The following is a 72,089-nucleotide window of genomic DNA, read 5'->3' on the forward strand; positions in this document are numbered from 1 at the left end:
TGAGTTTTGTTTTCTTTGCTTAATCCCTTCAACTTTTTTACCCAGGCCTCAACCTCCATGCCCTTTGACACCTTGTCTGTTCTATCTATGAGTTCATTTCTATTTTGTTTGTTAGTTTATTTTCTTCATTAGATTCCACATATAAGTGAAATCATATGGTTCTTGTCTTTCTCTGACTGGCTTATTTCACTTAGAATAAAACTCTCCAGGTCCATCCATGCTATCACAAAAGGTAAGACTTCCTTCTTTTTTACAGCTGAGTAGTATTCCATTATGTAAATGTACAACTTTTTTATCCACTCATCTACTGATGGACACATGGACTGTTTCCAGATCTTGGTTATTGCAAACAATGCTATAATGAACATAGGGTGCATATGTTCTTTTGAATTAGTGTTTTAGGTCTTTCTGGATATATTCCCAGAAGTGGGATTAGGATCATAAGGCAGTTCCATTTTTAATTTTTGATGTAACTCCATACTGCTTTCCACAGTGGTTGCACCAATCTGAATTCCCACCAACAGTACATAAAGGTTCCCTTTTCTCCACACTCTTGCCAATAATTGCTGTTTGTTGATTTATTGATGCTAGCCTTTCTGACAGGTGTGAGGTAATATCTCATTATGTTTTATTTTGCATCTCTCTGATGATTAGTGACTGAGCATCTTTCCATATGTCTACTGGCCATCTTTATGTCCTCTTTGGAGAAGTGTCTATTCATTCAACTTCTTTGCCCATTTTTTATTGTGTTGTTTGTTATATTTGGTGTTGAGTTGTTTTATTTATTTATTTATTTATTTATTTATTTATTTATTTATTTATTTATTTGTATTTTTCCAAAGTTAGAAGTGGGGAGGCAGTCAGACAGACTCCCACATGCACCCAACCGGGATCCACTCAGCATGCTCACCAGGGGTCGATGCTCTGCCCATCTGCGGCATTGTTCTGTTTTGGCTGGAGCCATTCTAGCACTTGAGGTGGAAGTCATGGAGCCATCCTCAGTGCCCAGGCCAACTTTGCTCCAATGGAGCCTTGGTTGTTGGAGGGGAAGAAAGACATAGAGAGGAAGGAGAGGGGTAAGGGTGGAGAAGTAGATAGGCGCTTCTCCTGTGTTCCCTGACTGGGAATTGAACCTGGGACATCCATACACTGGGCTGACACTCTACCACTGAGCCAACTGACCAGGGCCTGGTGTTTAGTTTATAAGTTTCTTATAAATGTTGGATTTTAAGCCCTAATCAGAAGTATTGGCAAATATAAGAGATTTTGTCAATTCTTGTTAATACTTGCATTTCCATACATCATCAAATGAGTATCATTTTAAAATGTGGCACTCATAGTCTTGACAGAATAGCTCGGTTAGTTGGAGTGTCTTCCCGGTGTACAGAGGTTGCTGGTGCTGGTTCGGTCCCTGCTCAGGGCACATACAGGAACAGATTAATGTTTCTCTTTCTCTCTCTCTCTCTCTCTCTCTCTCTCTCTCTCTCTCTCTCTCTCTCCCCTTCATCTCACTAAAATTAATAACTAAAACACATTTTTTTAAAAATGTGGCACTCATAGTATCATATGGCCTTGGATGGACAACTAATATACCCAATTACACCCTGGTAAAAATGAGGGTCGATTCTCTTTGAGCCAATGTAAAAAATTATATTTCCATGAAAAGCAAGAAGTCTAAGTAATTATTTTTTGATTGGGAGGGATCTTCAATGTGACTTAAATACCATTAAAATATTTTCAGTTTACAAGAACACAATAAATTAAATTTAGAGTTAAGAACAGCTTAAGAAAAAAAGTGCTTCTTTATATATAATTTAAAAATCCAAATATCAACATCATTCCAAACAAATAACCACAGTTTTATATTTACATTATCATTTCATTTAGTCCTCTGTTATTAAACTTTTTTATTCTGATCAGCAATTTAAATTCATGAAATCTATCTGCTTGCAGACTAAAAAAAATCCCTGTAATTCCTAACAGTACATAGTACAGCTTGAAAGTTCTCTAAACATTATCAGCTTGACATCTTACCCAAAAGTCTAGTCCCTGAAGTATTAGTAGTTTATGGAATATAGTAAAGTCCTACCCGCAAGGTCCTGAGACTGGTACTTTTGGTTGTTTTCTTTATAAATTTTATCCTGAAGACTAGAGCAGAACTTTCATGAAAACATTAAGAGGAAAGATAAAATTGTTAGATAATAAGACTGTATGGCCATGGTTAACTGAACACAGGAACCAATTGGATAAGAAGGTATCAGAGTAAAATTCTCTATTGGGACAGAGTAGATAACTATTTTTATTAAGGTTTGATCAAGGATTCCCCTGAAAGTAATATTACATGGGTGACCACGAAGACATCTACAAATTTCTAGGGTCTGCCATAAAGCCTATAATCTATGAAATATTTGTAGTTAATATATATTTACTTACAAAAATTTAACCTTGGGAAGGCTAAAAATTTCTTTGGATTGGGAAATTCTTCCCATGAAACTTTTATGATAATTTCAAACTAATTAAGAAATATAGACCTATCAGAAAGATCTAATTATTTTTGGCATCCCTTTTTGATAAGGTGAAGTAGCAAACTGCTTTTCCAGGAGACATCGGGGAAATCTCAACTATAATTTTAAGTATAAAAGTTATCCTAAAAAATTTATTTTTAATGCAAATTTTGACCTTGAGAAGGCATAACTGAAAAAAATTGAGGAGACCACTCTATAAAGTACATGGCTTTCTAAGTACTTTGTTGTACATCTGAAACTAATATGGAATAATATTAAATGTAAATGTAATTTTAAAAATAAATTACCAAAAAAGTGTGTAATAAATACAACACAAGAGACCTAACATAATGCAATGAACCTCACATAGATGACGGACCTCTACCCCACTGTGGTTGCTAACAACTGCATAACCATGCAGTATGACCTCCACCTCATGTTCCTAGGCCTGGGTCACCATCCCTTAAAGATAGTTTATAGCATAATAATCACAATACATGTGTTTCTATTTTATTTCACTATTTAAAGGCATTTAAGAAAAAATACCTGAATTATTTTAAGAGTTTGGTTTTTGCTGGTTTTCAAATTTTTAGGATCACCTCACAAAAATGAAATTTAGAAATATTGACTTAACCTCATGTTCAGGTGGGGAAACTGAGTCCAAGAACAGGAAAGGCCTGCCCAAGATGGGAGGTTTTTTGTTGTTTCAGATTCTCAGGAGGAATAACTATTTGGAGAAGATTTACTGGCATGCTAAGGACCTCCTGGTCTGAACACTTGAGGGGACTCTGGGGCCCACAAGACACTGTTGGACTGCTGGGAGTCACAGGGAGAATCAGAAAAACTAGAGCTATAGCTAGAATTTTCTAGATGTTAAATATGTAAGTAATATATTTGGTCCTTAAGCCTTATTTGGGTATTTTATTATATTCTTAAAATGTATAACTGTTTAGAGAGTTTATAAATAAAGTATAAAAACAAAATAAAAAAGATTTGGTCAGTTTATTATGATAAAAGCATGAGTTCCTGAGAAATAATGCCTATTTATAAAATAGGCTTAATTAATATAAAATGAATGTAGAAAAAAATATCATGGTTGTAAGAAACCTTAGTTCTTTCACCAGTAAGAAACCTTTGTTTATTGTTTAAAACTAATAATCATTTACACTCTCACAAACCATACCTCTGAGCCAAGCAATCTACACTGGTTATTCGCACAGTTAACACGGGGAAAGCCAAGTTTCACTGATGGGTAAATAAGTACTATAAGTCTATCTGTTTCCATTCCCTTCCTCCCTCTCTCCTTCCAAAAATTGATGTTATGCAAAATTATAATAATAAAGAATTAATCAAGTCATGGACAACAGTGTCATTATTGAGCAGGGGAGAGAGGAAGTAAGTTGGAAGAGGTATGGGGGGAATAAATGTTGGTGGATGGAGACTGAACTTGAGGTGGTGAACACATAATACACTGTACAGATGGTGTGTTGTGGAATTGTCCACCTGAAACTGGTATAATTTTGTTAACCGGTGTCACTCCAATAAATTCAATAGAAAAGAAAAAAAATACATAAACAATATAATCAAGTCAACCAAAATCAGAGAATAATATCCTGATTAGATTTGGAAACTTTATCTGGGTAGATTATAAGGAAGGTAAAGAATAACATCTAATAATATCCTTGTTAGGAGTTTGCAAACAAATTTATCACCTTAATGGAAAGCCAAAGTCTAGCCTTCCACTGAGATGATAATTGGAAGTAAGATTTCACAGGATTTGTTTCTCATGATTAAACCCACCACAATGAAGCCAACTGTGTCAAGTTTGATGTATCATAGAACTGCATACTTTAAACCTATATAATTTTATTAACCAACATCACTCTAATAAATTTAATAAAAAAATAAATTTCATACTGCTTTTCAGATTCAGTATTTGTAAATATATAAACAGAGACAAAAATTCCCTTTTTGTGAACTTTTTTCAAAATTTCTATATACATTCTACATACAACCAGGAGACAAAAAAAAAAAAAAAAAAAAAAAAAAAACAACAAAAAAAAAAAACTATTCTGTTCTCCCCTTGCAGAAAAACTCATTTAATTTACAACTGCAAATAAGCCCTTGTATTTCTCTGTCAGTATTGTACCTTGTGTAGTCTAAGCCACATATAATCAAAGTAACTACCTTGAACTTTTACAGAAAAATAAAAATGGGTAGCTGTTGGAGGACTATATGTCATATGCAAGCATTTCAGTAGACTATCAAAGCCCATAAATAGAAATAACTCTCTACAGCCACTCACAGCTCTTTACTGGTATGACGCTAGCCAGGAGGCAGTCTTCCCAAGCAATACAGTTCACTTGGATTCATGGGACGAGGCTACATGTGCATCTCAGCGGATGACCTAGGAACCTGTTAAAGTATAATTTTCCAAAAGACCAATTCTGGACTCTTATGCATATATCAAATGAACATGTGTGTCAAATGTTTCCTGTAGCTTTATTAATGAAGAAACCAGTAGGATAATAAAATCAGTCCAAAGAACATTGGTGAAGCTAGGTATTAATGAGCTATGTTACAATGAGATTGCTGAGTTAGATACAAAACTGGATAATAACCCACCAGGATATAAAATGGAACTTCTCAGGATAGAATCATTAGATAAAATAAAGGATACAGAGTTAAGTGTGATTTTCAAATGAATAGTGAATATTTTTTTATTATAAGACTATCCCAAATAGTGCATACATTTACATTTGCTAAATCTAGCAACTCTGCGATACAACTGTCTCTTGCCTTGGACACAAATTAATTGCATTTATTCTGGATATAAATTTACAAAAGTCAAGTACAGAAATGCACCCAAAAAATGGCTGGTGAGCTCTTTTATTGAGAGTTGGTAAACCTGGGGTTTTCAAGTTTTGGATGATTTTCCCAACGAAGTACAAGTCAAAAACTTCATGTGGAAAACACTATTTATTGAAAATAGGGAATTAAGATACAAACAAGCATATAGATTATTTCCATTAGTCTCTTTATATTCAATTTGAAAAAGCATTAGTCATTTCTTTCCAGAATGCTATTTCATGCAGGAAGAATTCTGATATTTAAGACTATATATCATAGTCACAAAAGCAAGTAGAAAAGGCTATTTTTAGCTTTACAGCTTTTTAAATTTCAAAACAATGTTTGCTTTCAGGAAAAAAAAAACAGCATAAGAAACCTCATGATCAGATACCAAGGCAAAATTTGTTCACAAGTATTACTTGAATAAGATCAGTAGCTATATTCCCCCAACTGTACTCCCCTTTCTTTAAAGCAGACCGATATATCCAATCCTACATTTCTGAAATATGAGTTTATTCCTTATGGAGTCATCCCAGTCACCATGAAACTACACAAGAATGATATGAATTTAAGAAAAACTCAATTAGTAAATAATTTTAGCTACAAAGCTTAAGCAAAGAAATCTTCTCAATAGCTAGATAGATAATAAGTTTAATATGATAACTTCATACAATGATTCCTCCAATGCAATCTGACTATTGTTACATATTTATCCATTTGTCAAAGATTCATTGTGTTCTAAAGATGGATTAGACTCAGGTGATACCAGTACAAAGAACAAACAAGTCAGATCCCCACCTTTGTGAGCTTGGTATTTGTATGAAGAGAGAAAACAAACAAATAAACAAAATTGGTAAACTATAAGAAGTAATCAAACTTTAATAAATTCTCTCTACAAAAGGACTTTAGAACTTAAATGTTAAACTCATGGGCATGAACAACAGTGTGGTGAATTTTCGGGGGAGAGTTTGTGGGGGAGGTGAAGGAGGTATAGGGGGATAAATGGTGATGGACAGAGATTTTACTTGGAGGGGTGAACACGCAATACAGAGATGTATTGCAGAATTGTTCACCTGAAGCCTGAATAACTGTTAATTAGTGTCACCCCAATAAATTCAATAAAAAGGAAAAAATAAAGAGTAAGATAATTTTTAAATACTAGAAAAGCAGAAACATTTGTATTTACAATTGTAAAAGCAAAAACAATGATTAGTATGGAATGGTCTTATTAAAGAGAAACTCTGCAGGTAAGAATGAGCTTTGTTCAGACACCATTTTGCAAGCAATTTGGAAAGGTGAGGACTTACCAGAACCAACTGGAGGAAATTTTTAAAAATAGATGGTTCTTCATTCTCCAGATTCAAATACCCTTTTAGAGATTTTAATAGCTAGTTGCCTGTCTACAACAGATTATCCCCAGATAAAAATGCAGATTTGATCAAGAGAGTACTGTGTCCATTACTGCTCACCTGTCCAGACTTCTGTAGCTAAAGTTGACTCTGTGACTCAGTCTGACTTATGGCTAAAAGTTAACATCTACTGGGCGGGGCATCTAAGAAATCTATAGTTATACTACATAGAATGAGAGACAGATCTGCCCGACATGAGTTTTGTCCTTCTTCCTTCCTGGATGGGGACTAATAACTTTTAAAGGCAGTACCAATGTCTTTTCACCATAAGGGACAAAGACTCACTCTAAGTTGGAGGAGCAGGAACCTGAATCACAATGACTCCCTTGAGCAGCGGCACTTCCCTTGGGTTGTATATCTTGGTCAGGGAGAAAAGAATAGGTGCAGTCCTATTTAGGCAAGTCACGTAAGTTGGTCTCCCTTACATATAGCTGAATCTACCCCTAGCAATGTGGCAGAACTGAACAGGGAAGGAGAATGGGGAACATGAGTAAGTATATTTTGAAATTGCTCCCTAGGGAATTCTAATGTGAACCCTCTCCTGAGCTTTAAAGAGGGGCTCTCACCTATTCCCATCATCAAGACACATGCATATGAATCAACTGTATCTGAAAGGTTTCTCCTAATTCAAGGTCTTAAAATGAAAAAAAAAAAAATGAAACACATCACATGGAAATAATTACACACAGTGTACTAAACAGTATGACCTCTCTCTTTATCTATCTATCTATCTATCTATCTATCTATCTATCTATCTATCTATCTGTCTGTCTAACTATACAAACATTACTAAAGTATAATTTTGAAACATTTTAAATTGTCACTTGTAAGTCAGAAATTTTATTCAAAAATAAATTAAGAAAGGAACCAATAAAATGTTAATACCAATTCAAAGAACATCTGAGGAGCTATTTCTAGGCAATTTAATAAGTCAGGATAAACTTGCTAGTTTAAATACAAAGCTGGCCATTGTCTACAGAGAACTAGACCGTGGGCTGTGGAGTCATTGTTTCTGCAGCACGGAAATCTTTTGGAGCATCTCTACTGCATAAACATCTGCAATTTAATATGTAACCTCACTGTGTCCATGATTTTAATCAATAGTCTTGATAGCATATTTGTACATAACATAGACTCTTTGTATTTCAGATATAGAAATGTATGTATGAGATATAATATATATGAGATATATTTATTAGATCTGGTTGGACCTAGAAGAAACTACTATGGGGAACCAAAGGAAGTATTATGCCCTGATTTGAATCCATCCTTATTCTGCTTGTTATTTATTCATTCTTATCTGCATCACAGTCCAGTTTACCATCCACGGCAGTCTACAGGCAACAGGTCTCTTTAGTTTCCTCCGAGAAAAATCCCACTAACATCTCAGTTGCATGTTAAGCAACTACCCAAAGATGAGACTTAGTAACAGAAACTATGCCCATTGTATTGCAAATATATTGCTCACAAAAATTAGAGGATATTTCAAAATGAAGATGAAGTGATAAAATATTCCTTAATTTTTGTGAGCAGTGTACTTCTGTAGCAATAATTGCTATTAGTTACTTAGTATATATGTATAGCATATATGTATTTCTGCATACTTTGAAAAATAGATGAACTCCTGTTACATTTTATATAAGATGCCTGCCTTTTGCTCTCCACTATTTGTAGAAAAGTTGAAGAGATTGGCCAGATTTCGGAGGAAGAATATTTGGAAAAGGAGCATTGCCTCAAAACTTCTCCACTCAAGCCTTAAAACACCATAGCCTAGACTCTGGCTATGGCTGAGTGAGGACATTGGCAAATCCTCTCTCCAAAAAGCAACTAGAAAATGAATGAAGTTAACAAAACCAATCATTTCAACCCTATGGCAGCATTCCAAAGGCATGTAACAATGTAAGAAGCATTTATGCTAGAAAAACTGCTGAATATTGAGTAGAATGAGTATATCTGGCATCTTTGCCTGGGATTCTCCCAGAAACCCTCTCAGTTCCACTGGCATGGAGATTTTGTCAAGGCAGGACAGGTCATGAGGACTGACAAATTTGAAGGGCTCACTATATATACCAGGCAAAAGTGATATAAAGAACTTCAATTTTAGACACACACAAAAGTGTCCATGTTACATAGCACAGATTAGCTACAAAAGAATAAGACTGGGCTCTGGTTTTTCTGCTCTACCCAAAACAATGCCTTTCACTTAGTCAACATTAAATACATATTTACTGAATGAATGAATGAATGAACAAAAGATAATAAATTTGTGATGACAATAAAACACAGAACTCAGAAGATAAACTATCCATGTCTTTTATTTAAAAAACAAAAACAAAGTAACTAAAGCTTCTTAGAGGATTATTCAAAGAAACCTGCTAGATATGGAGATGTTTTGGTACAAGAACCTGGGAGAACCCACTGTGGGAACATGAGATTATAAAAAGTTAATAAAAACTGTCAAGTAGATAGAAGATACTGCATGAGAAAAATCTATTTACTTTGAATATTGTCAGTGTAAACTCATGCCTCTTCTTCTAGTTTCAACAATTCCTCATCAGTCAAAGCCACAGGAACCATGTCTAGGAGCTCCTCATTGTCACCTCATCCACACTTGGGTTAAGGTTGTGTGTCATCTCAACCACAGCCTTGTTGAGTTTTGCAACCTCCTAATTCTTTGCAAATCCTTTGAAGTTATGGATGGACCTCATCAGCATCTTCCTGAAGATGCCATTCAACAAACTCCTTCATGTAATCCAAAGCCTAAACAAGGTTCTGGACACAGTCATAGCTGTTGTAATCCTTCCAGAATCGCATCGGTATCTTCCTCTGTTGCTGAAATGGCCTGGGCCAAGGTCCTCAAGTAGTAAGTTTTAAAAGCTGCTATAACTCAGCATCCAGATCACAAAGGATTTCAATCTGTAGCATGCAACATTGCCCCCAAGCAGGACTGTTAGCTTGTTGTCCTCAGGAGCCCTGAAACCTGGTATTGAGTTGGCTTCCTTATGGATGAAAGTCCTTAAAGACAAAGGAAGTGCAGCACCCATTTCTAGCACATGGAAATATCATGCATGTTAAATATTTGTTCTGGCAAGTATATTTTGCCCACAACCAGCATGCCTAGAGTTTGCAAAAATTCTGCAGCTGCTTTCACATCAGCAATCAGAAACTACTCACTCACTTTCACACTATGTAATGAATAAGAATTTTTGAATAGCTGAAGCATTCTGAGCTAGGAGTAAATTCAGCATTGTAGTCCGGTCCAGACATTTCTTTAACTATCATAATATTTCTGCTTTGCACATTATCATCACTGGACTGAGAGGGATACACATCTGTGTCTGATTTTCAATCCACATCATTAGAAACTTCTCCATGTCTGAGGTTGGCCCTTCTCATATTTATGTTGGTCTCACTGCCGTCACTGAAGCAGAGCCATGAACAGCTTCCACCATTTTGTTCTTGCTCATCAATATCATAGCTCTGGTGGAATGAGACAGGACAGGTGGGGAAACAATAGCCATCACTGAGCTTCTACCTTTAGGGTGCTTAATCACTTTTAATTTTGTTTTCAGGTCAATCACTTGATGTAGCCTCTTCCTGGCAACATTAGCAGTGAGTTTTTTATACTTAGGGGCCATGATGAACAAGACAGCATGAGATTAAGTCAAGCACAAGAGAAAATGATGCAATCAAGAGACACAGTAAACATGATGTGGGAGATGCCTGCTGGCATAACACTGTATACTGTGTTACAGCAAATAATATTTTTAATAAGTAGAAAAAGTACACTAAAATAATGATAAAAAGTATAGTGTGGTAGCCCTGGCTGGTTGGCTCAGTGGTAGAGTGACGGCCCAGAGTGTACAAGTCCCAGGTTCGATTCCTGGCCAGGGCATACAGGAGAAGCAACCATCTGCTTCTCCACCCTTACCCTTCTCCTTCCTCTCTGTCTCTTCTTCCTCTTCTTCTCCTGCAGCCAAGGCTCATTGGAGCAAAGTTGGCCCCAGTGCTGCTGAGGATGGCTCTATGGCCTCTGCCTCAGGCACTAGAATGCCTCTGGCCACAGTGGAGCAATGCCCCAGATGGGCAGAGCATCACCCCCTGGTGGGCATGTTGGGTGGATCCCGGTAGAGCGCATGTGGGAATCTGACTGCCTGCCCAATTCTAACTTCAAAAAAATACAAAAAAAAACAAACAAACCCCAAAACAAACAAACAAAAAACCATAGTGTGGTAAGTAAACCAATAACATAGCCATTTATTAGCATCATCAAATATTCTGTGCTGTATATAACTGTATGAGGTACAGTTTTATATGACTAACAGGGCAGGTGTGTTCATACCAGCATGACTACAAACATGTGAGTAATGTTTTTGCAGTATGATGCAATGATGTCACCAGGTGATAGAAAATTCTCAGCCCCATTATAATCTAATGAAGCCACCATCATATACGTGATCAGTCACTGACTGAAATGTCATTATGAAGTGCATGCCTGTATATGTTTTCATAAGATTTGTTTTCCCACAGCAGGGACAGATCTGTAAAGCAAGATCTCTAGAATTGGGTTATTCCCTGCCAGAAACAAAAAGGCAGCATTATCTATGCCAAACATCAACCCATTCAACCCTGCAGTTGATTACCCTGATATAGTCGGGGACTCCATCCTTCCTGAGCCATTTGGAAAGCTGCTACCAGATGGAGAAGAATTCCTCTTCAGAGCAATTAAGATATCTCATGTGTGACTAGTTTAATCGCAGAGGCTAAGGCATATGTCTGTCAATTATTTTCTATAAAATATCTTATGGACAATTACAAAGAGAAAGGAATCCCGGGAACTCTGTTTCTGAACCTCCTGCGAAGTCCCCATCCTGAGACATTGCAATTTTATGTTCCCAGATTCAGTTTCCTTGTTGGCTTTCATTGAGAGAAATGTTTGAATATTGGAAAGCTCTCCCAAGTTGCTGATTTCACAGGTAAGGAAATCTTAGGTTCAGAAAGCTCAGATGCTTTTCAAACAGTATTTAAATATTGCTTTTCATTTTTCAGTCCACAGCCAATTCCAAAAGAAAAACAATCTCTCCTCGTGCCAAATGTTAAATGTTGTCTTTAAAGAACTGAATTTTCGTTTTTGAAATTAATTTAAATATATTTTTTTCTGGGCAGTACTTTCTCAGGCTTTGGTTATAAAATAATCATCTATCTACCTGCATTGGGTCAATTATATTATAAAAGAGAGATGTCACTTTCACTTACCTAGCTCGGATAATTAAGAAAAATAGTATTTTCTTAGAAGTCTGTTATCTTTGTGAGCAGAACAAAATTCAACCACCTGACAAATCTTCCTTTTATTTCTCGTTTTCTATTTCCTTTACTTGGGAAAGGTCTCTAAGGAAACATGGCTTTGCTTAGCCTCTTTGACTATCTTGACTTCCAGTCGGAGAAAAAAAAGTGTTATCAGTAACCATGACAACCTGATTTTCCCAGAGCTCCCTGCTGTACCTCATTTGCACTAAACAGGAACAATCATTATTATTCAATGAAGGCTCTGATAAAACTCTTTTCTTTTTATGTCTTGCAATACTCAATGAAGCCCTCCTTTCTGCAAAGTGATAGGGCTATCCAAGGGAGAATCCATTGAGTTTTCCTAAGAGAATGTTACTTTGCCATCTGCCCATCAAGGACACAGAGCACATGAGGACATGATAACTACCTTCTTAGCATTTTCAGAGATCTCTACTATAAGGATACTTTGATTTAACTGAAAGTTCAGTTAAGCTTTCTGGTATTTGTTAACTGACCATCTCTTCAAATTCTCTCACTCCTATATATGTATATACTAAAAGATGACTAGTTGATTACTAATATTTTATTCAAAGTAACATAAAACTCTTCAAAATGGCCTACACAATGACAACTTTTAAACTTCATAATATCAGGAAGACCAGAGATGGAGTAAGTCGCAGTTGAGACTTGACATAGAAAACATTCCTTTTTTTACTATCTTTCTCTTTGCCTTCCCCTGTATCTGCTTCCTCCCAAGGTTACTCTTCTTTAATGACACACAATGTCAGCCTATGGTTTCCAACAACTCCATGCTTTTTTGTTTGTGTCTGGCATAAACTGAATACATCTTTTGTAACTTTTAGAGAAACTACTCTACTTATATTTATTGTCCTGCTTTGTTCTTTCTCAGGATTTCTTAGGATATTCGGGGTCTTTTGTGGTTATATATAAATTTGAGGCATTTTTTTTTCTGTTTCTGCCAAAAATGCCTTTGGAATTTTGACAGGGATTACACTGAATCAATTGATGACTTTTAGTAGTATGTGCCTTTTAATAATATTAATTCTTCCAAAATATGAACATGGGATAGCTTTCCACTTGTTCATGTCATCTTCTATTTCTTTCATCAAAGTCTTATAGCTTTCAGGCTAAAACTCCTTTTTCCCCTTGATTAAATTGATTCCTAAGTATTTTATTATTTTTGACACTATTGTGAATGGGATTATTTTCTTTATGTTACTCAGATATTTCACTGCTAGTGAATAGAAAGGCAACTGTTTTCTGTATGTTGATTTTGTACCCTGAATTTTACTAAATTCACTTATTAGTTCTAGCAGTGTTTTGGTGAACCTTGAGTACATTATGTTAAGCAAAATAAGTCAGATAGAAAAAGACAAATACTGTATAATAGCATTTATGTATGAACTCTAACAAAGCCAAGAGCATAGAAATAGAGAGAATAGTGGTTACCAGGAACTGGAGGGGATAAGGAAATGGAGAGATATTGAACAAAGGGTACAAAATCCAGTTATAAGAGGAAGAAATTGTGAGGATTTAATATACATCATGGTGATTATAGTTAATAATACTGGATTATATACTTGAAAAATGTTAAGAGAGTAAATCTTAAATGTTCTAACCACACACAAAAAGGTAATTACATGACAGAAATGATGTGCTAAAAATAAAAATTAAAAAAATTAAAAAAAAGAAATGATGTGCTAACTAATACTATGATGGTAATCATTTTGCAATATATAATTGCATCAAATCAACATGGATGCTTAAACTTATACACTATCAATTATATCTCATTAAATCTGGAAATAAATAATTACTTATTCTCAGAACTAAATAGGACTCTACCACATATTCGTTTAAAAACTAACAAACAAACAAAAACAAAGAGCATAGATTCTAGAAGATATTGGTGCAAAAAGTCTCCTCCCAGCCACAAAATAGATAGGTACACATACCCACACATGTCTTCACTAAATTACCAGTTAAACTGTTACACTGGATATTTATATGGTACTAATAAAAGAAAGCTCCTCAGAGAAGTGTGAATAATTTCTTCAGCCATCATATGACAAAATGTGCATTATTTGATTCTATGTTCCTTTTAGTAAGTTCTATGTCAGGGGTAGCAAACTATTTCTGTTAAGGGTGAGACATCAACTATTTCAGACTCTTGAGGCCACAGGGTCTCTATACCATCTACTCAGCTCTGCTACTGTAGCCAGAAAATAGCCATAGACAACAGCAATCAAATAAGCACGACTGTATTCTAATAAAACTTTATTTACAAGCAGCAGCAAAGGTCTGAATTTGGCTCATGTTGTATAGTTTGCTGATTTCTGCTCTGTAAGATAAATTCTTTATCAAAGGAAATTTTTTAAAAAATTGGTCTCTCTACTTGAACTTGTCCACTTCTTTTCACCTGTAAAAACTCCATAAATCGTCCTGCTCTGCCCTTTGCTCTTCTACCAGGAAACTCAGAGCTAAATTTAGTGCTTACTTTAGTAAGTATCACTTTCCATTTCATGTGAATCTCTCTATATGTGTCATATCTCTGCTTTTATGCCATCAAACTTCCTCGTTCTATGTATATTTTAATATTATAAAGTCTTCAAATCATTTTTAGAAATAGATGAAGCATAAATTGTCACACGCCAAAGTCTCAGTCTCTTTCAAACCCATTTTACAAATGAGCAAACTCAGATTCTCATATGATAACATTCATAAAACAAAAAAGTACTAGTTCCTTGATTTGCACTTTGGTCTCCTATCTCTGAACCCAGTTTATTCTAGACATAGAATAATATAAATAAAAATCCAAATAAAAATGTCTTCCAGAATTGTCACATTGTCACAAATTGTTGTCACTGTAGTTTTACTTTAGATAACACAGCATTAGTCATTACTCTCTTTTTCCTTCCCTCTCTCTTTTTCTGCTCCCTTCCCCCCCCCCACTCACCCCTATAGCTTACTTTTCTCTGAGTTCTGTTATGGAGCTACAGTGCATTATGTCATATCTTGTATTCATAGAGGCTCATTTCCAGTAGGGGTTTTATTCTTATAATATTGGTATTCTTACTATTATTGATATTATTCTAAAATAGGTATTATTCTTACAGGCTCATCTTTAATATTGGTATTCACCTGTGCTCTTAAAGTCCCCTTGTCTCCTTCTTCCCCTGCTCTTCAGTCTTTATGGACTCTGTAGTTCTCCCTATTTTGTTTCCATTCTTAGAGGGTTTTTGCTTCAATGTCCTATTCCGAGAGTCCTCCCTAGCCCTGACCCACTGTGATCCCTCCAATATTCTGGGTCTACTTTTTCTTCTAGATTTTGGCTTTGATCTATGGCTGTCAACATCATCCTCTCACCTGCTCTTTGCTCTAGTAGCTCCAATCTGGGCCTAAGATTATGGTATTTTTCATAATCTTAGGCTAAAGAACAACCACAGGGAGTCCTCAGAATTGGCCTTCAGTTGCCTTGGAAGCAAAAATGCAAGAGAAGGAGAAACCAATTGCAAAGAAGTGTAAAGCAAACAAAGGCAGTTGTGTTGGTGCACACTTAGCTTAGGTCATTAGCTTCTGCTCGCTACCATGTCAGCTGGAAACTGTATAAACCTCTCCAAATAGACAACTGCAAGCTTATAAAACCCTAGGCATTAATGTGCTGTGAGAACATGTTTAATGGAGAAACTCATAATATTCTTCCCATACTAGTCTCTATGAGATTATCCACAAAACAGAGAAAACAAAGCACTTTAATTTATCTTTAGGGATTACTATAGAAAGTTCTTCAACTCCATGATTTGGACTTTTTCACCAGAGGTTTTTCTGTTTTGGTTTCAAAAATAACTAGAGAAAAATATTTCTTTTTAATGCTAAAATTTTCCAAAATACTAAGCTGTTTCGAGTACAAATTTCATTAGGGACCAAACAAGAAACAGAGAACATATTTCACTGAAAATTTTCTCCTTCCCGTTGAGACTAAGAGGATAAATTAGGTTAAAAACAAACACTCAGAAAATCAAGTAGCTGGGAAGATGCTCTCTGAAGCTTTGTTCATAGAGTTGTGACAGAGATTTGTCAATATCTGACTAATTTTATTAAAATTGAGCATTCTTGATGTGTGTACCAACATTTACACAATGCTATGTACTAGGGAATCAGTAAAGCAAGGCCCTGTGAAGACAGATATTGAAAAAATTACCAATTACATTTCAAAGAAAGCCTTGGATTAGTTGTTACTATCATTTAATATTGTGTTTTTTTTGTTTGTTTGTTTGTTTTTCTGTTTGTTTTGTTCTGTTTTATTTTGTTTGAGGAGCAGTGGCCATAAAGAAGTTTTTCAGGGAAAGGTTCCCTAATAGTCTTTTTTTTTTTACTTTTATTCATTTTAGAGAGAAGAGAGAGAGAAGTAGGGGGGAGCAGGAAGCATCAACTCCCATATGTGCCTTGACCAGGCAAGCCCAGGGTTTCGAACCAGCAACCTTAGTGTTCCAGGTTGACAGTTTATCCACTGCGCTACCACAGGTCAGGTATCTTTAATCCATCTGCATACACACGTTCACACACACAGCTGAGCTAAGTAACACTTCTACCTTCAGCTTTTGATTCATAAGAATTTAAATTAAAAGTCATCCAATTAAAAGGATCACATTTCCAATTTTCCTAGTCCTATTGCAATATAAATCAATTTAAAAATAAACACAGTTCTTTGGGAACACTTCTGTTACATGAGGAAACTGGTATTATACTTTGCTTTATTATTCAGTAACTTTAATCTTATTGAGCATTTGAGATCATAATTTCAAATTGCTTTATGAGTTTTTATTCAAAAAGTAAAATGACATAAACCAGGTTATTACTCACTAGTTTAAGGAGAGAGATGAAAATTTCAAAGAGGTGAACTGCCTCACTAGAATTCAGACATGAGGCATCTAAAACTATAGAAATCCCCCATAGAACAGCTAAGACATTGGTACCATTAATGTCAATTCTACTGAGCATTACTTACAACACAGCCATTAAATTCAAAGATATCCACGTGAACAAAATGCAAAGTGATGTAACACAAAGTTTGTTTATATATGTACCATAAATATATTCAAATCAGAAAGCTCAGATAAGCTGAGTGGCCAAGTAATGTTAAAAATGACAAGCCATATAAGGGTTCAGTACCTTGGTTGGGGAGCCCATGCCCTCACCAGCATTACAAAGCATGTTCTCAGAACTTGAAACATTTAAAAATACTAACAGGGCATAAAAATAATGAATCTCTGATATCAGAGGTAGAATCCAAAAAGAAAAACCTCCTAAGAGACTATGTTGGAAGAGTGTGAAATAACAATTCAAGTTGCTTTATGTTGTGTTATCATGACTTTCAGTCCTCAAAGTAACTCTTATAAAGGAATAGAGAATCCAGTGGTCCAGGATCATCTATCTGAATTCATTTCTCTTTAGGTTTTCCCATATTGAGAGATCTGGCAAATTACTAAAAACAAGACAATTCTGTTTACCTACCAACATCAATAGTTGCATCTGCTCGTGATTTCCATTTCATTACAGAGAAAGAGCTTCTAAAATAGCCATCTGAGTAAATTTGAAAACATAATTGGTTTCTTTCTTAGTTTGATATATGACAATGACAAGGTCAGAAGCAACATTCTCTTTTAATAAATATTTTAATAAAATAATGGAGACAGACCTGGAAGGGATTTCTGACAAATTCCTGAAGCAGTTTCCAATATCTCATGGCTATATAAAAGCTGTAATAACTTGAAATTCATTTGCATTTCTTGTGCCTCCATTAAAGCCATAAATAGTGAGATTCTGGAATAAGTACACAAAAATCCCATGGTACATTCAATCCATTTTTCCTCTCTGAAAGCAGCACTAATAACCATGTTTATTCTTTTAAACAAATACCTCTCAGATATTTGCTCAAATATCCCCATCTATTTATATGTCCTTCAATAGAACATACAATCTCCAGATAACCATTACATATTCCAAGGCCTGTTCTCCATTGTTTTGTAAACCTCTTGAACTATTGGTTCCTTTCAGTGTTGAAAATGACAATCACAAGGGCAGAAAAAAGTTACCTTGCATTTCACTGCCTGTTCCTGAAAGATGTGCATTCTTCTCCATGTGAAAAATATCCCTTCTCCTTTTCTTCTCTCTCCCCCAAAATGCTCTCCCCACTCCATCTCCTTGTTAACAGGATGTTCCTGTAAGTGAAAAGAGGAATGACTAAGCCTAGTGACCCAGGAGCTGCCAGTGAGTCCTCAAAGGGTCATACTGTCAAGGGAAAGAAAAGAGCACCAGCTTTTTCTTTCACACACTCCACCACAATTTAAGTGCCTCTTCTTTTTAATTTCTTTGCCCAGATGAAATACTAGATAGTACTTCTCTTTATTCCATGTCTGCTTCTGTTGCCTGGTACTTCTACTTCTGCTAAGGTCAAAGAGACGAATGCCCGTCCCATTAATCTAGTACAGGGAGCCGCAGTTCCCTCTCTAATAATGATCTATAATAACTTTGAGTTAAAAGGAAGTCTTTGGCTTTGTGCTTTATTAACTACACTTCCTTTTTTATACTTACCAAACTTAGTCTAACTTAGAAATGTATCAATATTTCTTTCTTCCTTTTATGTCCTCTTCCTTTTAACTAATGTGGAAACGACTTAAAATAATTAACTGGTGGAAACTGACTTTGAGCATGTCTAGTTGCTTTAAAACCCACTTTCAGTTCAATTCTGTCTTCAAATGTGTGATTCTTCTTAAGACATGGGTCTGTGGACCTGACTGAAATTAACAGTAAGGGGCATTATTCTAGAAGTCTACCAGTCTCTAAACTCCAGGAAGAGAGGAAACCATCCATATCTCACTCATTGTAATATTCTCAGTGCTGAGTGCTGCTCAGGCACTTTATATATATCTTTTGGTTGAATAAATAAATATCTTGGTCCAGCAAGCTATCGAAAAATTATTCCAAATAGTGTTGGGCTTTATAATCTCACTGCATAGAACTAAATAAATTACTTAAATGTATCCAATGTTTTAAAGTAAATTGTGAGGAATGGGACATTCACAAGGGATCCTGTGTGATGAAGTTATACTATGATTATTATAAATGATGTTGTTGTGATACAAAGATATTCCTGTCTCATCTAAATCATAACATACATCAGAAAATTAGAGCAGAATAGTCTTTCAAAAAAGCTATTGTTTGCTTATTTTTACTAGTGTTCTACATATGAATAATATCCAGCCTCCACTTCCTTGTGGGTGTAGAGTATGATTAGTACTCTGATTCAGTGGATATTTAGTTCTTAGGAACATATTCCTAATAGGCTTTCTAGTTACTTATTATAGAAAGTAAATTATATATAATTATTTCCATATGCACTTACTGACCATCATTTATGTGTAGAATAATGTTCTAGGTCCTACTGAATTTATCCAACCACATGGAAAGAAATAAATTAGTCATCAAAGTAAGCAGAAAGAGAGAAAACCAACTTATCCACAATGAAAACCACCTCACCTTCTTCAATACATTTTGCCCTATTTTAATTCAAACTCATATTTGAAATAGTTCATAAACTTGTATGAAGGAAAAAAATGGAAAGTTTCGAAAAGTTTCCAACTTATGCTAGAGCCTGTGGTTTTCAGAACTGCACTTTGGATACCTTCAAAAAAGGTTTGGTAGAGTGAAATCTTTATGATAGCTACAGTACCTAGCTAGTAAAGCAATTTAATTATCACAGGCTGTATTAATTACCATAATAAACTCTACTCCAATAGGACTCTAGATAGACAAGTCTTCCAGCCTCAGGCTTCTCTTCATTAAATTGCAATTAACATGATAAATGGTAAGTGTGATTTTGCTGCAGCCAGTATTAGTCCTACTTATGCAAGAGGTGACAGGGGAAGACATCAGAGACAAAAATTAAAGATATTTAAATAAAAAAGAAAACGGTAGGGTTCCCTGTCATCTGACCATTAGTCCAACCAACATCTGTGTGCAATTATACCGTACAAATTTCTACTGTAATTGATGAAGACCTGAAATAAGTACCAATGTTAATGTTTGTTCATGACTAAGTGCAAAGTATCCTTGGAAGGTCATACTATCTGGGAGAATTCAAGATAACTACCATCTTAACAGAGAATTAACTGTAAACCTTAGTACAAAACATGGTCCACCACTGTGGATGGCCTCTAAAACAGTGTGAACACTTAATCAGGTGATAATATATTTCACACTAGCCAAGGATATAGGTTCCACAGCACTGCAGAAGAAGGCTGCAGCCTGACCAGGCAGTGGCACAGTGGATGGAGCATCAGGCTGAGATGCGGAGGACGCAGGTTGAAAACCCTGAGGTGGCCAGCTTGAAAGCAGGCTTGGCTGGTTGGAGCAAGGCTCACCAGCTTGAAGCCAAGGTCACTGGCATGAGTAAGGGGTCCCTCGGTCTGCTGTAGCCTCCTGGTCGAGGCACATATGAGAAAGCAATCAATGAACAACTAAGGTGCTACAATGAAGAATTGATACTTCTCATCTCTCTCCCTTCCTGTCTGTCTGTACCTATCTGTCCTTCTCTCTGTCTCTCTCTATCTCTGTCAAACACAAAAACAAGGCTGTATTGTACATTGCTTTATTGAAACCAAAAGCAAAGACAAACTACATATTTGATTTTCATCCGTGACTGTACACTGTTACTCCAGACATCAGATTCCAGGAGAATCTATCTACCCTGGTAGCATTTTTTTTTTTTTGCCTACTCACTTTTAATCTGAGTTTCTTTAAATGGGTTTCTGTTCCCTAATATCCAATATTTCCCAAGATGTTTTGAAAATTGCCATTTTAAATAATGAAATCTCAGGGGAAGGATACCTTACTAAAAAAAAACACATCTAGCTCTATTAGAATTTTAAATTATTTTAAAAGAAGAATCATCTACTATATATGATTTTACTATCTCAGTGCTAGAAAAGATGGATATTTCTCCTTCTCTGTTCTCATTTAAAGTCTCCATCCCCTATAAGCAAGGACATGAAATAGCTATACACTGAAAACTGTAGAATACCAACGAAACTGAAAAAGACACAAATAAATGGAAAGATATACTGTGTTCATGGATCAGAAGAGTTAATATTGCTAAAATGTCCATACTACTCATAGCCTTCTATAGATTCAAAGCAATCCTTATAAAAATCCTACTGTCAACAAAACAAGAAGAAAAAACACAAAAATTTATAAGAAACCACTAAGACCCAATATTCCCTCCCCCCAAAAAAATTTGGAGAAAAAAGAATGCAGGTGGCCTTACACTGCAGATATACCTCTTTCCTTCTTCCTCCCCCCCTCCCTCCCTCCCTCCCTCCCTTCCTTCCTTCCTTCCTTCCTTCCTTCCTTCCTTCCTTCCTTCCTTCCTTCCTTCCTTCCTTCCTTCCTTCCTTTCTTGTTTTAGACAATGGAGCCAGACACAGACAATGGAAAAAATATCTTCAATAAATGGTGTTTGGAAAATTGGAAAGCCACTTGCAAAAGAATGAAACTAGACTGCTACCTGATACCATACACAAAAAATAACTGAAAATAGATTAAAGACTTAAACAGAAGACCTGAAACAATAAGATGCAGGAAAGAAAACATAGGCACTAAACTAATGGACCTTGATCAGAGTGATCTTTGTAAACTTGATACCAAAGGCAAAGGAAGAAAAAGCAAAAATAAGTGAATGGGACTACAGAGAACTAATAAAGCTTTTGCACAGCAAAAGAAACTATGAACAAAATAAAAACACAACCAACTGAATGGAAGAAGATATTTGCAAATGATACTTCCAATAAAGAGCTAACATCCAATATATATAAAGAGCTTTTACAAGTCAACTACAGAAACACAGTCTGATTTTCAACGGGGCAGAGGACCTGAATAGACACTGTTCAAAGGAAGACATACATATGGCCAACAGATATATGAAAAAATTTATCAACATCACTATCTATAAGGGAAATACAAATCAAAACCACAATGAGATGCCAACTCACACCTGTTAGAATGGCTATGATCAGTAAGACAAGAAATAACAAGTGTTGGAGTGGTTGTGGAGAAAAGAGCTCCCTTTAACGTGGATGATAAAAATGTAAATTGGTGTACCTACTAAGGCAAACATATTCATTTTGTCTTTAAATCCTGGAAAATAATATGGAAGCTCCTAAAAAAATTAAGAATAGAGCTACCATATGACCTAGTAATCCCTCTTTTGGGTATTGTGCCTCCCTGTCAGGGAATCAAACCCCAGTCTCCCACGTGACAGGCAGGGATACTCACCACTATACTAATGAGGAACTTCTGGGTATCTACTAGATTTCGGACTATATTATGAAGCTATAGTAATCAAACAGCATGGTACTGACACTAAAACAGAAACAGACTAATGTGTTGCCAATGAAAATAGTGTTCTTTTATAGAGTCACAGGGAAGGCATTTCACAGACTGACATATGGAAGATTATGGCTTGGTAATGTTTAATGGAGTTGAAATAGAAGGCTGCTGACAGGTACCCAATGACTCATCTCTGTCCATCCCACCATGAAAAAAGTTCAGCCTTATCTTCATCAAACCTACTACAAAGATTAGCATTCAGATATTCTGTGTCATGATTCAATCAAATCAGCCCTCATCGGTTAGCATAGTCTGTGTTCCCAGTTGCATTCTGTTTGGTGATGTCTCCAGGCAGGTAGTCCACATGGATGCCCATCACTGGTGGCTTGCATGGCTTTTAGTACCACATGGCTTTTTGGAGAGCTTGTGAATGAATTGGGCAGGTGTGTTTTTCCAAGAGACAGAACAAGTGTCTTTGTTAGGCTTATATTGTCTTGGGCTTTGAGAAGGACTAGACCTTCTTCAAACCAACAAATTAGCTTCTCAATCTTTCACAGGCTTCTACTGGTTTCTCCCCTAACCACTCTGATCCTTTTTCCAGGCTAGATTGACAGGCCTCTATGACTGCCACCACCATCTTGGCTTTTACTGCATATGGTCAAAGAGGAAGCACCTCCCCCCAAAGTCAGAAAATGGATAGGCTGTACTCCCAGGACACTGAAAAATCTGGCCCTTCTTCCCTACATAGGGGAGGAAGGATTGTTAATTCCTTTAGCAGGGCAAGGCTTTGATCCCCTGTGTGTCTGAAACTGTAGATATTACAGCTTCTTGTAAATGGAATGCTTTAACTTTCTACTGAAGCAGGAGGCCCAGTTTTATTAAACTTAATATTTTATTCCCTCTTCCCTAGTTTATTATACTGACTATCTGATTCCCTCTGCTTCCTTTTCTTATTAATATTTAGCTACTTATACTAAGAAATGGAAGACAATCAAGAGTTTAGAAAAAAATTATGCATATATTGTCAACTAATATTTGACAAGGGAGCCAAGAATACACAATGGGGAAAGGATGGTGCCTTCAATACATGATACTGGAAAAATTGGATACCTACATGCAGAAGAATAAAATAGGACCCTTATCTTACACCATTCACAAAAATTAACTCAAAATAAGGTAATGGCTTCAATGTAACCTGAAACCATAAAATTCCTATAACAAAGTTTACAGGAAAAGCCTATTGTTATTGGTCTTCTTAATGGCAATGTCTTTTTGGATATGACACCAAAAACACAAGCATTAAAAGTAAAATTTACCAAATAACTACATTAAACTAAAGTTTCTGCACAGCAAAATAAATAACAAAATGAAAAGACAGGATGCAGAATGGGAGAAAACATTTGTAAACTATATATCTGATAAGTAGTTAATATCCAAAAGATATAGAAACTCACACAACTCAATAGTAAAATCAGTAATCTGATTTAATAATGTGCAAAGGACCTAAATAGATATTTGTTTTGAAATAAGATGTACAAATGACTTACAAGTAGAGGAAAATGTACTCAATATCACTAATCACAAATAAAATATAAATAAAAGCACAATAAGATATCACCTCCTCCTCTTAGAATAATTGTTATCAAAAAGTCAAGAGAAAAGTGCTTGTGAGGATGTGAAGAAAAGGGGACCCTTATGCAATGTTGGTGAAGATATAAGTTCGTGCAGCCACTAATGGAAAACAGTATGGAAGTTTCTCAAGAAATTAAAAATAAAAATAGATCTACCATACAATTCAGCAATCCCACTTCTGGGTATTTATCTGAAAGAAATAAAAACAGAATTTCAAAGATATATCTGTGCTCCCAAATTCAGTGCAGTATGATTCACAATAGCCAAGATATAGAAATGACTCAAATTTTCATCAACAGATAAATGGATAAAGAAAATGTAGCATATATTTACAGTGGGATATTACTCAGCCATGGGAAAGAAGAAACAACACGGACAGACCTTGAGAGAATTACATAAAGTGAAATAAGTCAGACAGAGGAAGAAAAATACTGTATGATCTCACCTACACATAGAATCTGAAAACAAAATCATAGAATAGAATGGTTGTTGCCAGGGGCTGCCAGGTAGAAAAAATGGAGAGATGTTGGCCAAAGGGTACAAACTTTCTATTAGAAGATAAATAAGTTAGTGAGATCTAAGATACAGCATGGTGACTATAGCTGACAATACTGTATTATATACTTGAAAGTTGCCAAGAGAGTACAGCTTCAATGATCTCACCATAACAAAAACAAAATGGTAATTATGTGAGGTGATAGGACTGTTAACTAACACTGTGCTAAACATTTCACATGTATCAAACCATCATAGTGTACTCCTTAAGCCCACGCAATGTTATGTTAATTATATCTCAATAAATCTGGAAAACATTAAAATTAAAAAATATTCCATCACAAAATGGAGATGACTATCTTGGGTTTCATTTACTGATTAACCCTAAAGTTTAATCTAGATGTAATAAGAATTGAAAATATATTATTCAAATTTCTATGTTCTTTAAAACAAAACAAGAAATGCATAAATGTCATGTCTTGCAAATGATCCCAACAAAAGTCTGTACATCCGGCCCTAACATTTGTTTCTAAGATCTTAACCTATTGTAGTTCTAAGTTCTTGACTAGTGACTCCATTTGCATATGCTTGAAGGAGACTTGACTTGTGGTGGTGAACACACAATACAATATACAGATGATGTATGATAGAATTGTACACTTGCAACCTATATAATTTTATTAAGCAATATCCTCACAATTTAATGAAAAGATTTAAAAGAAGTCCCCAATATTGCATATCAACTATAATTGAAAAATTTAAAAAAAATGTGTTTAAAGTAAAAAAAAACACCCAAGCAATTCTTTGTTCTCTCAGTTCATTAAAGACCAGTATTCTACGATTCATCTTGATTGCATCCTTTCTCAAAAATTATATTCATTTTGTCATTACATCCTGTCAATTTTGCCTCTGCAAAATCTATCGTTTTCCTCTGTCTCCCTCCCACAGCCATAGTGGACACTGGCTGTGGGAGGGAGACAGGTTTAATTTTAGTTGATTAATATTTGCCTCCCTCACAAAATTGTGATTCCTAGTTTTAACTTTTTCATTTTTTTTATTTTGACATTAAATCGAATGGGCTGACATTGATCAATAAGAGTACATAGGTTTCAGGTGAACCTCTCTATAGCAGTTGAAATGTTGATTGCATTGTGTGCCCATCATACAAAGTCAAATCATTTTCCATCACCATGTATTGGTCCCTCTTTGCTCACCTCCCCCTGGCAACTACTTCACTTTTATCTATGCCCATACGTTTCAGCTTTAGATCCCATCTATGTGGGGTATATATTTTTCCCTCTTTACTCCTCTCCCCACTTCCACCCCCATCACAATATCATTACTTTGCACTTTTGGGAAGTTCTAATATTTTTAATAAAATAGAACTCCAAGATTAATGTATAAATCATTTAAATGAATTACTACTACTTAGATTGTATGAACTAACATTAGAATATAAAATATTTAACAAAATTTTATTAAAACCAGACCTCTGTACACATTGATATTATTTCTTACTTTAAGCCTCAACTCCTTAAATAAAAACAGCAAAAAAATAAGAGTAGGATGAAGAATAAGATTACATTTGTTATCGATAGAAGCACTTATTTATTCCAGGTGCTGTACTGACTTTATATATACTGCTCACAAAAATTAGGAGATATTTCAAAATGAATATGAAGTGATTTAAAAAAGAAGCATTTGATTTTTTTATTAAACAAGAACATCAGAAAAGCAAACAACAAGTTAAAAAATGTTGTTCGATTATGCAAATGAGGTACAAAACCAACTTTTATTTTATTGGTGAAAATGCACTATACAAAAGGCTGAAAGTACTGGAGTACCTGCATGTTTCCTGATCCCCTAATTTTTGTGAGCAGTGTATATTATCTCATATACACTTATAAAAATCTGATTGATAGGTTATCAATCAAGTACACATTTTAACTATACTTTTTATTCTATGCATGAAGAGACACAGTAGTGCCCACTAACTGATCTGAAACATCAAAACTTGTCTTGAAAGTTTGCCACTTCTGATGCCAAACATCTCCAATCACACGCTTCCTCTAATTATTCTAACTAGTGCCTTACTTCCATATTCCCTGGATCTTGGTGATGCAAAGCTCCGGCCAGAGGCAAACTAGCTTTCTCTGTGTGGCTTCCTTCCAGGTGTTCTCACACCCTACCTTACCCCTGGTACCTGGAAGTGGAGTGAAAATATATGGGGGATGCGGTACCAGGCACCTAGTGTAACTCATCCTCTGAGTGTCTTTCTTCATTGAGTGGAGAGTTTGTCACTATAGAAAATTTGCTACTGCCACTGGTTCCTGTCCTATCTCCATAAGGGTGATGCATCTGCCTAGATAGATCTGTAGCTGCAACAGGCCCAGAGCACATGTTTTCTTTATTCTTTTTTCTCTACTTGCTTCTTAAATGACTTTTACTTTCTTTTCTGTTTCAATGTGTTAAAAATGATTTGAACAGAAAAGGTAAAATATGTTTTGCTGCTGTTTGTGTTTGGTTTTGAATGAATCACGTCTATCTATGTTCTGTGAACATCTTCAAACTGTCACTACATTTCATTAGGTGACAATACTTAACACTAACTCAGAAGCACAACTGTATTGGAAAAGCAAATGGGGTGGGAAGGGAATAAAATACTGACTATGGTTGACTGCTGGTCTTCCTTCTGAATGTTCTCAGCAGCAACCTTGAGTAGATTTTTGGGACCCTTGCACGAGGCTATCCATTGCACTTAAATCTTCCTACTATTCCTCACACTTTCCCCTCTACGAACACTGAACAACTTGTAGTTTTTCTAACATGCCAAGAGACATCACACCTTGGTTCCACTGCACATACTTCTTCCTTTTTCTAGAATTTTTCCTTTCATTCCCTTGTATATCTAACAAAGGCAAATATACTTCAGAACCTACTTCAAGTGACATCTCTGTCAATCCAGCCTGGATAGTTAATCACCTTTGTGGTGGTTAAATTGTATCTATAGTACAATGCTACATCACACTGGTTATAACTTTCATTCTATGTACTTTTATTTCTATTTCTTCTTGAGCGTAGAACCCATACCTCATATAATTTCATAGCACTTAGTAGTTTCAAAATTTATTAAAACTTATTTGTTGCATATAAACTAAAAATTCTCAACTTGCATCAGTTTTAGGTTATAGGGTTTTCTTTTCTTTCATGGGATAATACAACGTCTTTCCGGGAAGAGACCCTGATTCTTCCCCTCTACTATCTACACTCACGAGAACTAAAGTATGCACAATGTCCAAGAAGACTGGCGATGGGTAATTACTCTTGTCAGGTGCTTTAGACTAGCATGAAAATTGGGCCCTTTATAGCACATATTCATATAAATGACAGCTAGAGTTAAACCTATCTATCTCCCTAAATATATGGAACCATTTCCCACCCTTCAAACATTTATTTCTCTCCTCTAAGGTTATGTCAAATATCATCATGATTAATAGCCAACATGTCCATTCCACTCAGTGGAACTTTGGAAGAATTTGCTGTCCTTCTTTTAGAATTATAGAGGAAATAAAATCCCTCAAAAGCAACTACCTGACTCCAAAAAATTCTTGGAGGAAAATATATCTGCCTTTAGCAGATATCTACTAAAATTATCATCATCATATAATAAAGTCCTATGTGATCAATTTACCTTATTTGAGTACAAAATCACTCATTGCATTTTTAAATATCTGTCCTACAAGATCTTTCAAATGAGAGTAAATAGACTATGCTTCATTCAGGAGGTTATATGTGCATATATTGATATGTTTCATGATGTTTTCCCTAATTTTTTATTATTTATGTAATAAGAAAAGATAAATAATTTATATCATTTATATATGATATGTGTATATCATATATTACATTTGGTATATACACATTACATATCATACATACATGGTATATAACATATATAGCACATGTGTGTTTGTGTATGTCTGGTCAGGAGAAAGAAAGTACAACAGTTATTTGAAAAGACAGTACATAATTGTCCTTTAATATAAAGAACTGTTAACAAGGTATAAAATTATTAACTAGCCTAATCTGTGGTGGCACAGTGGATAGATCATCAACCTGTAAAGCTGAGGTCACCAGTGCGAAACCCCGGGATTGCTCAGTCAAGGCACATATGAGAAGCAACTACTATTAGTCGATACTTGCTTCTCCCCCCACTTTCTCTTTCTCTCCTCTTTCTAAAGAATCATTTAATAAATTTTTTTTTTAAAAAATAACAAAATTGTTAACTAGGTAACTGAAGGAACCTCAGGTTTCAGAGAGGTAGAAGCAGAAAATTCTAAGGTATCAGTGAAGCAGAAACCTCAGGAAATAGTTACCACCTATAGGGATGGAGGAACAAAGAGAAGAGGTTGGAATTGTGACAACAGAGATGCTTAGTGGAAGGAGCTCACACAGAGCACAGGGGATGGAACAGCCCATCTTCTGGTGTTGGTGTCTCTAATGGAAGTCCGATGAGGCTCACTCTATGTGAATCTTGGAAAAACTGCAAACTGTTTTGGCTGTTCCTAAAGGGAGGGACTGCTGGTACTTGTCTCAAGAGCTGTTGCACTGATGCTGATGGAAAAAAGCAAATGGACACATATCCCTTTTCTCTGATACCCCTACAGGCAGAACCCATCAAGAAGCAGCTGGCAAAGCAGCAATGTGTGTTGCAGGGTCCCAGCCCTGAGTGACAGAGCAGGGCACAAGGGGCAGGTTTGGAGCTGATGGCTATAACTTGGTAACTGGGATGATTCCTCATTTTCTTGGGAAGGTAGTCACATTCCACAGACTAATTCAGTGAAAAAGGTTTGCATGCCAAACAGCTGTAATAGATTGAATATTACTATAGGCTCTCTTTTTCCATATTTGACCTAGCATTTTCTTCCTCAAAAGGAAATATTAGCCTTAGAAAATCATTTATAAAGAAGAAGAATATTTTCAATAGGCCATATTTAAAGTAAGGATGTCCTTTTTCTGCAGCTTTCAATTTCCATTTTCCTTCTTCCTGCTCTAACCTTTTATTATTTTTCTGATTCATTACAGGAAGGGAGGCTGCTTGCTACATATCCCTGGTATAAACGTTATCCGTATCTCAGATCAGCAGGACTCGGCAGAAATAAATCAATGAAAAGCAAGTTGTTGAGGGAGACAGGTGAGAGACAGATACCATATTAAATTTCAGTTTGGGTAAAAAGTAAACTTTTTGATTATGAAATGCATTTTGGAATATTCTGTGTAGTCCTTGTAAGATGGGGCATAATCAAGCAAATTACTTTTTTTTTAATTTTATTTATTTATTTATTTATTTATTTATTTATTTATTTATTGTTATAGAGACAGAGAGAGGGATAGACAGGGACAGACAGACAGGAACGGAGAGATGAGAAGCATCAATCATTAGTTTTTCGTTTCGCGTTGCGACACCTTAGTTGTTCACTGATTGCTTTCTCATATGTGCCTTGACCACAGGCCTTCAGCAGACCGAGTAACCCCTTGCTCGAGCCAGCGACCTTGGGTCCAAGCTGGTGAGCTTTTTTTTTGCTCAAACCAGATGAGCCTGTGCTCAAACTGGCGACCTCGGGGTCTCGAACCTGGGTCCTTCCGCATCCCAGTCTGACGCTCTATGCACTGCACCACCGCCTGGTCAGGCCAAATTATTTTTTTTTTAGCGAGACAAAGACAGACAGGAACAGACAGACAGGAAGGGAGAGAGATGAGAAGCATCAATTCTTCATTGCGGCAGCTTAGTTGTTCATTGATTTCTTTCCTATATGTGCCTTGACTGGGGGGCTACAGCTGAGTGAGTGACCCCTTGCTCAAGCCAGTGACATTGGGTTTAAGCTAGCAACCTTTGGACTCAAGGAAGCGACCATGGGGTAATGTCTATGATCCCATGCTCAAGCCAGCAACCCGGCGCTCAAGCTGGATAAGCCTGCACTCAAGCCGACGACCTCGGGGTTTTAAATCTGGGTCCTCAGCGTCCCAGGTCAACACTCTATCCACTGTCTGGTTGACATTATGTCTGTTGATTAAGAATTAGTTCCTGTTGGAAGGGCAGTTGTTATTCTAAGAGAAATTAACATTCATCTTTATATCATGAACACACGAATATTCCAAGGAGGGATAACAATGTTCCCTCATGTTCTCCTAATCAATTTCATACATGAATGTTTCCACTCTATAGAAGAATTGCTCTGTAGAAAGGTAATTTGAATGAGGCTGAAAATCTGCCATGTTGTAGCTGCCATGATTTCTCAAACCAGCAATGCTGCACAGAAGAGAGTGCTAAATGTGAGCCCTTCTCCCTTCGCCACCCTCATCTATTTCTCCCTACTATTTACATGCTGACAGTAAATACCTACACAATAGAGCAAAAGCAAATGATAGACTGACTAGAAATGAGTTTCTCGCACTTGCTGGGGAAGTAAAAACGTTCCATAATTCTATGTAATGTTACAGCAGAAGGTGAGTTTAGAAAATGTTGTGGGTTTTTCTTATTCCAGACATAATTCCATTTTATTCTGGGAGACTACCACTCCTCTAAAGATGACCCCCAAAATTCCTTAAATACATTTACCTCTTCCTGTGACTCCTTTTCTGTCTTGCTTAATTTTATAATGATTACTCCTCAACATTCCATTAAAACTATTGCCAATATTGTGGGTCTACAAATTAACAAGAAAAAGACATGCTTATCCAATAAAAATATTTAAACAGGCACAGAAAAGAATTATGAATATTCTATAAATATGAGACGTTGTCCCATCTCATTAGTCATCAGAGAAATGCAAATTAAAGCGACTGAAAAAATATCAGTATATTAGAAATAGAATGATAAAATTTTTAAAAGACTGACATTATAAAATATTATGAGGATAAAGAGCAAGTAGGACTTCCATAATCTCTTGGTGAGTTTTGTAAATGGACTCAGCTATTTTGTACAACTGATTGTCAATGTCTATGTAAGTGGATCACAGGCATATCTAATTACATTTCCAGCTGAAATATATGACAAGAAACCTATCTACATGAGTGATAATAGTAGCTTCATTATAACAAACAAAATCCAGAAACAACTTAAATGTCTTGCCACAGTAGAATATATAAATAATTGTGGTAGGATCAGTAGAACGTCACACAGAAAAAAAATGGTGATATACTGCAATACATAGCAAAATACATGAATCTCACAGTGTAATATTGTGATGAAATGCACACCCAAAAGAATACATACACTATTACTACATTTATATAAAATCTAAAAAGGCAAAATTATCCCTTGAGGTTAGAAGGCAAGATAGTGGTTATCTTCAGCCAAGAAGAGGTGCTTGTGATCAGAAGGGGCAGTAAGGGAGGCTTCCAGGGGACTGTTCAGATCTGTTTATTCTTCTGGGTGATGTGGTTAAACAGGTGCATTGATTTTGTAAAACTCATTGAGTTTAAAATGTGTTTCAAAGTTCTCTAGATATGTTATACTTCAACCTAAAAGTATATAAATTCCTACCAAAAGTATACAAAAGTCCCACTTTCTCCATATCCTCACTATTACTTGTTATCTTCTTCTTTTTTTTTTAATAACCATCTTAACAGGCAGGATATAAAATTTCATTGTGATTTCGAGTTGCATTTTTCTACTGGTTAGTGATGCCGAGCAACTATTCATAAGCCTGTTGACAATCTGTATGTCTTCTTTGGAGAAATGCCTTATTATGTCCTTCACTCGTTTTGTAAGCAGATTATTTAGAGTTTTTTAATTTTTTTTGTTGTTTATTGCTATTGGGATGTAGGAGTCCCTTGTATACTTTGGATATTTGTTCTTTTTTAGATTGTTCTTTAAATACTTCCTCCATTTCATAGCTTGCCTTTTCATTCTGTTGGTTGTTTCCTCTGCTGTTCAAAAGCTTCTTAGTTCAATGTAGATGGTTCAGTCACTGTGGAAAACAATATGGAGGTTTCCCCCCAAAATTAAAAATAAAATCACCATATGATCAAGCACAATTTCACTTCTGGGAATTTATCCAATGAAATCCAAAACACTAACTCAAAAAGATATATGGACCCCTATGCTCATTTCACAATTATTTACAGTAGCCAAGATATGGAAGCAGCCTAAATGCCCATCAACAGACAACTGAATTAAGAAGAATGGTACATATACACAATGAAATATTACTCAGATGTAAAAAGGAATAAAATATTACCATTTGTGACAACATGGATGAACCTAGTCTTATGCTAAATGAAATAAGCCATTCAGAGCAAGACAAATACCATATGATCTCATTTATATATGGAATATAAAGAACAAAATAAATGAGTTAACAAAACAGAAGCAGACTCATAGATACAGAGAAGAGAGTGATGGTTGCCAGAGGGGAGGAGGGTTGGGAGCTGCGTGAAAGCAGTGAAGGGATTATGAAGTATAATTTGGTACTTACAGAATAGTCATAGGGATGTAAAGTACAGCATAGGAAATACAGTCAATGTAACTAACTCATGTTTTCAATAAATAAATCCAGAATGGATCATCTGTAGACAACATTATTCTTGATTTTGCAATTTGGGTATTTTGGTCCAGATTCATCAATTATTAATCCCTTAACTCTCTTTGTTTCTGAAAAAAATCTGTAATTGTTTTAGAAAAAAAGTCCTATGAAGTGGATTTTTTAAGCATTTGGAAAATACATTGATTAAAATATTTTTTTAGGGTTTTGTTTTTCCTGATGTTGAAAGCAGAATAACATAAAACTTTTCCATTTGTGCCCAAGCATTTTTCAGCCATGCAGCACATTTAAATGGAAAACAAACAGAAAGCCAATAAAGGAGTTCATTATTCAAAACTAACTTTAACACTGACTCATTTAAAAATTAAGTCAATTAATTGGCAAAACAATTGATTCTTGCCAAATTGCAACTTCCCTGTCAATTAAGGACAAATGTTCCCAATGAATATCTTGTAGCTATAGCAATACAAATTTCACAACAATATAAACAAGACTACACTTTTTTAAAGAGGTAGGATTTTCTTCATGGCATCAGATACACAGTAATAGATATGCTGTACCATTGGTATTAACAGATCTCATTGACACACACATACACACAAAAAGGAAGAAGAGCATTGAGTATAATATTAAAAGCTTAATGTTCTGGTTTTGTTTGTTTTTTTAGGTAACTTACTTAAAATACCAGTACAAGTTTCTAAAGTTATATACAATGTTTAATGTAAATATATATCGGGTACCTTTTTAAACACCATTTCTTCAAAGAAATCAAGTACTTGTAAATATTTTGCTTTACAGCATTCATCAGGCTTATTTGATTGTCATCAAAATTTTAATGCCCTCTTCCTTGCCAAATCTAAGATTCCATGAGAGAAGAGAATGTCTCTCATTTTGTTCATGGTAATGTCCTTAGTGACTGGGACATAAGTCCTCAATAAGAAATTTCTTTAATAAATGAATAAGCCCCTGCATATAATATTTATTACACTTTGACAACAGGCATACTTCTCTCTTCTTATTTACTCAACTATTTACACTGAAATATATTAATTTAAATGTATATATTTATAAGAATCAGGGCTTCTGATCTACATTAATTTTTTTCTTTTTACTTATTTTTTTATTCAGTGAGAAAAAGGGAGGCAGAGACAGACTCCCACATGCACCTTGACCAGGATCCATCTGGAAAGCCCACTAGGAGGCAATGCTCTGCCCATCTGGGGCATTACTCCACTGTTCAGCAACCCAGTTCTTAGTGCCTGAGGCAGAGGTTATAGGCCATCCTCAGCACCCAGGGCCAACTTGCTCCAATTGAGCCATGGCTGCAGGAAGGGAAGAAAGAGAGAAATAGAGAGAGAGAGAGAGAGAGAGAGAGAGAGAGAGAGAGAAGTGAGAGGAAGAGGGGTGGAGAAACAGATGGGCACTTCTGTGTGCCCTTACCAGGAATTGAACTGAGGACATCCGCATGCCGGGCCGACACTCTACTACTGAGGCAACTGGCCAGGGCCTAAAATTCTACCAAGCACAGAAAAGGTTAATCTGTAGCAAAGCAGAATAGTGCTTATCTGAAAATAAATCTTACACCCCAAATATCTATCTCCCTTTCTAGTGACTGATTTTTCCATCATTTAAGGAATTATGTCTGTTTTTCTGCACTGATTTTCCCAATAGTCTTATTTTAGAATGCAGATTCTCTAGGGAGGGGATGATGTTCAGAGTCTAGAACATACTAGCATGAATGAGTTTTGCCATTTTGATTTTCAGTAGGGTTTCCCTGGCAAAAACTTGAGACTGAAATGATCCTGGATCATTTTTTCAGTCTCTTTATTGGCACAATGAAATATATAGAAAGGATAAAGAGGATAAAAGATAAATACATTGAAGGGAGCATCATCAAAGGTTTTAGGCACTTCTTACTTGATGGATGATTTTGTTCTGTAGCATTTTCAAATATTTAACCATATCTTTTATATCCTGGGAGTGACTGACTGAAGTGGTTAGTAGCTGAACCCTTCTGATACATTTTTTTTGGTCAAAATTTTATTGACATAACAACATAAATACAGAAAAGCACTTAACTCACAAATGTACAGATTTTTGCATTTTTTGCACTTAATATATTCATATAATCAGCACCCAAAACACTACCAGCCCCACAAAAGCTCCCCTCATGCCCCTTATAGTCACTGACTTCTGACAATACATATTCATTTTATGACATTTTTAGCTCGCAGCTCTTTATAGGATGTGTGGGCACTTATAACCTATTTTTCCTCCATTTTTGAGCTTCAGCCAAAACTCTGAGAAACTATACACAATCCCATTTGTGTATATTTACTAACATAAGATTAAAAGACCAAACCTCTTAGAACAATTTTGAGATCCCCAAAAGAGAAATAACTCTAATTATACATTTAATATTTTTTTTATAATTTTAATTAATTTTTAGAGAGAGTCAGAAAGAAACACAATTTTTTGTTCTACTTATTCATGCATTCATTGGTTGGTTCTTGTATGTGCTCTGATCAGGCATCAAACCTGCCACTTTGGCATATCAGGACAACACTCTAACCCAGTGATCCCCAACCTTTTTTGGGCCATGGACCAGTTTAATGTCAGAAAATATTTTCACGGATCGGCCTTTAGGGTGGGATGGATAAATGTATCACGTGACTGAGACAAGCGTCAAGAGTGAGTCTTAGACAGATGTAACAGAGGGAATCTGGTCATTTTTTAAAAATAAAACATCGCTCAGACTTAAATATAAATAAAACAGAAATAATGTAAGTTATTTATTCTTTCTCTGAGGACCGGTACCAAATGGCCCACGGACCAGTACCGGTCCGTGGTCCTGGGTTTGGGGATCACTGCTCTAACCAACTGAACCACCGAGCCAGGGCTTATTTAATTTTTGATATCTTTCCTCAAAACTCCTATCAAGGGCTTGATTATGATTATTCTTACTACATGTTGCCTTTAAAACTGGGAGATGAGTACTGAAATGTTTTCCTAGAAATAGCTACTGACAGACAGGTTCTAGCTGATTCTCAATTTTGACTGAGTTCAAGAGAAGAGAAATCCAAATTCTAAAGAACTGCAGATTTTGAGGATCAGATCTGCAGGAAGCCTTACTGACCACTCCATCCAGTCAACCCAATTTACAGGTGAGAAAGTAGAAGGCCAGAAAAGCAAAGTGTTTCATCACATATTAGGTAAGACAGACCAGTCCTAGTGCCTAATTCCACCATATCCAGTGCATGGCTCTTTCCAAACTACAGCAAGGGATGTTTCTATGGAATGGGAAGGTCTGATTTTAAGCTATTGATCTACCATTGAGTAGCTGGTGAGCTTAGGAATATTGTTCCTTTCTCTATGCTCTACTTTACTCATCTTCATGAGTTACTGTGTGTACTTGGCCCATAATCAGCACTCAGGAAATGATAGTTACTGCTGTAGTTGTTGCTGATAGAACAAAAGAAACCCAGAAGTGACTTCAGTGCATAGATTTTCATAAGTATGGGGCATCAGATATTTTAAAAAACTCCTACACATGTCATCATGGGGATGGAACTCAATGTCTGGCAGCATTCTGAAACATTCTGTACTTTCCCCTAAACACCATGAACAAGAAGTTTGATGGGAAAAAAAATAAGACCAACAAATGTGTTACTGAGGCACTAGTCCTGACCAAGAGTTAGATACTTAGGTATGGCTGTCAAGAGACCTCAGAATGGTACCTTTGGAAGGTACAGTAAAACTCAGTCATAAATAGATTGGTCAGAGTATGAACTATCACCAGAAAGAGACTACTTCTTACCTGCCACCTCCCATGTAAACAGTCGTGGACACTCCCCCCCCCCTTGCTTTGGACAATGTAACCTAAGCAGAATTGACCTTAGGTGGACACACTCATCATTAAATCATTTTTTTCTTATAGGCAGTTCTTTTACAAAAAAATTCCATTGTGAAATCATATCTCAAACATTTCATATTTTTCCTTTGTATAATATTTATTACACAAAAAAATCATCTTGATTAACTCTCATTACTCTCAAACTATCAAGAACATTTTAGACATTGGTTTGACATCTAGTGTTAACTATTCATCCCAGGATTTTGACATCACAGAATGAATCCTCATATGTGTTATGCCTCCCTCTGGGAATTTTTATATTTAACAGACTAGAAGAGAAGGTAGGAACACTGTGGGATGCCTAAATTTACTTCCCTCACACAAATGTGTATATGGCCCATTATTCAATGTGCTTTGGATATAACCATTCAAAACACCTGCAAATATACTTAAGGGTACAATTTTTTATTTCTAACTCTTTACATCAAAACAAAGTGATAAAGAAAATCTCACCTTCTTCCCCTACCCCCGAAATAACAGGAAGGCTAGCCCTCCAAGAATTTCCCCACACAGTTGCTAAAATCTCAACTAATTGATAACAACTAATCACTTTAAGCTACTTCAGGTCAGGTTCCTTTTCCTAAAGTTCCTTTAGTCTCAATATTTGTTTTGTCAACTTAGAAAAACAGAAAAGATTTGGAGTATACTGAACTCTTTCAGTTTTTTAAAATTATTATTATTGAAATCCAAATATACAATTCCCAGAATAAGCAAAGGACCAAAGATATTACTGGTCAGGTTCACATACTGGAAATAATTTTATGCTCCATCCAGTCTAGCTGCCCAACAGAACACTAGATTATTCCGTGGAGTACACATCAGGTAAACAGCGTAAGATCCTATTACACAGTTCTCAAAGGAAGAATTTAAATGCCTCAACATCATTCTGATTCAGTAAATAAATGAGAGTCCTAGTAATCTGAGGAATTTTCTGCTCACATGGAGGCTTGCTTGTTCAACAATCTCTCTGGGAGTTTCAAGACACCCATCTGCAGCTGTTCTACTTTTTACCGGGTTTTATGAAACACATGCTTCACAAAGAAAAAAAAAACAATCTGCTCATTCAGGTGCAGAATAATACTGCAGCATACTTCAGGAAGGGAAGAGAAAGTGACCACCAGAAATGAATGTGGTTTTAGTGGGGGGTCAGTGTGAGAATTATATAACAACCTATCTCCTATCATTATTAAAAGCCTCAATTTATATAAGTAATGCAACTTAATCATTACATACTGATGGATTTGTACAGACTTCAGAAATGTTACTTGAAACCCAAAGAAACTTTTGTGATTACTATTTTTTGTTTTGTGTATCAGTTATTTCTCTCTTTTGTCTCTTAGCTACAAATATCCCCTTTTGACTTCTACAATGCTAGGGCTGGAACTCTGAAAACCATTTCCTAGACCTCTTTCCCATTTGGCTTCCTGTTAGATGCAACTAACAGAAGACACAAGAAAGATACTGGAAAGGGGGAAGGGTAAAAACTGTGCTTTCATTTCCTGCCTCAACATCAGTAGTTCCTTTCCATTTAATTTCTTTTTGGAATTGCTAGAACCAGATTCATTGTGTCTACGCAAAGATACCAGAAGTAGTCAGATGTTCCCGCCCCCTCAGAGATCTGAGTTACAGTTGTGAGGAGTGGCTCCTCTGAGATCCTAGGTTACCAAAAACAGCTGGGTGATAAGCTACTGTGTTTCCCTATGTATAAGATGCACTTTTTTTCCTAAAAATATGGGGTCTAAAAACTCGGTGTGTCTTATATAGTGGTTGAAGATATTTTTTATTTGCCTTTCCTGCTTGAGGAGTTGTATGAATTTTATGATGAATAAAACTTGAGTTCAATAACTTTATGTAATAAAGGTTATTTTTCAAATTTCGGGCCCCCAAATCAAGGTGCATCTTATATATGGGAGCATCTTATGCATGGGGAAATATGGTAAGTCTGAGAACCAATGCAGCCAGTCCCCTCCTACCAGCTTCTCTTTTTGATTGCCCCAATCTCTTTCCTTTTATATTCCCAGCCCTAGAGGGGGTACTTGTGTGCCATGGTCATTATCATTAGGTTAGCTGGTTTCTTTATGCTTTCAGCCCTCCAACACCTGTATCCCCAACTCCCTATATTAAATCCCTCCTGTTGAATACATAGTGTGCTTTCTGTAACTAACTGAATCATAATTGATACATTAGAAAATGACTTTTTCCCAGAATGTTCTCTAAAAGCATTGTAGAAAATTTTCTTCTTGATAAAAAGTCGTTTTTGTGCACATCTATCTGGTGGCTACGTTACTGAAATGATTATTTGGTCCCTAATAAGGAAAATAGACATACTTATTCAACAACTATAAATATTTGTGCAGGGGACTTAATTTTGTTAAAGAAGACTGTAATAAAATTTGTTCTTTCTGATTATGCAAATATTTTGCCAATGAAAAAGATTTGGTGGCCACCCATCAGGAGTAATGAGCCCCATACTGACAGCCTAGGTTTATACAAGCAATTAGAAGATGAGACAGATGGAGACTGATGCTTTCTACCTGTCTATATGGTAGCTCAGTACTTTTAATATGTTTCTTTAGTTTATTGTCATAGACCTCTATGAAGTAAATATTGTCTATGTCTTATAGAAGAGGAATACAGGCTGAAGAGGGCAAGTTGCTGCTCAAAGTTACATACCTGGTATGGGACAGGGGAAGAACTTCCACCCAAAGGTCTTTTACCACTTGTATCATGCTCCCTTCCTCACTGGAATCCATGATCTTTGGCTGCAATACTTTCTTTTTTGAGAAGCTGGGAAGCAGAGAGACACCCGTATGTACCCTGACTGGGATCCACCCAGCAAGTTCCCAATGGGGCAATGCACTGCCCATCTGGGACCATTGCTTTGTTGCTTGGCAACTGAACTATTTTAGCGCCTGAGGTGAGGCCATGGAGCCATCCTCAGTGCCCGGGGCCAACTTGCTCCAACTAAGCCATGGCTGCAGGAGGGGAAGTAAGAGAGTAAGAGAGAGAGAGAGAGAGAGAGAGGGAGAGAGAGGGAGAGAGGAAGAGGGGTGGGGAAGCAGATAGTCGCTTCTCCTGTGTGCCTTGACCAGGAATGGAAGCTAGAACATCCACACACTGGGCCCATGCTCTACCACTGAGCCAACCGGCTAGCGTTCTGTCTGCAAGAACTTTATAAACAAATCACATTGGCATAAAAAGTAATTCATATTTACAAAATTAAATCTATACATAAAAATATCAATAACTGTAGCAAAGACTTGATCATTTAGTTTATGAGCACCACATTTTATATGTTCTCAAGTCTAGTTTTATTAGGTAAAATCTAAAGGTGATATAGTTAGAAAGTTATAAAGAAATAATTCAATACATCCTTCTGCCATTAGACAAGTCCTCACCTAATGCCCACGATAAAGTTATGTAAATTAAGAGAAAATAATTTGTTTGAGAGAAGGAAGATAAAACACTGAACAATTTAACTGGATTTTGCTAAAGTACAAAATGACAGACTAAACAATAAATAGGGAAATGGTACAGTTATCTGGGTACAATCGAAATAATAGCTGATCAGGGACACAGGCACTGGGATTTCAAATCCCATTTTGTCACTGACTCACTTGGTAACATTTGACAAGTTTTAAACTGCCTGCTCTTTACTTCTCCCACAAGAAAACAGGGAAGATAATATAATAGTAATGCTGTATATCATAGGATCATTGTGATGAACGACTACTCAAAGAAATTGTTATAAAGTCCTTCGACAATATCAAATAATACATAATACAGTTTCATATATAAAATGATTCAAATTTCCAGGTTACTGCAATGACAAAGCTTTCAAGCGATCCTTTGAAAACAAGACAAGATGCCATGTATAAAATTATGTGAGGAATTTATTTCTACTTTCATGCCATTCATTCCAATAGGAAAGTCCAGCTGCTACAGATATAAACAAACAGGAACTATGCAAACATGCAGGTGATCCAGCTCTTCAGAGGCCACCAAGCTGAGCTTTATTGAATCAGATCTCACAAATGTTAAGTTTTGTCCAACTCGGCCACATTCTGACAAACAAAGCCAAAGATGATATGAAGACACTAAAAATATAGTGTCTGTGAAAGTCTTATAGGCAGGCTCCCAGAGATACCAACAGGGACATACCATGTTGCCAGGGATGAAGTATCAAACTGGAGAGAATAAGTAATGGGTAATTATAACCTGAACCATAAAACAAACAAGTCTTAACTGAAATGTAAGCCTAAAACAAAATCTAACACACAACACTCAATACCACAAAAGGAAAGAAACCAAGATGTGACTTCAGTGCATAGATTTTCATAGGTTTGGGACAGTCAGACAGTTTACAAAACTCTTAGGCATGTCCTAACAGGGGTAGAACTCTTGTCTTCCAGCCTTCTGAAACATTCTGTACTTTTCCCTAAAAACCACGAACAAGAACTTTAATGGAAGTAACTTTAAATAAGACCAACAAATGTGTTACTGAAACACTAGTATAATTACAGACAGATGCTGAAACCAAGCAGGTGGTATAATCTGCAAGAATGGGCTAATGGCATGAACTTAGAGATAATAATGGCATATTTGATGAAGTAGGGTTGCAGCTAGGGAAATTTATTTGAGGCAGGACAGAAATATGTGGAACCAAAGACTCAGTCTCCAAAATAAAACTAATTTTGTGAAGGAAGAAAATCAGGCCCTGATCAATAAACCAGAGGAGGAGGCTTTGTCTGGCCCTGGCTCTAGAAACCTGAGAGACTCAAGCGGATAGGCAGATAAACCTCTAACCTCTCAATGGGAGATCAAAGGGATTAGACTCCAGAAGACTAGATGCTTCCTCTTTGTAAACACAACGTAGCTTCAGAATAATGCTAATATTTGGGACCACATCTGGCATTTGCCTAACAGGAAAACCCTATTCAAATGTGGCTTTTCTGGGTTTCATTACTAGAAGTTGTGAAACAAATTTTGATCGGTCTAATAGTCAAAACTTGGAAGAGCGCAAATTCAAGTCCAGTATGTTAGGAGGTGAAATAGAAACAATATTTTACCCCAGTATCTGTAAGCCACATGAAACTGACTGAAAATCAATCAGTGCAAATTCTCAAAGATGTTCAAGACTCATAGACAAGCTTAACTAGTGACCATGTTGTTAGGTTCACATAGGAAAATGTGCCTCATGCTCAGAGATGATCAGTGTCCTCATTTTCCAGATACGAAAACAGAATGAGGAACTGGGATCACATAAAAGTTTAGGAGCTGGGCTGTCGACTTCAAGTCAATCATCTCACCTCTGTTCCTTGTCTGATAAGTCAGCCTCCCCAAGTCACCTCAGTTTAAATGTTGGCAAAAAAAAATATCTCAAAAGAGAGAATGAAGATGAAAGCAGAGTAATTGCTTCTTAGAACAAGTTTTAGCATTGAAAGCTAGATGGTCACAGCACTTGTTAGCTCATGATTTAAAGAAAGACTCTATTCAATACTGTCTTTGGCAATACTAATAATTTATAACTAGGTAGTTGCAGTTATTCAGTGTAAATAACTCATTGGTGTAAGATTTACCCCCTAAATTTCATGGACAATAACAGGGATAAAAACTGCTGCCTAGAAGTATTTGTAATTTGTGTTTGTAAGTCAGGATTCCTTGAAGGAAACACAAATCATTCTAGTTATTTTAAGAAAGAAAATATTTAGACCTGGGTCATAGGTGTTATGAAATCATCGGAAGTCCAGGAGAAGTAGGAATCAGGGTCATCAGTGAAACTCTCGGGTTTCAGAACATGATATGATAAATGTGACCCAAGTATTATGAGCCTGCCTCTGGACCACTGGCTCTGAACAACTGCCTCTGGATACCCACAAAGTTGGTTGTTTCACTATGAAACCCCGATACTGACTGCCATCACTTTTTCTAGACACTTTCTTGGCTTCACAACTTCTGCAGGCCAGCAGAAACGGCATCTGGATACTAAATCATATATGAGTGAATCTAATGGAAGAGAGCTAATTCATACTCAGAATCCTAGCTGCGAGGAAGACTGAGAAATGTAGTTTTTTGTTTCCAGCCTTTGCAGAATAGATGACACAAAGAAACTTGTGGAACAAAGAGGTGCACACAAACTCTGTCACACACACACATATACACATAATTCATGCTTGGGAATGTAGAGACATACAGTGGATTTCATAGTGTAAACCAGCTACCAAGGTAACTACCAAGTCCTCTGAGAGTGAAGAGGACATGTAGAGAATTTATGCATGATTGCAAAAATAGCCACAAAATCACAGGAGTGGTCACAATGGTCCCTTTCCTATTCTCCTTTCTCTGGTTACAAAGTGTGATAAATGTGAATAGTCAAATTTTGTATTATTGACTCATTTTGAATCATGATATTTTGTGCCAAAGCCTCAGTATATTGGTTCCTTTCCTTGTTTTAAAGAGGAAATTTCAAGCGTTTAAGTTGAGACTCGAAACACCTTTTGAAGCAAAATATGAGTTGCAGTAAATCCACACTCTGGCTCCAGCACCTTGTTCTTCACTCCATCTTTTTATGACCACATATGACCATCAAAAGCAAATTTGTTTATAAATAGTTCATAATTTCCTAAACAGATTCATCAGAAGTGATTCTCTCTCCCCTTGGTATATGAAGACCAGGCAGAGGAGTGCAGCCCTGTGATAAACTGAATAATGGTCCCTCAAATGTGTCTATATTCTAATCCCTGGAACTCTGAATATGTTACCTTACCTGGAAAAAGGTACTTGAGATGGAGAGAGTATACGAGATTTTACAGGTGAGTCCAAGTGGGATTACAGGGAACATACCCCAACATAATAAAGGCCATATATGACAAACCCACAGCCAGCATCATACTCAAAGGGGGAAATGTAAAAGTAAAAGTATTTCTCTTAAAATCAGGAGTAAGACAGGGTGTTCAATTTTGCCTTTCTTATTCAACATGGTACTGGAAGTCCTAGCACAGCAATCAGACAAGATGAAGAAATAAAAGTCATCCAAATTGTAAAGAAGTAAAACTAGTATCATTTCCAGATGGCATGATACTGTATATAGAGATCCCTAAAGATTCCACCAAAAAACTACTAGAAGTGATAAATAAATTCAGTAAAGTAGCAGGATACAAAATAAATTTCCAGAAACCAGTTACATTTTTATACACCAATAATTAGCTAACAGCAATGGAAACTAAATAATAATAATAATAATTCCATTTGAAATTACATCAGAAAAATAAAATGCATAGGAATAAAGTTAACCAATGATGTAAAAGACCTGTATCCAGAAAATTACAAGACACTGAAGAAAGAAATTGAACAAGATACAAATGAGTAGAAGAATATATTGTGTCTATGATAGGAAGAATTGACATCGTAAAATGTCCATTCTACCCAAAGTAATCTATAGACAGAACACAATTCCTATCAAGAAACCAATGGTATATTTCACAGAACTAGACCAAATATTCCAAAAATTTATATGGAACCACAAAAGACCCCACATAGCTACAGCAATCTTGAGATAGAAGAACAAAGTTGGGGAATCACACTACCTGATATTAAACTATACTACAAGCCCATAGTAATCAAAACAGCATGGTGCTGGCATAAAAGCAGACATGTAGATCAATGGAACAGAATAGAGAGCCCCGAAATAAACCCATGACTTTATGGTCAATTAATATCTGACAAAGGAGGCAAGAACATACAATGCCCCCCCCTATATTCACTGCAGTGCTATTTACAATTGCCAAGAACTGGAAACAGCCCAAGTGCCCATCAGTAGACAAGTGGATAAAAAAAGCTGTGGTACATATACACAATGGAATACTACTCAGCTGAAAAAGAGAAAGAAATCTTACCTTTTGCGACAGCATGCATGGACCTGGACATCATAATGTTAAGTGAAATACATCAGTCAAAGAAAGACAAATACCATATGATTTCACTTATATGTAGAATCTAACAAACAAAACTAATAATCAAAACAGAAACAGGCTCATAAATAAAGAAAACAGATTAATAGTTGTCAGAGGGAGGAGGGTTGAGGCTTTGGGTGGAAAGGTGAAGGTATTAAACAAACAAACAACAACAGCAATAATAATAATCTTATAGACAGACAGCAATATGGTGATTACCAGAGGGAAAGGGCAGGGGAGAAGTAGAGGAAAGTACAGGGAGGAGACCTGACTTGGGGTGATGAACACACAATACAATATACAGATTATGTATGATAGAATTATACACCTGAAACCTATATAATTTTATTAACCAATGTCACCCAAATAAATACAGTTAAATTTTTTTTAAGGCCCAAGAAAATGTCATTAATATGGCAAATCCAATTTCCTGAGGACTTTAGAGAGACAACTTTCAGTTGATTTGAGGGGAAAAGACAGATCACCTTGATCAAGGAAAATGCTTCTCAACTGGGAACAATTTGTCCCCCAGGGGATACTTAGCAAAGTCTGAGGCCATTTTGGTTGTCACAGCTCTGATAATGCTACTGGCACCTGGTGGAGAGGCTAGACATGCTGCTGACCATCTCCAATACACAGGACAGGCCTCCTCACACCAAAAATAATTATCTAGTCCAAAACATCAACAGTGTTGAGATAAGAAACCCGGTTTCGAGTGAGTAAGCCTGTGTCATCATGCTTATTATTCAGAAAAAGAAGAAACAGACACTAAAAGAAATAATCAAATTCATGCCATCTGAGTCCTAATTTGATACCTGATTGATATGCCCTCTCTAAAATAGATCTCTATCAATAGATAAAAATGCACCGACTGTCATATACACTGAGTGTTTGTAATTGTAGACTTTTCAAGTGTAGAATAAACCTCAGGGTAGCCCTTCAAACGGTTTAATGGAAATTTGTAACTTCCAGAAAGAGTAAGCCTTTGTAAGTAATTCAAGTCACATCATCTGTATCATTAGTTCATACAAACAAATAGCTTTTGTATAAATATAAGCCTAACTTCAGAGAGATATAATAAGCCTAACGTCAGAAAAAAAAATCACTAATTCACTTACAGAATTTATTCTGCAGGAAAAATTTGATGTCTTTGTTCAAATAGATTTTGAAACTTTATTCCTATGTGGAACATTTATTTTAATCTTGAATGAATAAATTCAATGTTTTCAGTTAATTATATTTAAGGGGAAAGCAGAATCATTATGCTATATTATAGGCACTGCTATGAAACTAAGACTGGGCATAAGAAAATTTTGCAAGTTAATGATAGCATATAAGCTCATACAATGAAAAGAGACAAAATTTATTTACTTATCCAACTAATCAGGATTAAAGAATATCCTCCCATCCCTTCATTTAGAAAATATTTATTGCCTGATCTGGTGGCACAGCAGATAAAGCATCAACCTGGAATGCTAAGGTCGTCGGTTCAAAACACCAGTCAAGGCACATACAAGAGCAACTAAGAGTTGATGCTTCCTGCTCCTCCCCTACTTTCTCCTTCTCTTTCTCTCCTCTCTCTAAAAATCAATAATAAATAAAATATTTAAAGAAAAAAATATTTATTGATTATCTACTGTATGTCAGGGCCTATGCTAAATGTTTAGGAAATAAAAATAGGCACCATGAAGCCATCCTAAAGAAGTTCACAGATCAGTGAAAAAAGCCATGAGGGAAAATAAAAATAAAATTTTATAAACTATAACTGTGGTGTTGCAGGAGACTTTCCATGGAATACAGACTCTTAGAAGATTAATTATGCAGGAATTTTATTAGCCTGGTGTTCCATGGATTAACACCCAAGGAGAATGACAAAGAAAAGAAATTTGACACAGGGAATGTCTGGTCTGTCATATAGTCTCAACAATGTCCCCTGTGCCACGGGGAGCCCTGAAGATGAGATAGCCCTCCATCATTGTCCTAAGTTGGGAAAAGAGTTTGGGTCTTTATAACCCCACTATGAACAAATCATGGAATGCAGTGTGCCCAAGAAGGGGACAAGAGTTTTTCTGAGGCAGATCTTTGCAGACAAGAGAAATGCCCAAAGAAGGCTGACAGTATACACATGTGGTACAGACAAAGAATGCTATGGGGCTTTCTTTGAACAGAGTAAGCTATAATGTGGGTACTAAGTACAGGTTGAGTATAATGTAGTTGAAGAGGTATCTAAACTGTAATTTTGACTATGATGAGAATTATTCCAAGTAACAAAGCTAGGGAACTACTTTCCAGGCAGAGGTAACAAACAGCATGTAGAAAGTGACGGAGTTAAGGCCCTGGCCAGTTGGCTCAGTGGTAGAGTGCTGGCTCGGCATGTGGAAGTCCCAGGTTTAATTCCTGGCCAGGGCACACAGGAGAAGCGCCCATCTGCTTCTCTACCCTTCCCCTCTCCTGTCTATCTCTCTCTTCCCCTCCTTCAGCCAAGACTCCATTGGAGCAAAGTTGGCCCAGTGCTGAGGATGGTTCCATAGCCTCCACCTCAGGTGCTAGAATGACTCCAGTTGAACGCCCCAGATGGGCAGAGCATTGGCCCCTAGTGGGCATGCCAGGTGGATCCTAGTTGGGCACATGCAAGAGTCTGTCTCTTTGCTTCTCCGCTTCTCACTTCAGAAAAGTACAAAAAAAATGTCATGGAGTAAAAAGAGCAAAGCCTAATCAGAAAAAGGTCAAAGTTTAATCAATGTGGACCTGAGAAGAAATGTTAGAGAGGAAAAAGTTTGGGCTAAAGAAGGAGATGGGAAGGGATTTTAAAAATAACCTTGTAAACTAAGACAAAAAATTGGGAATTTCTCCTGCAAAGACATGTAGATCTCATGAGGACTTTAAAGTGAAGAAATAATTGGATTTAAGTTGAAGATAATTCTACAATCATTGAGGATGGGTGATTGGAATGGAGGGCAGGACAATACATTTACAATAACTTGAAAACAAAATTGTGATAATGTGTCAAAATTGCTTTCAGATAGAGAAAAGGGTCTGTATAAAGTAAATGTTGATGCATAGGAACCACGAAAATATCAAGAACCAATTGATCCTCCCCCTACCCACAAACATCTGACAGAACACTGCCCAGGAAGCAGAGGACTTTCCTAATTTGAGTACCAACATCAAATAATCAATCTTAGCATTGAGGAATTCAGATAGAAGCTTTGAATGTACAAATGCCTTATAATTTAGACCAGATAGGTAGAATTGAATGGCAAACGTGAACAGAGAGGGCAACCAATGATAATCAGTCAGCCCTATAAAATGCCAAATCATGGCATAGATGGAATGTTTTTCATTCAATGACAGGTAAACAAGCTAACCAAACCCCATGGCATAGGACATGAGAATATTCAATACTAGAGCTTAATACATGAGAAGCAGAGAAGTATTTGTTATTAAGTATGTTATATGATGAATTAGTTTGTGACTTTAAGAAAATCCAAGAATAGTTTTTAAAATAAGAAATAAAATATGAGCTACAATAACAGCCTAACAAGAAGAATTTGGTGGCAGAAAGATATGTTTTCATTCTGTAAATATTTGAGTCTGAGGTTGGCAGATCTAAGAGGCAGACCCTGAAAAGAGGATTCCTATGCAAATGGTTTTTTTAAGTCAGTGCCCAGAAAAGATCAGTGAGAGGAGTGGTGGAAGTCAGAGATGAAGAGGGGAGAATTCAAGCAAGTCTCAAGATTAGGCATTAAGTAGAAGTTGCACTTTCAGTATTCTCATAGTCTTTGGTAAAGCTCATCCAGAGTGGCTACATAAACTCCCAGACTTTCTGTGTGCCTAAGCAAAAATAGTTTCAGTAGCTGAAGGGTTTAAACACCATGCAGGTGTCAGAAACAAAGCCCAGAGTAGCTGGGGATAGGCATGCAGAATTGGGGAATGGATTCCAAGGGACCTGAGTACCTATGGTGAAGTCACCGTCGGGATGCGTGCTGCCACCACATGGGTGAACAATGGAGAAAGCATGCATGCAATAACAGAACCTGCATTCTAGGCTGAGAAATGCAGACTATAATCAAAGGAACAAAAATTAAACAGGTTAATGATGCTTTCCATAGATAAGATCAAGTGAATTAACAGAAAAAAGAGAGAATGGGGAGAGGGTATCTATTTTATATTATGGAGTCAAGAAGGGCTTCTGCGACAAAGGGATAATATCTGTTCAGATACATGAAGCTCGAATTTTAATAAAATGAAGATAGAACAAGGAAATATTATAAAAAAAGGAAAATACAGTAGTAATATAAAATCTATATTAAAAGCATAAAAGAAAAAAAATCCATTACACAAAACATAGTTTCCAAGTCCAACATAGCAGGCTCTCTTAGATAGTGACTGAAAACCTGAGCTTTAATGGCCAAATGTGTGGAAACAGGAATCCATTTTTCCTGAGATCTAGGAAAAATGGGATTCACATCAAAGCTCCCACATCCATTTACAATTCCTTAAGGGGCGCACCTTCAGTGGGTAAACTTGTATGGTAGTGATGCATGTCTGTCTTCATCATGACTTTGCATAAAATAGAAAGGACCAACACAACCCTCAAATGTTCAACCACTTGTCTGTACTCAATTAAGTTTGGGTCTAAATTCACACTATCTGTATAGCACCAAAAAAATCCAAGATGGAAAAGTAGATTATATGATTCTAGGTTGACAATATACCTGGGTTCCTAGCAGAAGCAAATACAAAACTCACTGATGCAATATACTGTAAATTTGGGCACCAAAATTCCAAGAAATATGAGTCTCATAATAAAAAGGAAGTCACCAACTACTTAGGTAAGACAGGTAAGCTATGAAGAAGAACTAAGAGAAACAACAAAGTACTGAATCAGATTCACTGACATGGGAGATTTTGATATTATCAGATAGAGAATATAATATAAATTTGCTTAATGTATTTTATTTCTTTTTATTAAATTTACTGGGGTGACATTGGTTAATAAAATTATATAGATTTCAGATGTATAATTCTACAACATATTATCTGTATCTTGTATTGTGTGTTCACCACCCCAAGTCAAGTCTCCTTCCATCACCATCTATCCCGTTTACCCTCTTCTACCTCCCTCCACCCACCTTCCCCTCTGGTGATCACCACGCTGTTGTCTGTACCCATGAGGCTTTTTTTGTTCTGTTTTGCTAATTCCTTCACCTATTTCACCCAACCCCATAACTTCCCTGCTTAATGTATTCGTAGGACTGAAAGATTAACAGAAGAAATATAACAATCATAAGCATTTCTGCTGTCCAGTTTGATAAACATGGGCTTATTTAGTTGCTTTCCAAATACATTTGAGTGATTGGGCGAAAGCACTATAGCTGCACTTGCAAACCAGATATCGTTTGTTGATTTTAGAAACCACTCCCAGGCCGCTATAACTCTCCCCTGTATGACAGGGACATAAAGTCTGGAAACTACAGTCTCAGTCTTCATTGCCAGCAGTTTCATCTAGATCCTGCCAAGGAAAGGCACCTGCAAGAGATCCGGATGGCATAAGATAAGGAGAGCATTATTCTTCTCTGGCAGCTGCATCTGGGGACACGGGCATCAGCAGATGGTAGATTTCCTAAAATCTACTCTCCTGACTTTGGTTCCCCAAGTCTTCAATGGTTGTATGAGCCTCTAATTAGACCTCTTCCTGAGGAAATACCTACAGTAGTTGCTGTTTCCCTGACCAAGGTTTAGCCAGCGATCTAAGAGACATAGTCAAGGACAGGAAGTAAGGATGAGTGTATCCACAAGGAGCTTTTAAAGGGAGTCATGAGAGCAGTGATTTATAGTCAGAGCTGAATTTTAACAATTGGATTAAATATTGAGGTTCAGAAACATTAGGTCAGCAATGGAACAGCTGAGCAAACTCTGCTGAACATCTTCCTTTGTTGCGAAGACAAAACAGGCACAAATAGATTCTGCAACAAGATTAGTGTAAATTTTTAACTTATATATAAAAAAAAATAATTATCAGCCTGATCTGTGGTGGCACAGTGGATAAAGTGTTGACCTGGAATGCTGAGGTTGCCGGTTCGAAACCTGGGCTTGCCTGGTCAAGGCACATACAGGAGGCAACTACTATGAGTTGATGCTTCTTGCTTCTCCCCCTGCACACCTCTCTAAAAATAAATTAATTAATTAAAAGGGATCATCATAAATATTCTGAAAACCTGGAAAAGATGCCAGACTCCCCATCAAATTAATGTGATCACATACAAGATGATAAACAGGGCAAATGTCAAGTTTAAGAGCCTAAATCACTGCCAAATTTTAGGCTTACACCTATAATGAAAGACGCTGGTAGCCATATTAACTGATGACTCCCTCGTGATTATTTCATTTTAAGGATTTAATTGTCACCTTTCAGATTTCAGGAGATGTAGACTATTTTCTGATGTTGTAGATGTTGCTGAACATGGGCCCTGAGATCTAGGGGAATATGCTCATTTTCTTCATTATACTCATGCCCAGATATAAGCCAATCCATAATATTCAGGCTTCTGAACGGTAGAGTCATTTTACTTTTTAAAAAGTAAAGCATTTTAAGCTTTTAGAGTCTTCAATTACAAAGGACGTAGAAATCACTTGGCAGCCAATTTTAAACCTCATAATTTCGAGTTTCCATCCCACATCACACCACGTATATTAGAATGTGCTCATATCCCACAGTTAATATAATATTCTATTTAAAGGATTTTGACAATTGATGTTTTGAAATTGTCTCTACATAATTTATTTAATTTATAATTGGAGATGACATCTTAGCAATCATGCTGCAAACTTGAGAACTCCAACAAAATAAGAGTTTTTTTCTTTTGTATTTTAGAGACAATTCCTTTAAAAAAAAAAACAAATGTTTATTTACTGATTTTTAATGAGTGGGGTTGAGAGAGACAGGAACAAAAATCTGTTTCTGTATGTGCCCTGACCAGGGATCGAATCAGCAACCTCTGTCCTAGGACAGCGCTCTAACCTAACCAACCGACCTATCCAGCCAGGGTGAGACAATAATTCTTTATTTCAATCTCTGACAATTTCATAAGCCCTTGAGAAACTGCTTGGTATAAGACATGGGACCCTCAATAAACAATTTGCAGCTTAGGCTAAGAGTATGATTTCATATGGTCATCTAACTGTTGACAAGTTATGTTTTTCCCAATCCAAGCTACTAAAAAAGGGATGAAGAGAAAGACCTCACTTTCTCTGTCCATCCCTCTTTGCATGTGGAAGCCTACCCTGACTTGGCACTCAATCTCTCCATTCCCATCTTTCATAGGTCAAAGGAGCTCTCTCTCTAACCTGGCTACCAGCTTACACCCAGAAATCTTGTGGCCACTTTCTATCAGGCTTTAGAGCTTTATCAAGTCCAGCTTGGCTATGAAGGAGTTGGAGTGGACATCAACAAGAGTCTGGAGTTCAGAACACTGTCACTACTCAGACAGAAGTGCCTAGTTAGGGGGTCAGCCTCCTGCCTGACATTGAAGTAGGTGTTTTGATAACCATCTTCCAGGGTAGGCCAAATTGGTCTCCTCCAATAGTAATCATGACTTTTTATAGGAGGAATGCCTAGATGGTTATCAGTTTCAAAGGTAAGCACTTTTCTTCTCCATCTAGTCACTTATCTCTCTAGTATATCATATTTCCCTATGTATAAGATGCACCTTAATTTTGGGACCCATAATTTGAAAAAAAATATTACATAAAGTTATTGAACTTAAGTTTTATTCATCATAAAATTCATATAACTCCTCATCACTGTCAAAACTCCTATCCATTAGCTTGTCCTCATCTGTGTCTGATGATGAATCAGGTTCTTCAACAATGAGTTTAAAAACGGGTGCAAAAAAAGAGGAAAATGCAAGTACAGTAAAAAAAAAAAAAAAAAAACTACAACCACTGTATAAGACACACCCAATTTTTAGACTCCAAATTTTTTGAAAAAAGATGCACCTTATACACAGGGAAATACAGTAATAGCAGCTACTACGATGTCTGGTTCTTTAAGAGAGGAAACTTTTATCAAAAATTTACTTTGTGCCAGACTCTGTGCTAGGGGCTTCATCTCCATTCTAATCTAATCATCATACAGTTATATCAAGTAGGGACCTTATTATCCTATTTTTAAAAGAAACAAAAACGTTATCAGCTTACAAGTAGCTGTTTTCCCATCCTTGGTTCAGAATGCAAGCCTCTGGTATGAAAGCCCAGCTGGGTTCTACCACCTCGCCCTCAGCCTCTGTTTACAAGGCACTTTCACACACATTCTCAAGGGAGTAATTTTTAATTAACCTTTTTAGCTATTCTGTCATAAAAGATACTGCATAGACTCTACAGAACTGTCCATTCAAAACATTTAGGTTGATAAAATACATTCCATAGTCATTTCCTTCCTGAATGCTGTTTAGCCAGATACAGAGACTTTTTAAACAGAGGCTGAGCTAAAAAAAAAATCATTTTGCTCTTCAGCAAGTTAAGGTGTTATAATGACTTCATGAACCATTCCAAAGATAGCACTGCCATACTGTAGATGCTAGATAAGAAACAAAGAAATAGACTTGATAATGTCTATTTTAACATTATTATTAGTGGATGAAAGCAATATGAACTACTCTGGAAGGTAATTATCAGGAAGCATGCTCCCTCCAAAATGTAGCAAAATAGCAGAAAAGTCCAGTTTTATCAGCCAGGAGGGCCATCAGCTTAACTATGATATACTTATTATCAATAGCATTATTTTTAAATATTTATTTATATTTATATTACTATACATAATATAATATTTTAAATATCTTATAAATATGTATACAATAGTTACATATAATAAAAAGTCATCAGGTTAGTCTCAGACATATCTGACACACAAAACAGTAAAAGACTAAGAAGTAGTTTGTACTAAGTTTTATGAAAAAATATGACTTCAAATTTTAAAACCAACTAAGTATTGACCTATGGGTAAGAACATCAGAAAGATGTTAACAGGTATTCAAGGGAAGACAACATGGAGTATTTCATGTAATTTCTGTAGAAAAAAATTGATATTTTTCCAACTTATGGAAAATTAAATAAAAGTTAAAAAATGAGGTGAACAAGGAATAAAGCATTTACAATCAAACATCAAAGCCAGTTCATATAGAAATGTATGAATAATTCTACACAATAGAATTATAAATTAGAACTTAAAAATACACTATAACTCTTGAAATAAAATGTCTTTAAAGTAAAAATACATTATAACAATAATCTAACACTGAAAATGCTCTAGCCAATGACCAAGATGTAACAGGTAGGGAAAGTGAAGCATGTTAAAGAAGAGGAAAATGCAAAAGATTTCAGTTCACAGTGACAGATAAATAGAAAACGCTTAGAATAATTTTTAAATAATTACAATTAACTACTAGAAATATTACCATTAAAAATAATTTGCAGGCCCTGGCCGGTTGGCTCAGCGGTAGAGCGTCGGCCTGGCGGGCGGGGGACCCGAGTTTGATTCCCGGCCAGGGCACATAGGAGAGGCGCCCATTTGCTTCTCCACCCCCACCCCCTCCTTCCTCTCTGTCTCTCTCTTCCCTTCCCACAGCCAAGGCTCCATTGGAGCAAAGATGGCCCGGGCGCTGGGGATGGCTCCTTGGCCTCTGCCCCAGGTGCTAGAGTGGCTCTGGTCGTGCCAGAGTGACGCCCCGGAGGGGCAGAGCATCGCCCCCTGGTGGGCAGAGCATCGCCCCTGGTGGGCATGCCCGGTGGATCCCGGTCGGGCGCATGCGGGAGTCTGTCTGACTGTCTCTCCCCCGTTTCCAGCTTCAGAGAAATACAAATAATAATAATAATAATAATAATAATAATAATAATAATAATTTGCAACTTTATTTTTATGCAAACAGTATTTAAAGCAAAACATAAAATAAGAAAAATACACTTCACAAATTATAAGTATACATTTGTAATGTTATTACGAATGTTGTGAACCTTTAGTGGAAACGCTGACTTGGAGCCCTGTATGTGTCTGGCTATGGCATCTAAACTGTCCACCTTTACTTAGGCATTATTAGAAAGAGAAGCCACTGTCAGTGATAAGAACCTCCATGTGCTAGAGCTGAAAAGGACTTGAACTCTAATTTCCTGTTCCAGTAACCACATTTCATTACATCAAACACTAGCCCTTTGCCCCAAAGAATTTGTTCAATTCACATATCCTGTAAATAAACAATATATACTACTTAGGAAACTTAAATGGTTCCCTATTTGTCCTTTGTGTTGTGTGTGTGTGTGTGTGTGTGTGTGTGTGTGTGTGTGTAGGCAGGGAGCATGGGTAGGTAAAGAAGCTTCAGTTTTTCTTCAATAAACTCCCCAATTTTCATAACCATTTTTCACTTCTCCCCCAAGTGCAGAGCTTGTCTGCTAATTCTCTGAATCATCTTATAGCATGTTATAAGATAAACTTTTTTCAACTTTAGGCTCACTCCCATCTACTTTCTGATTCTTAGATATTCTTAGGTATATACCCACATATCCTTCCTTCTCACTTCCCTTATTTCTACCTCTCTCTATAAATCCATCTATCTAATCTATGTAAATAGAAAGATATTAAAGATTAGAAATGAAGACCTCCAAATGTTTAATTTCCCCCTCTAGTTATTGAAATTTTTAAATCTGTTACTTTTATTTTTCTTCTCTTAAAATAACTAAATATTGAAATGGTTGCATTTAAAATAAGAAATCCTGTAAATATTCCCTCAACTTGCAATTTCACTTAGTGATTTATCCTAAAATTAGTAAAATAACTGCATAAGCCCAGGTACACTAGCATATTGTGGCAACTAATTTTTATGGTACAAAAAAAAAAAAGGGAAAAGCAACCTAAAAAATCATCAGCAGAGGATTGATGACATTATGATACAACTAATAAACAAAATATTATACAGTCATTAAAAAATTATATATTGGCATAAGAATATGGAAAGGCCTATTACAATATAATGTGTTTTTCAGTGTTTGAGAATATATGCTTAGAAAACATCTGAAATTATAAATAACAAATTATTAGCGAAAGTACCATTTGGGGGGATAGTTTGGTTTCCTTCCTTATTTCTCTCCATTTTCTTTTCTTTTACTTTAAAATAAGCATGTGTTACTCATGTACTCAAAGAATAAACCTATTTCTAGTTTAAAGAGAGAGAGAACTGAAAATGATATTTCTGACACAATCAAATACTACAGTGTGTCCGTAAAGTCATGGTGCACTTTTGATCGGTCACAGGAAAGCAACAAAAGATGATAGAAATGTGAAATCTGCACCAAATAAAAGGAAAACTCTCCCAGTTTCATATCTATTCAGTGCAGTTCGATGTGGGCTCATGCACAGATTTTTTAGGGCTCCTTAGGTAGTTATCCCGTATAGCCTCTACAGACTCGTCACTGACTGATGGCCTACAAGAACGGGTTTCCACCAAACTGCCGGTTTCCTTCAACTGCTTATCCCACTAAGTAATGTTATTCCTATGTGGTGGCGCTTTGTTATAAATGCGCCGATATTCTCATTGCACTTTGGTCACAGATTCGAATTTGGCGAGCCACAGAACACACTGAACTTTCCTCTGTACCATCCACATCTCAACTGGCATGGCCGTGGGCTGCTCTGCTGTATACATGGTGTCTCGTCATCATCTGCGCATGCGCACATGCTGCCACATCATCCTACAGAAACTGGGAAAGATGTATTTGGAAAGATGATATCTTAGCATTTATATTCATAACATTCCTTCAATAATTATTTTTTCAAACTCTTTTTATAAGAGCCACCCTTTCTACTGTTGTCTTCCCACTAGCAGTACAGGTATCACTAAATATATTCCACCTTATTTGGTGGTGATTTAAAAAAGTTTTAACACCTGAATATTTGTTATATTGCATTTATAGCAAATGTTTAACAAAATAATAGCATTTCTGGTAGATCTCTAGTTTACACACACACACACACACAAAAAAAAAAAAAAAACAGGCAAACTGGAGTGATTTATTTGTAACAATCATAGTCTTAAATATAATAAATTGCAAAACTTCATATAATTTCAGCTTTCAAACACCTACTTCAGGCATATCCTGTGAGTATTCTTCCCTGGGTCTTGTTACCAGATGGTAGCTCTATTTCTACTTTTGTATCAGAGTGCTCATCCTACCCATATCTTCCCTCAATGACAACACCACTAGCACACATCATGGAGCTTTTCACCAGCAATCTAAATTTCTTACACTCCGTGCCATAACTTTCTTAAATGATGCTATACAAGCATTTTCATCTTCTTATTTAAGTTATCTTTGCCGAAACACTAAAGAATGTCTAAAAAGACCTGGAATTCCATAGAAGAGAATTTGAAAACAAATAGTTTAAAGGCCTTCAGACAATCTTGTTTATATAATAAAGAATTTGCTGAGGTCCGCTCTTGTAAGACTTCAGGAGGCTTTGGTCTTCCATTCATTTTGACACTCCTTTTCCATAAATCCTACCTGTTTTAGTTTCTCCTTAATTTAGGAATTTACTATCTAGATGATGTGTGGCTTTACTTTGACCACACAATCTGTCCACTTGGGTGCTAGTCAGATTTCTATCATATATCTATAGCCAAAACAGCAGGTTGGGAATGTCCACAGTACTTCTGCTGGCGGTAGGCTTCCAGTGCTTCTGGGCTTGCTGAAACATTTATAAATCTCTACTTGTCTCCACTGTCCTCACTCCTTTGTATCTTTAAGGGGAAGGAAAAAATAATAATTCATACCATCAATAATTTATAATTGTTCACATACGCTGTCACCTTCCTGACCTGCATCTTGCCTAAACTTTCTAGCATCCCCTAATTCCCCCTCAAATGCCCCGTGGCTCAGATAGCTTTAATTACACTCCCTTGCTTGCATATCCTATTTGCTGCTAGATCAGCTTAGGGCAAGCTTCTATCTTGTGACTACTGTATCCCCTAGCACTCGTGGTGTACAGTAGTGGCGCCACAATTATTTGTTAACATATAATTTTCCATAAATATATCTATGTCTCTTCTGTTGTGATATATTCTCCCCTTAATTCCTTTTCTCTCACCTTTCTATCAGATAGGAACCTTCTGTTTCTTAATATTAGCTCGTGTCATCTCCTGTGAAGATCATACTGAAACTCTCTAAACAATATTAGGTGTTTTATCCTGTATTATAAATAGTATTATAATCGCTCACTTGCAAGTCGAATTTCCCACTAGCCTATCAACCAGAGGGAAGAAACCATATTCTTTTCATATTTATGAACTCACATGATGCTTAATAATTGACGAAAAGTCTTCTAACCCCAAATTTATTATCATTACATATAGTAATAATAAAATAATAAATGTATACTATATCACAATGGTTAAGAGTCAGACAGCTAGAGACTGAGTCCCAGTCTACGACTCACTAGGTGTTTTGCCCTTTTGTATCTTATTTACTCTCTCTGTTCCTTAGTTTTCTCATCCATAAAATGGAGACAGAAAAAGTACCTGCTGGCTAGGATTAAATGAAGTAATATATGGAAAGTGATAGAAATAGTGCTTGACATCTACAACTTTCCATACCTGTTAATTATGCTGTTATACCCTTAAATGTGACAGATTCTATGCAACACACTTTATTGTATAATTTATTCTTCACAATAGTGTTGAGGCATTATTTTATTTACTGATTTATTTATTTTGTGAGAGAGACAGAGAAAGGGAGAGATTAGGACAGACAGGAAAGGAGAGAGATGAGAAGCATTAATTTTTTGTTGTGGCACCTTAGTTGTTCATTGATTGCTTTCTCATATGTGCCTTGCCTGGGGGGGGGGGTTACAGCTGAGCCAGTGACCCCTTGCTCAATCAAGCGACCTTTGGGCTCAAGCCAGCAACCTTGGGCTTTAAGCCAGTGACCTTTTGGCTCAAGCCAGTGACCAAAGGGGGCCATGTCTATGATCCCACGCTCAAGCCAGTAACCCTGTGCTCAAGCTGGTGAGCCTGTGCTCAAACTGGTTGAGCCCACACTTAAGCTGGTAACCTCGAGGTTTTGAACCTGTGTCCTCTGCATTCCACACTGATGCTCTATCCACTGTGCCACTGCCTGGTCAGGCTAGAGGTATTATTTTTAAAGATCAGAAAAGTGAGGTAAAGAGAGATCACTTTGCTCAAGGTCACAGAATATTAAGTGTTAATGTCTTACCTAACTCAATTCGATACCACACAAATTTCAATGAGAGTTTGAGCATGTGATAATTATCTACATCAGAGCTTATATTCTACAAGTCACAAATTATTCTATTGCTTTGAACAAAAATGCTCATGTCATTTCTACCATACTGACTGCACAGCCTGCATAGCACCATATTTAAGAGATGGTTGGGTTGCTACAGTCAGGCAGACCAAGGTTCTAATTGCAGCTTTAACATGTTATTGGCTAGTAAACATCACCAGTTGCTTAACTCCTATAAGCCTTGGGATCCTTTTGTAAAATGAGCTAATAGTGATGACATCAAAGGTTCTTTATTCTGAGGATTAAATTAGATCACATATGAGTAACATGTTTAATAAAATGCCTAGTGCATTCAAAGCTCAATTAAAACTATCATCCACCACTGCTTGTCAACCTTATTTATTTTATTAGTTTTGCATTGTATAAATTTATGATTTTATTCCAAAATTCTGAGAGTTTGTCTTGTTTTTTATGCTACCTCCGTTTTAGGCTAAGTTGGGGCCACCTTCTTCTATGCCTTCACTTCTATTCAGAAACAAAAGATTTCTGCAAAGGACCAGATCATTGGGTTCTCCCTTCATCTCTGACAAGGCAAAAAGAGAAAAACGGATTTTAGAAACACCCAAATGCATAATGAGGCATCCACGAGCCATTTTGATAGTTTGATATGTGTCCTTGGAACTCAGTCTGCGATCTTTGGGAAAGATGATGCCAGCAACACCACAGTCTCCGTACGAAAATGCTGTCAACCACTGGGCAGCAGTGACCTGGGAAACCTTTACAAATTGACTCTCCAGGGGGAAAAAGAGCCTCCATTTGTAGTTTGCCAATTTCTTACTATGGCCAATTTCAAGTCACATATCAACATGACATCAATGAACACAGAGATGGAAAGAGCTGTACACTCACCCCGTTATATAGTATTTCTACCATACAGATAAGACTGAGTTAACCTCTAGAGCATAAATAATAGTAAAATGGAATGAAATAATGAGAAATTGATAATTTTGAGTACTTGTTATCTTTTTATAGTATAATTATTGTCAGTTTATGTACTTTTCTTCTTAACTGCTATGTTTACAACCTGCTCATGATATTACCACTAATGCAAAATTGGCTCACAGTGTACAAGCTCACCCGTACACCACCCACTGCCTTTGGAGGTAAGAATGAAGTGCCTGGGCCTAGAGAGACCGAAGCTCATGTAATGTAGGAGCCTCTTTAAGAAAAAAGAATGCTTGAATGGACCCAAAATGAATAATTATTTAGAAGAGAATATTTATTTGAATGCCCACAGCCACATGAACATTGCTGCCATGAGGGTGCAGGGAAGGAACTCAGAATGGAAAGATACAGTATTAACCAATCAAATTTAAAATATCTGGCTTTTGTAAAGTTCTCCAAAACATAGGACCATGGGAACACATCGGTAGAACCTCTCCCAGTGCCTCGAGGGTTACACAAGAGATAGAGCCTAAATCTTAAGCTTCTTTAGCTCCATGGCAAGTCTGTCCCTGATTTGTAATGATCGGGATAGAGATACTTTATGTATCAGTGAGAACATCACATACTGCGCTAAGTTCTGAATCTCTGGGGAATCCTGCATTGTTCAAAAAAGTAGGTTGCACACTGATGTAGCCACAGGGACCATCAGGTCACATGGGTGAGTAAAGCATATCTGCTGGGCCTCACAGCTAACAAAGGGCACACGTCCTGTTTAAAGTAGACACCAGTTGCTCAATGCAGGGTGAGTTGTCATGATATACTATGGGCCCAATCTGACCAAATACTCTAATTTTTCAGAAGAAACCATCAATCTGGAATTTTATGTAAAATCTGATATTTAAATGCTAGCAATTAATTCAATTTTTTAAAAATAACCCTGAAGGTCAAACAAAACAGGGGCTACCGTTTCACATACTCTGCCTGAGATAATAATAAGTATGTCACCTGCATGCATTACTTCGTTTACATCTTTGACCCTGACTATTCTCTACCCTTCACCCCCAGGACTGGGAAAAGAAATACATTATTGGTAATTATTAGGTAATATCATAATTATTTGTCAGTGGGTTTGTTTCTCAATTAGATCATGGTCCTTGAAGGTCATGGTTGATATACTGCCCTCTTTGTGTTCCTGGTGTACAGAAACCTGGCGGATAGCACTTATGTTGAGCTGTGCATGGCATCTAGCATCACATATGGAGGCAGTAGGGCATAAAGGTAATGAGTATGGGCTCTGGAACCAAATTGCCTGGGTTACAATTCCAGTTACTGGCTATTTATTAGCTGAGTGCCTCTGGACCTTACTGCTCAGTGGCTGACTTTACTCATATATGAAATGGGAATCATAATAGTCATCTTCCAGGACTGACCTGTGGATGAAATTAACTAAGGCAAGCAAAGGGCTTACTTAGACAGAGCCAGGAATATATGAAGTATTCAATAAATACCACTAAATGCCAGGCTGTTGATATATTTGTTTCTAAAATGCAAATATTACTCTGAAACAGGGATCAACATAAAAAGGCTATTTAAGCATCTGTTTCTAAAAAACAAATATTACTCATAATGTTATAACTAGTGTAGTAAGTTCTTAATAACTATTTTTTGATCCATGCTTTTTGATTCCTACCTGGTATTATTTGCACTTGTTTACTTTTTCATACAGAATTATATATACACTACCTGAAAGTGTTTTACGTGGAGTTGGTAGAGGTAACTATTTGAATTGAACTATGGTTTCTATAAACTCCACCTGAATAAAAGGTACAGTGGAACTATAAAAACATTCTAATGGGACACATCTATGACTCCTTTCAAATTTGCTTGTCTTATTCATTTGGGACATGATCAAAATCTTCCTCCAAAGACATTGAATCAAAAGATGGAGCAATTCTTTGCCCCATGAAGGAATGTTAAGAATTGGAGAAATAAAATTTATTTTATTTCTTCTAATACATCTTTCTATCTAGCTAGGCTGAGCTTTATGGCAGGTTCTAATCCATATGTCCTTCCTTCATTCCTAGTAAGCATGATGGATGCCATGTTGTAGTTCTTATTACATTTTTGATAGAAAATAAAGATAAATCCCAAATGGTTTCCATTTCTCACTGAAAAGAAAAGAGTCTTTGAGAAGGAGGAAACAAACTAATATTTATTGATCTCATATAATGTGTTAGATCATCTGCTAGATATGTTACAAAGAGTCATTTTAATCCTGACCAAAACCTTGATTTCTTGTCTGTGTTTTGTAGAAGGAAGACTGAAACTTCTAGAGGCCATATGAATTACTCAAGTCCTTACTGTTAACAATATGGATCCAAAGCCAAAGCCTGTGCTCTTCCCCCCATGAACTTGGCTGTTATTTCAGATTAACTCAGCACTAAACAATTTACTGATCAGCAATTGCATTAAAATTAAACATATTATTAAGAATATCAGAAAGTTAATTAGAAAAATAATTATTTGGCACTAACATTTTTTTTCATTTTGCATTACTGCTACTTAAAGCAGCGATGGTCCAGTTCTGTTGAAAACACTGAGATGTGTCAAATCTGGTTAGGAACACATGCTGCTCATTACAAAGCAAAGATCATAATTTCATATTGGAGTCAGATACAAGATGAAGTCAACCTTCATCTCACCTTGTAGCCGTTGTTGAATGGTCTGTCTTCCTTTCTTCTTTCTTAAGTATCTATAGGCTTTGGGAAGGTGAGAACCATGTTTACATTGCTCACCAGAAATACTGCAGCATCTCCTAAAATACCTGGTGCAGTATGTGTGCATAGTGGGCATCTGTTGAAATAGTTTTATATGAAATAAGTAATATGCTAGCTTCACAATGAAGAAAATGCCAGATATAGGTACAATATTAATATCTGATTGTGGATGTTAATGGCAAGTTTATTCAGTCTAGTAAAATATAAGCAGATTAAAATTTCTTAGATCAAATATTATACAAAAATAAACTCAAAATAGATTTAATATTTAAATGCAAGACCTGAAACCATAAAACTCCTAGAAGAAAACATAGGAAATAAACTCCATATCAGTCTTACTAATATCCTTTTGCATAATCTTCCCTCAAGCAAGGGAAACAAAAGCAAAAATAAATAAATGGGACCACAGCAAACTAAAAAGCTTCTGTACAGTGAAGTAAACCTTCAACAAAACAAAAAGACAACCTACTGAATGGGAAAAGATATTTACAAGTGATATCCAATAAAGGGTTTAAAAAACAAATAAATAACCCAATCAAAATGAGCAGAGGACATGGATAGACACTTCTCCAAAGAGGACATACAGATGGCCAAATAGATATATAAAAATATACTCAACATCACAGATCATCCAGGAAATATAATTCAAAACCACAATGAGATTCCACCTCACACCAGTTTAAATGACTATTATAAGAAAAGTCAACAAGTAAACAAATGTTGGTGAAGATGTGGAGAAAAGGCAACCCTCATGCACTGTTGGTGGGAATGCAGCTTGGTACAACCACTGTGGAAAGCAGTATGAAGATTCCTCAAAAAAATAAAAATAGAACTATCATATGATATAATAATTCCACTTACGGATATGTATCTAAAGAAATCCAAAGCACTAATTCAAAAAGAGATATGCACCCTTATGTTCACTGCAGCATTATTTATAATAGCCAAGATAGGGAAGCAAGCTAGGTGTCCTTCAATAGAAGAATGGATAAAGACGTGATATATATGACAGAATATTATTGAGCAACAAAAATGAGTGAAAACTTACCATTTGCGTTAATGGGGATAGACCTAGAGGGTATTTTGCTAATTAAAGTAAATCAGGCAGAGAAAGACAAATACCATATAATTTCACTCATATGTGGACTATAAGAAAACAAAAAAAGATGAATAAACAAGACAAAACAAAAACAGACTCACAGAACCAGAAATCAAATTGATCATTGCCAGAGGTGAGTGGGGTCGGAGATGGGTGAAAAGGGTGAAAAGAAACATGGTCAATAATATTGTAATAACTTTGTACAGTGACAGATTTTTACTAGACTTAGTGTACTTATCACATAGTAAGGTATATAAATGTCAAATCACTAGATTGTATAACTGAAACTAATATAATATTGAATAACAACTATACTTAAATTTTTAAAAAATAAATATAAAGAGGAGTTTTATATATGTTCAGAGTCATCAAGCATAGGAAGGAAGACATGGCCTCCAAGTATGTTTAGATCATTTTATTATGTTACAAAAGCAATATATGTTCACTCTAGGGTAGCAATGTGCAATTGTTTTCATCTCATGGCACACATAAACTAATTACTAAAATTCTGCAGCACCCCCAAAAACATATTTTTTTGCCAATCTGACAAAAATAAGGCATAATTTTGAATAATTTACAAAAAATAATAACAGTAATTTCCTACCCTTTTTGCTCCAAAATGACTGTTTTTAAAAATCAGGCATTTATTCTTGTATATAAAGATTCCTGGTACCAAAAATTAACCAATCAGATGCATCCTTATTATGTGACATGACCAAGAAGATGCAACTCTATTATATGACCTATATGTATGGTTTAAGATAAGACAGCCACACATAATGGCTATTGTGTTGACTGTTGTCTTTCTTTTTTATTTGATAATATAAGGAAAAAGAGGTCAGTGCCTCTGACTAAACTGTCAGGTATTACATGTTTTAAAATATTTTGTGGCACACTGGTTAAAAGTCACTGCCTGATCAGCAACCACTGTATTCACAGGACATCTAATAGCCATCTACTGATGGTTCTGCTGGGCACTGGGAGATGTGGAAATAGGAGACAGATAAGAACAAAGTCCTTGCCCTCGGGGAGAATGCAGTCTGGTTGGAGAAACAGACTTCCATTTATCAAATAATTAGAGGACAACGAGAAAGTATGTTTTATGTGCTAAATTAGGCAGAATATATGATTAACGCTAGAGCTGTTCAAAGGGAAGGAAGAAATAGATTACAAAATGAGATGAGATTGATCACTTATTATTCCTTGTGCTTATGACCATCTCCTATGTGATGGCCAGCCCTGGGAAAAATATATATATATATCTTCCATTGCCATGGAAGTCCAGTTGAAGAAAACTGCACTATGCTGTCACTTAGGTTTGCTAAAGAAACCCTTAATAAATTACAATATTGTTTTTCATTCAATGATGTTAAGATTTTATCAAAATAAATAAATAAAATATTGCATTAATATTACATTCACGTATTCTTAATCCTTTTTCAAAGTACCACCACAGGGATTTTTTTTTCTGATTCTCTACACATAGCCATGCAGCCAATCATACACAGACCTCTCTTGCAAGTCTATGGGTCTTTAAAAGAACACAGTGACTGACTGATTTTGTCTACTTAACTAATGCATTACTCTCTAAAACTGTCACCTCAAGTTCTCCTGCAGATTTCTTCCTCCTGATCTTTCAATAGGAGCATCTCACCATCTATAGGCTTTAGATAGTAGCCATGACCATCTCTAATTCCCCAGGAGTCCTGTAGGTGTTCCTATCATTTCCGGAAGTTGTGCCAGCTAAGGAGGGACCAGAGAGGTAACAGACTATTCCCTCCATGCATACACAATTTCTCCATACTCCACAATATCTCATTTCTAAACAAGAAAATGGCTCAATAATCCACTGTCTCTTAAACCCAGTTCTTGTTCTTGTCAACCTTTTTTAAACTTCCCAGGTAAAATCAGTCATTCCCTGTACTACACATGATGGGCTGAACTGGAATGATTTGCCATCGAGTTTTTCCTTCACCAATCTATAGGTTCTTGAAAGAGGATATGTGTAGTTTACATTAAACTGTAGCTAACTTCCTGACACATACTAGGTCCCAAAAAATGTTTTTCATGAATAAAACCAGAGGTCATTTGAACTTAATTTTTACTAAATGTATAATATTTATCATAATTTTTAAGCAAATTTCTTATCAGTGGCCCAAGCAAACTGGTTTTCTGACAAAGGTGGTCTACTTATGAATGGATTATAGTCCTCTTTGGGAAGGTATATTTAACAGAGACTATAACATGGGTATTTAAGTAAAAATAAAGTGAGCGTTCCAAAATTAGGAGCCCTTGGAAGCTGTGTTCAATGTCCTGGTATCTTGAGCATTGGCTTGACCTGTTTTGAGTTGTTAGTCTGACCCTGAAATACAACCAATAAAATATTCATAAGCTTCTCTAAGGTATATAGATATTTTATTAGTTTTCTATGGTATATATACCATAGGAAAAAAATACAATGGCATGATTTAGATTCACTGGGATCGCATGATGACTGGGCCTGTATACTGAGAATGCAATTTAATGCAGACAAATGTAAAATGGTAAGTCAGGAGACAATGAACCAAACCAGAGAATCCATATTAAGTGATAGCAATGCAATAAAATGATCAGAAAAAACATTTAGGAATTCTTGCGTAATAATGCCAGAAGCTAGAAGCTCAGAAATGTTTGCTAGCTGAGCAAAAGGCTAACCTGATGTACAGAATACAAATCAAATCATAAGGAAGCAATACTGTGAAAACAACAGTAGAAACACACCTAACCCTCTGGACGTAAATGTCACCATTCACTGGGGGAAAGAAGCACAACTGATTTCAAAGTGGTTGTTTACAGAGAGCGATGGCAAATAAATATATTGAAGTAAGATACTAGGAAGCACTCCTTGCCCCTCTGGGCTATAAAAAATTATAATTCTTTAGAAGAACAACAGAAATATCTTCTTTGATGTAACATTTTTATCTCAGTGTTTTCATACTAACGGCTTCATTTGCTCCTCAGCATAGAGCTGTGGGGCGCACAGGAGAAAGAATATTTCCATTTTACAGAAAGCTAAACTGAGACACGGCAGCTGTCTTTACAGTGGCAAGGACATGAGTGCAGAGCTTGTGAATATTATTCTAGTGCTTCTTCTTTACCATGAAATTTCTTCTCCAGGCATTGCCAAGGCGAATTGGGAGTATACTTCTCAGTATATTTCTTTTTAAGAATAATAGACAGCTATGTTTCCTCTTTGAAAGCAAAAAGACTGGTTACATTTTTAAAGGCACTTTCCCTAAAGAGATTATTAATAATAAAATACAGTACCCTGGCCAGATAGCTCAGTTGGTTAGAGCATCATCTGGATAAACTAAGGTTGTGGGTTCAATACCAGGTCAGGGCACATAGAGGAACAGATTGATGTTTCTCTCCACCTCCCTAAAATCCATAAATAATTTTTAAAATAATAAAATATAGCACTTTGAGTCCATAAGAGTTGAAATTTCCTAACTATTAAGAGAATGTATAGCAGTGCATATATTCCAAGAATGGCTACAACAGTATCTTCCGTCCTTCATGCCTTTTTGCAATGGGATCTTGATATTAACTCCCATTGAGAGATGGGTTACCTTGCGCCCAGCTCCTTGCATCTGGATAGGCTTGTGACTTGCTTGTAACCACCTAGAATGAGGTGGAAGTGACACAGAAACCAATGAAGCTTCTGACTTGTCACCTGGAGTATCATCTCTTGAAGACTTTGCACCTCAGGAGCCTATCACACTATAAGGAAACCCAGACAAGGCCATGGATAGAGACTGTATGAAGAAACCTGGAACTACTTGAGGAGAGAGATTCCTGGGAAGCCCCAGATTGATGGAGCCCCCACTGTACCAGCTCCATCTGCCTGCCACTACCCAAGAGACAAGAGCCAGACCTGCTCAACCAATCTCTTCCTAAATTTCTGACCGGCATGAGAAATAATACAACAATTTGTTGTGTTAAACTGCTAAGTTTAGGAGTGATTTTTTCTGCATCAATTGACGAACAACTTGTATACATTTCTCCAAACCACAGATTATACAAAAGCAAGAGTGAACCACAATGTAAACCATGGATTTGGGGTGATGATGATGGGTCAGTGTAGGTCCTTCAGTTGTAACAATGTGTGTACCAGTTGGGTGGGGGATGCTGATAATGGAATAGGTTGAGCATGTGTGGGGGCTAGAGGTTTGTGGGAAATCTCTGTACTGGCTCTTGATTTTTCTTTGAACCTAAAACTGCTCTAAAAAAATTGAGTCAATAAAAAAGTGGGTTAATATCAAATCAGTCAACTTATGGTGTTTGCCAATTGTGGAGACGCTTGGATGAGGCTCTGGTGCAGGCATAGGCCAGCTGACAAGTGGGTTGAGGTTGAGCCGATAGAGATGGTCTCTGGATGAGGCGAGCAGGCTGAGAAGTAGGAAGCTCAGGGCAGTGTCAAGTGGGGTGATTGCTTTCATCTGGGCTAATGGAGAGCATCAGCATTGCTCCTATGTGTGCTCGGGCAAACAGGTGAAATGAGAACACAATCAAAGAAATGGCCCTGGCTGGTTGGCACAGCAGTAGAGCGTTGGCCCAGTGTGTGGAAGTTCCAGGTTCAATTTCCGGTCAGGGCACACAGGAGAAGCACCCATCTGTTTCTCCACCTTTCTCCCTCTACTTCCTCTCTATCTCTCTCTTCCCCTCCCGCAGCCAAGGCTCCATTGGAGCAAAGTTGGCCCCGGCACTGAGGATGGCTCCATGGCCTCTGCATCAGGCACTACAATGGCTCCAGCTGCAATGGAGCAATGCCCCAGATGGACAGAGCATCACCCCCTGGTGGGCATGCTGGGTGGATCCTGGTCAGACGCATGCAGGCATCTGTGTGAATGCCTCCCGCTTCTAACTTCAGAAAAATACAAAAAATAAAAATAAATAAATGAAAAAATAATAGGGCCCATCAGTGCTTCTGTCACCTGGAGAAAGCTCCCCTGATCCCCATCCCTCTAGCACTTGGCCTAAAGGTAGTCAATGTAATTTCTTCACACAGGGTCCAGGCACTTCTCAAACTGCTGCCCCTGCACTGGAACATGGAGCGAGTCTATGTACAGGCCCTTTTTTTAAATGTAGTCTTTCTCTTTTTAAATTTTTATTTATTGATTTTAACCAGAGAGCAAGGTGGGGGGGGGGGAGACAGGAACATCAATTTGTTCCTGTATGTACCTTGATCAGGAATCGAACCAGAAACCTCTGTGCTTTGGGCTGATAATCCAACCAATGGAACTATCCGTCCAGGGCTACGTGCAGGCCCTTTAAGAGTGGAAGCTCGTTTCTAGCCTTTCAGCTCTTTCTGACAATAAGCCCTGTTGGCTCTTAAAGTCAGATTTTATGGGAGCTCCTTTTTCCCAATGTAGGTCCCCAGGCTAGGGGGGCCAATGTGGAGTTCATATACCTCACACTTCAGGGGGCATAGCAGTTGGAATATTCCTACCACTTGTGAATCCCCACACCAGAGGTGGGGGTCCTGACCAAACCACATCTCTGCTCTTGCTACCGGTCTTGATCTGACTTATTCTTTTTAACTTAGTCATGGAAGTGCTGTTCAGGTAGTCTTCACTCAGGTCATCCTAAGTGATAGCTGCTTTATATCATATTTAGTTGTATAGTTTTGATGTGTCTGTGGGATGGGATGAGCTCAGGATCTACCTTCTCTGCTATGAAATTACTGGTGTTGATTTTTTAATAGAAATTTGATTATCTGCAAAGTAAAGTGTGGGGTGGACATAAAAATGAATGAGACATGGTCGTTGCACTCACAAGCTTTAAACATAGTAGCTTCTGAAATCGTTTCTCTGAGTCACTAAAAGGAAAATAATGTTTTGAGACAGTGGTATGATGAACATAGCGTCAACACTACAAAGAACGAATGAAACCTTATATTCAGAGGTGGAAAATCAGTACAGAACCCAGGACAAAAACATTTGCACTAAATCTTGAAGGATGAATCAAAAGAGAAAGGGGAAGAGTTGATCAAGAGATAAGGGAAAGCAGAGAAGGCTGGAATAATGTTCTCTCACTTTAATATGCTGATGAATCAACAGGAGAATCTTCTTACAATACAAATCTGCATTGTATTGGGCCTATGGAGGAAGCCTAGAATCCTGTATTTCTAACAAGCTCCCAGGGGATTCCAGTACTACAGTCCATGGCGGGGGAGGCACTCTTTTTGTGACAAGGTATTGGGAAAAGTGTATATTAATAAGGCCATACTGTAGGGTACAGGGATTTAAAGTATGTGATAGGCGGGTAGCCAGAGGTTGAGACTGGATCATGGGTAACCTAGAGTATCATGCTCAAGAATGTGAAGATGGTCACTGTGAGTCCTGGAAACTTAAACACTAAGTAGTTTTGCTGGCTTCATCAATATCTTGCTCATATTATTGACAGAAATATCTTTGTACTATCCAGATCTGAGGCAGCCATTTCTCTTCAAAAAAATCTTTTGGAATTAAAGATGTCTAGGTCAGAAAGAGACCAATGACTAAGGCGGCTAGCTTGAGTGGCTGGGCACAGAAGTGATAAAGTCATCCAAGATGAGACTGGAGGGTTAGGAGAAACAACCTGGGTGGGGTGTAGGGAAACGGGGAAGGAAGGAGAGAAGGAATCAATTCACATTCACAAGTTCAGTGGTTGCTCAACTTGGCTGCACATTGGAACCCATCTGGGTTTTTTTAAAATTAATTTTAATGGGGCGACATTGATAAATCAGGGTACATATGTTCAGAGAAAACATCTCTAGGATATTTTGACATTTGATTATGCTGCATTCCCATCACCCAAAGTCCAATTGTCTTTCGTCACCTTCTAACTGGTTTTCTTTGTGCCTCTCCCCTCCCTCAACCCCCTCCCTCTCCTCCCCCCACCCCATAGCCCCCACACTCTTGTCCATGTCTCTGAGTCTCATTTTTATGTCCCACCTATGTATGGAATTATATAGTTCTTAGTGTTTTCTGATTTACTTATTTTGCTCAGTATAATGTTATCAAGGTCCATCCATGTTGTTGTAAATGATTGATGTCATCATTTCTTATGGCTGAGTAGTATTCCATAGTATATATGTCCAAAGCTTTTTAATCCACTTGTCCACTGACAGACACTTGGGCTGTTTCCAGATCTTATGTCAGTATTGTCCACCTGGGGTTTTTTAAACAGTGCTAATGTTTGGGTAGCACCTCCAGAGGCTCTGCTGTAATTAGTATAGGGCTGTGATGGTGAACCTATGACATGCCTGTCAGCACTGACACACGTAGCCATTTTTGATGACATGCAGCCACATGTGGCCGCATACCAGAGAAGTATGGGACCACATGCTAAGAAGGACGTTTCATCCTTGGCTCCTGCATGGCCAGGTGCAGTAGCCGAGGATAAAACATTTGCTATAGTGTAGACACTCTGTGCCGGAGGTGTGTAGGCCAAAACAGCAGAACTCCGGCACAGAGCGTCTAGTTCTGGGACTTCTGGTTAGGCCATTAGGGGATCTTTGACTTCACTTCCAGCCAGTGGAGCAGGGAGCAGTGGAATGCCGCGGGGGACGCATCTCTGGGGACCCTGTGATCGCCATTACCAGCAACCACATAACCACAGCAACCATCATCCAATCTACTGTTCTGGGGTGTCCTGGAGTTCTAATTGACCATCATTACTGAGATAAGTGAGGGGGAGGCTGGGAGAGGCGAGGGCCTATGCTATGGGTGCCGTTTCCCACCATTAGAAATAGCAGCAGCCATCTTAATTTACATAAGATGCAACTTGCAGAATTTCAAGACAGCATCTGGGCTCAGGTGTTTGTCAACTTGAGGTCAAAGCTTGAGAATCTGGAAAGGTGCCGCTTGGAGAATTAAGAGGAGTGCCACTAAGAACAGGAAATTTGGAGTGCCTGGAACTGATTACCAGACACTTTTAGCACCCTGAAAAATATAGCAATGGCT

This window comes from Saccopteryx leptura, chromosome X (genome assembly GCF_036850995.1).
Source record: "Saccopteryx leptura isolate mSacLep1 chromosome X, mSacLep1_pri_phased_curated, whole genome shotgun sequence".
NCBI classification, from domain to species: Eukaryota; Metazoa; Chordata; class Mammalia; order Chiroptera; family Emballonuridae; genus Saccopteryx; species Saccopteryx leptura.